Below are 72089 nucleotides of genomic sequence, written 5' to 3' on the forward strand. Positions count from 1 at the left end.
GCTGAATAAGACCCTCGCCGACATGCTAGCGATGTACGTCGACGTCGAACACAAGACCTGGGATGCCGTCCTGCCGTATGTAACATTCGCTTACAACATGGCGGTCCAAGAAACAGCACAGATCACGCCGTTCAAGCTGGTCTACGGCAGGAACACGATGACGGCGCTCGACGCCATGCTGCCGCACGCCACTGACGAGGAGAACCTTGACGTCGCTACCTACCTCCAGCGCGCCGAAGAAGCCCGACAGCTCGCCCGCCTGCGGATCAAGAACCAGCAGAGGACCGACAGCCGACACTACAACCTCCGACGACGCTTCGTCGGGTACCAGCCCGGCGACCGTGTTTGGGTGTGGTCCCCGATACGCCGACGAGGACTCAGTGAAAAACTACTGCGACGATATTTCGGACCCTACAAGGTCATCCGACCTATTGGCGCACTGGAGTATGAGGTCCTGCCAGGCGGCATTTCGCATTCACAGCGAAGCCGCGCACGATCTGAAGTGGTCCACGTGGTGCGTCTTAAACCCTTTTACGGACGCTGACGAACTTCCTTATTTTGTTGTTTTCTTTGCTAGGAGTGCTTTTCTTTTATTACTTTCGTTTGTTTGCAGCATCGGCTTGATGCTATTTAAGAGGGGCGTATTGACACGTGTACTTATATTTAACGGGCGACCACGTTTCGCCGCCTAACAAATGTTATCGTACAGCGCGGGACGCGTCTGCATGTATTCGAAGTTTCTGGAAAGTTATCGATGCTTCTATCCGCGGTCTGTTGTCGCCGAGCCTTCTGTTATCTGATTTCATCGCGTGACTCGAATGTTGTAGAACTTTGTGGAAGGCATGCGGGTCCGAACGATTAGTCTGGAGCATTCGATGACTGCTGTATAAAAGCCGACGCACTTGACCCGCAGATCAGATTTTCGACGATCGCCGACCGTGTTCGCCGCTATCCTTGTGCTATAAGTGTAGCCTCTTTTGTGGGCGCAGGTTCGCCCAATAAAAGTTAGTTTTGTGTTTCACATTATTGCTACTGTGTTCTTTGACGTCACGACCACGTGAGAATATTGAGCCTATCTATCGGTCTGTTTGCCTGTGACGCCAACACAATTTGTCTGCTAGCTTGGACTGTTAGGTATATCGTAATCAGCTTTTCTGGACATCAGGGTTTATTTAGATCGCGAGAGTGCCAGCACATGGCGTAGTCACCTAAAAGGCTTAAAACTTCCCGCGATGACGTAGTGGTGATTTCTGCGAAACAAAAATAAAAGAATTAAAAGCTAGCCCTGTGCAATGAGCTTCACCAGAAAGTTTGTCCAACCGGCGTTATTGGTGTATTTTACTAAAGAATGGCGACTGGTCGGCTGGAAATTTCTTGTCAGGCTAAGAATGTTTAGTTGCGACGAGGCAAACCCAGTGGTTATTGATTCCAGGCTTTTTAGAGACTCCCCGAGAGGCAGCCAGTGTTTTTCCCCCTTTTTTAATGCTGGCCAGTGAACGGGCTGGGACAATCATCGAAAGAATTTCGCGGCAGCTTTAGCTCGAGCCTGACTCTGAACCCGCCTATTGAAATACATGTTTAATGCAGAAACGCTTATCTGAGATAATGATAGGGCCGATTTCGTTGGAATTTGTTGCATTTGAAAGCGGATGCTAAATTCTAGTGAATGTTGCAAGTGTAATTTCGAATTAGTTCTGGATGTCTCAAAAGAAATTTGCAAAAATTGTTCAACTTGAAAACAAATATAAGCAGGATGCTTACAAATTCGCAGCTTTGCACCTAGAATATATATCGCAGTTCCCTAAATTGCATCGATGAGATCATCCAAAGCGGACAAAGTTGATATGTCGATTGATATCTTACATGAATTTGTTACATTGATTACAAAGGTTTCGCAAATGTTCCTGTTCCTGAAATTATTGGTATTTTTGATTCACGTACAACATATACGTACTGGAGAAGAACTAGCAACAGGCACTGCTCCGAGAACGACGACGACAACGAGTGGCTTGAAGCCGTGTGCCCGTGTTGCCGAAGCTCTGTGTCCTCTCGCTGCGATGCTCTGCTATTTGTGCGTTTTATCAATCGAACTATAACGCCTCTCGACATTTGGTGGACGTGCTAGGCACTTCCCAAACCTGGAACTCCGCAGCCGGACGCTCCCTACCTTTTCTGCTATGTCTCAGGACGCCGCGCAGCCCGATCCTCCCCTGGCATCGCCTGTCATCTGCTCTGGTGCTCTACGCCAACGAGATCATCCGGTCTTCAGCGGCAACGACGACCATGACGTGTAGGATTGGCTCGCGTCATACCGTCGCGTGAGTGCGCATAACAAATGGGATGACAGAGCTAAATTGACTACCGTCATCTTCTCTCTTTCTGGAGTCGCTAATCTCTTGTTCCGGAATCATGAATCCAACCTTTCCACCTGGACAGCATATACCCATTCTTTCAAATAAGTTTTCGGTCACCCTGCTGTGCGCAAGCTTCGCGCCGAACAACGCTTGCGTGGTCGCGCTCAGCAAAAGGGTGAAAATTTCACCAGCTACATTGAGGACGTAGTTGACCTTTGCCGGCGCATTAATCCCACCATGCCCAACTCTGAAAAGATCAAGAATGTTATGAAGGGCATAGAGGATGACGCCTTCCATATGCTGTGGGCGAAAAATCCTCAAACTATTGACGAGGTGAGCTACGAGGGCTCCGCAGACGACGCCTTACTACGCGCCAAGCTGCCGCGCCCGACGACACGATTTCTGCTTTAACCAGCAGTTCCAGTGCCACTCCCGCCCACTCGTCGTTCCTCGACCCACTCAAGCAATTTGTTCGCGAATAAGTCGCACGCCAACTGACATTGCTGCCTGCTACCCAGTCGTCTGAGTCCTCTTTGTCCCCGGAACTCCGACGCCTCATACACGAACAAGTCTGCGACGCACTACCTCTCGCTAATCAGCCACCTTCAACGCCGGTTACGCTCACGTACGCTGCCGTTTTCGCCAGGCGAAGTTCCCCGAAGCTTCAACACTTGTCGGTCTCCATCTCCCCGTCGACGTTCCCTCTTACCCATCGTCCGCGGCTCCCCAGCTGTGGAGGAAACCTAAAAGGCGCAGTTCCGGAGGCAAGAATTGCGATCTGTTAGAAATACTCAAGCCCCCGTTTATTCCCTACGAACGTCAATGAAATGTTTGCCGAAGGTGTCGCCGTTCACGCGCATGTCGACACAGGTGCCGCAGTGTCGGTGATTGCTGACCACCGTACGCTCCGAAAAGTCGCAACGCCGTTTTCTGTCATTTCGCTACGCGCAGCAAGCGCTGAGCCAATACAGCCCGTAGGAACATGTACCGTCCGTGTCGCCATAAAAGACAGTTTACACCACATTGAGTTTGTTGTTTCGCCGCTTCTATCATGCCACAATACTAGGATAGCACTTCCTCTCATCTCATCACGCTGTTATTGATTGTGTGCGTGCAGAACTTGCGCTGACTCTATTTGGCGGCAGTCCTTCTGAAGATTTGCCTTCCCCTTTTGCTCGAGTGTTCGTCGCCACCGACACTGATATCCCTCCTTTCTCTTCCGCCGTTGTGCCCGCTTCCTGTGCTGCTTTCTGCGATTCCAGAGTTCTTTTCACGCCATCTCAACTTGCTACACGCCGTCATCCCTTCTTACTTCCCTTTGACCTCCTTCCCTTTCGCCAGATCTCCAGCCCACATTACGTTTCGAATCCATTTTCATGTTCATCAAGCTTACATCATGGCGAGTGGCTCAGTTTTCCTGATGAATTCGACACGATCTCTGTGTACGATGTGCCACGTTGGACGGTCGGTTGCAGCGGCGTGGTTGGTTAGCGCTCGCGCCACTGCGTATGCCATATCATTGTGGTTATCGTGCTTCTCTGACGCATCATTGTCCGCGTGCGCCGAGAACCCCTTGATTTTAACCTACCTATTCTCTCGTTGCATTCAGCCAAGCACAGAACGCGCACAGCCTCACCACGCACTTTGCCCTTGGCATAATTCTCCACGGCACTTCGCGAATCACACAACACCGTTTGGCACCCGGGGTCGGCAATGGCCTGTGCAATGGCCATCTCCACCGCCTAACACGCCTTTCGGACCCGTAGGCTTGCAGCTGCCCTCGTCGCGCCCGACGACGCCTCAATGACGGTAGCTACATACCTCGCGCTGTCACCCTGGTATCCTGCCGCATCCACGAACCTTCCGTGCTCGTCCTTGGCGTGAAAGTCGATGAGGGTCTTGGCCCTCGCCGCTCTTCTCTCCTTGTTAAACTGCGGATTCATGTTTCTCGGGCAGAGGTCTACCCGAATCCAGCGCCGGGTCCCATCCGCGGCAAGAACGTCGCCGCTCGCCTTTTTCGCCCCGGGCGTGAAGCCCAAGCATTGAATTATGCGCCTGCCGGCTTCGGTCATAGAGAGTCGCTCCAGCTGGGCGGTCCGTTGCGCTTCCGCAATTTCTTCGAGGGTATTGTGTACCCCCAGGCTCAGGAGCTTGTTGGTGTTCGTACAATCAAATAGTCTGAGCGTCGCCTTGTAGGCCCGGCGTGTGAGGACGTTGATCTTATTCTTTTCGCACTGGATCCAGTTGTGGAAGGCTGCAACGTAGGTGACGTGGCTGGTTACGAAGGCGTGCACAAGCCGAATCAAGCTTTCCTCCTTCATCCCGGCCTTGCCTTTAGCGGACAAATTTCAAATTGGGTAGGCACTGAAATGCTTAAGCATTCTATAACAGAGGTCATACGAGACTGTATGTGCGTACCTAAAGCCACTATTTATCAAAACTATGACAAAAAATAATATAACAGTTGGCCGCTAAAAGGACTCTATCATTGCGGCGAGTTTCACTTAATTTTCATAACTTGGTTGGTCTCAGTGATGTTGTAAACGTTGTAAAATTCCCGTCTACTGTAAATGCATGGACTTCTATGGGAGGGAAACGCACTGCCCGATTTTTGTCTGCTAGAAAAAAAAACTCTACTGGTTCCACGTTTCATTAAGGTAATGAACTAAGTAGTATGCTCAATCGCAAATTACAAACAAGTGTGTTTTGTTTCGCGAGGGCCTACGTAGTTCGCCGTGTTTATTATCGCGAAGTCGTTTGGCTTCGCAGTCCGACCACGTTGCCATCATTGATACGGGTGAATTCGTAAACACAACGACGGCTTCCCTGGCATTCCACCTTCACAAAGTGCATTGGCCCCCAGCTTTTATAGTTGCTTTCAGCATCTAAACAAAATTTTAGCGTTAGGAGCATAACAACATAGCCAAATTCCTGTTTTTCCCAGGATAAGATGGAAGCAGATCCACGATTAAATGTTGCAAACATTGGACGACACGAACCCTTCGCACGCGGCCGTAAAACACTAGCTTGAAAATTTTAGAAATGACGATTTCGCAGTTTGAAGTGAGATACCAAGCGCAATACATTTCTTTGTCTCCGTTCCTAAAAATTGAATCCATCTATAGGAGGCCCAGCGAACATTAGCCAAATGCATTGCTACATGTTTGGGAATCTCATATGAGAGTGTTGGTTTTATTATGAATGATGACGAGGAAATAAAAATGCTTGCAGAAAAAATGCGCCTCAGAACTTTTGACGACTGAAGAAAAGAAGAAATGTGTGGAAGTATTGGTGGCTGTTTTAGAAAGACTTGCGAAAATTCAGTCAGGCTTTGCGCAAACACTGGTAACCTGTGATGAAACGTCGATCTACTGTTGGGCTCTCAAGAAAAGCGAAGAGTCAAAAAAATATAGACACCCTGGTTCTGCCAGATCGGCGACGTTGGGTGTGCATAGTTTGGTACAGAAGAAAATGGCAACACTTTTCATGACCAAGAAAGGAGTTCTGCTGGTGGAGTACCTACAACAGGGTTCCACCATTATGCGGAATAATATAATGTTTTATTGACGCAATTGAAGCAGTACAATAACAAAAATATCGGAGAAAGCTATTTGAAAATGTTATATTTTTGCGTGACAATACCTCCTCACGCACTTCAGATAAAGTAATCGCAAACTGCACTTTTTACCTTTCCACTGGTGCTCCATCTATCCTACTCGCAGAAACTTGCTTGTCTGACTTATTTTCCACAATATGAAAAAGACCTAAAGGAACAATAATTTTGTAGTATTCTGGAATCTACTAATGCTGCGAAGGGGAGGGGGGTTACAGCTGCAGATGGAAAAATGAATTATTTAGAAGGGCTGCAAAAGCTAAAAGGCGGACGTCACAAGTCGCAAGTCACAAGTCGTCCAGAGGGCAATATGGAGGATATTTTTGCTGTTTCCGTTCCCTAGCTTGATTATTTCAGGATAAATTAAAATGTTCATTCTTGCCACTGTATTGTGCACACCCACCAGGAATTTGTTCGAATGACTACGTTTTGCAGAAAATCAGTATATGGCCAGGGTTCCATGTATTTTTGTTCGTCGTGAACAAAAACTGCCATCATCAATGGATCGTATATACCCCCGTAAGCATTCATACTCGCGTGAACAAGTAAAAAATGCAATGACTCATAGCCCCGTAAGGCAGAGGCTACAAGCACTGAGCAAATTCAAGGGAACACTGCTTAAATTCTTTTTAATCACGCAAAACAACATACAGAACCGCATGTCCAAATCTATCATAATCAATGGCACATAACCCCGTAAGCAAGCAATGGCTCATACCCCTGTAAGCAAGCCAAAAATGCAATGACTCAGGGTCCTGCAAGGTTCACGGCTACTCACGTTGAGCGAGTTAGATGCGACTGCACTACCCCTGTTATCGTTGATTTCAGTGTGGATGTGTCAGTACCAAAAAGGGAGCGGTTTACGTGTTCTGTGTTGAAACAATATGTGTTGCGATCTCATACGTATCCGGCGAAACCGACCACCCATCGGCGTACGTACATTGATTTCACACTATCAAAGAATGTCATTGCAGTTGCTAATTAAATAATGACCAGCGATCAAGATAATAAATGAGTGAGCGTGCATTTCGTCACGATGAACACCCATCAAGAGAATGAATGAGTTCGTACTTTTGTTCGAAATTATGTGTCGCCTCGGTGTCGTGTTCCAAGTAGCTTCGCTGGTCAACCACATTCACATAGTGAAATGACTCATGATCTTTTGCTGTATTTGAAGCACTAACAAAAATATTTAACACGGTAATGACAAAGTGCGAATTAGTGTTCACTGTTTGTAGCAAAACAAGAGCCCCCAACTCAACTACATGTTTTGGTAGAATAGCGATAAAGAAAGTAATCATGATACGTCTCGACGAAGGCTATCCTTCGCGCCTAAACCCTACGTCTGACATTTCCTGCAAAGGTATCGTCAAAATTATGAAGGATCGTTCCTTCGATTGGAGAAAAACGGAAGTATATATAAAGTCCAAGGTTATTTATCATTCAACTGCTGTGATAGTTACCTTCCCGTTATTTTTACTGCGTATATGTGCAACTTTGTATACCGTGTGGTGGCGTGGTCTGGAGAGAGAGAGAGAGAGTACTGGAGCCTCGCATCAAGGGTCTTGAAGCCAATGGTCATCCAAGCTACCAGAATGGTCATCCGTGCAGTGACATCCTAATAAAGCAAAAAATGCCAATGCCGAGGGATAGTCGCACATCGCTGTTTGAGACACAACCGCCGAAGAAGTGCCTGATGGTCCAGTTCGTATTTCCAGTGCCTAGTGCGCGATAAAAGGCCTCTATAGCTGTCTCCACTAACTTGCGTGCCACATCCTTCCAAACTTTCTACCCTTATATACTACCCATTATTCTGTCGTTGTCGTCTGCGCATACCTTCCTTTGGCATCCATTCTGTTAAACTCAAAGGCAACCGGCTGTCATGTCTACTTAAAACATACGGTAAACTTCCTAGCTCTTATTACTTTGGTCCTCTGGTGAACTTTATTTGTTATCAACAGAACTTCAGGTTTCTGGCAATGTGCAAGCGTGCTGTTTGTGTAAACTCCTTCAACTGAAATATAAGTAATTCCGCGCCCTCTCTTGGCAGGCAACGCTGGTCTCACCGGGAGCGGCCCAGCCGACAGGGTACGTGGCCTCCCTGATAGGCGTGGACTGCATGGAGTTGTGCAACAGCTGGTATGCGATGCCAACTACTATCTGCGGGGCCGCGACATTTCCCTTGCTGTTCTGGATGTTGGCGCAGAGAGCTGGTGAGGGCCCCGCCCTCTGCTGCGCTGCCTGGGTAGCGCTAACCCTCGCTATGCCTTTGCTTTCGGCGCCGCTGCAAAAGCACTTCTGGGTGAGCGAAAAGTTATCGGAAACGTTCCCATTTCAGCGTGCCATGCTAGATTGACATAATAGATTTTAAGCATGTTTACACTTACGAACAAATCTTTAGAAGACAGGATGTCTTAGGCATGTTTGGAGCAAACCTTTCCTTATTGTATTTCACCCCAGCACTGGAATACATAGCAGCCCGGCGGATTTGTAATATTATTCTGGGATAGTGTGTGCTAAAATTCGAGATATAGTTTGCAGTGCTTGGTTATATTAACATAGTTATGAAAAATATAACTCTTTATGGCACCGCCTATGTCGCGTTTTACGTCGAACTATACGGCAAGTAATTCCTTCGCAATATGCTGTAGGCTTATGAGTGTAGCCGGGAATAGACAATTCGTAACATTATATTCTCTATGGAATGCCTATACCCTATAAAATAATGGTAAAATGTTATGAATTCGTATTTATTTCGTATAAAAAGCGGTAAAGCACTCGCCACCGTTACTGCTAGTAGTATTCATGACGCAGACGTCGAAAATATGAGAGGGGTTCTCAGCGAAAAGTAGGTTTGAAGTGATTAACCGCGGTACAATAAGGAATGTTACCTAAGCTAAGCGCTTCGACAAAGGTCAAATTCGACAAGTAAAATTGTTCAAAATAGGTGAGTGTTCAGTAGCTATAAAGAAATAACAGGCAGCAAAACTTGTGCTGGCTTAGAAGCAGGCGTGACAAAAACACAGATGGATACAAACATGCAAGTAGACGCTTTTGTTATGACAGGTTTAACATAAGTCCTAAGAACTCGAAATAAACCTGTGATTGGAAGATGAAAACTCAAAGAAGGAACTAAGTTTCATCACGACATATTTCGTTGATGTAAAAGGACGAATTCAAAGCTTTTTGAGATTTGAGAGAAAGAGAAAGGTTCTGCATTTATAAATAAATGCATGACTATGGTTATGCCGGGTAAGACAGTATATTAATTAGTAAACCGGGCTTCTCAGAAATAACACTGTAGTGGCCTAATCAAATGGTGCGGGGTTAAGAGCGGCTCGAGTGTAGCTTGGTTCAGCACTGCTTATCCTTTTCAGAATATAAAGTTTAATAACACTGCAAGTGATTATGTTCACGATCTACAATCTGTTTCTACCTGCACAAGTTGTAGCGTCATTTATTTGCTAGAGTGTTAGTTCTGCCACAAATAATACATCCGCGAAACAGCACAGGCAATCAGTGGTAAGTTAAACAGACACCGTAAAGACACGGATAAAAAGCTCAAAATCAGTCCCGTGGAACTTTAACCTGCCAGGTCACAGTTTCCACAAGCTTAAGCTTCATCGCCCACGATCGCACTTTCTTTCTTCTATCGGCAGGAAATATAAAGAATTATATCTCATGCGTAAATACAATACACTGCAACCTTTAAGCATAAATGCTTTAAAGGGTGCTCTTGAGTCTATTTGTTCTGAAATGACACGAACGTAAGCAGTAGCCTTTACTTTTTTTGGCGCTCGCACATCTGCTTACTCCTGATCTAGGAGCGTCTTCTGTAAGCGTCCCCTTAGTGGACATGTCTATTTCGTCTGCTGCTGAAGTGCTGACTGGCTGGGGCCGCCTGTCTCCTTCTCACGTATATCCCAGTGCCACCAATGAGAACTTCAGCAGCAGTCCAGCAAGTGGACAAGTCCAGCAGATGGACTTTTACAGGCGGACGCTTACAGGGAATTGGTGCCGCACCTTCCTTTTTTTTCTATCTTTTATTTCCTAGTCCTGCTCTTCTTTTCCGAACATTTACGGTGCCTCTGACCATAAGGACGTCCAACTTTTTTCTGCTATATTTCTGCAGGACAAAGAAATAAGAGCTCGAGACGAGAGGTTGAAGTATACTACCGATCTCCTGCAAACCATTCGCGTCGTGAAAATGTATGCCTGGGAAGACGCTCTTCAACAAAATGTGCTTCGTTCGAGAAAAGAGGAACTGAGGTGGCTTCTGATCGCCAACTCGCTGGACGGCATTCTGGACTCCCTGTACAGCTCCTGCAGCTCTGTGGTATGGGCGAATGCGGATCACACACTTGCAGTTGTAATAGTTGGTGGACGACATTGAAAGTTTAGAATTTAAGTGTAACCTTGCTCTTTGTCGTTGCGACTGTGGGCGTGTGCGCTAAGATGGTGTTCTCAAAGTCACGCGCGTTTTATTTGACTGAGAGGCACTCTACTTATTTTTGTTAGCACTTTGCGTGCTTTAATGAGATCTACGTGCCATGTGAAGCCGGCGTATATGCGGCAATTTCAGTTAAAACTAATCTTTATTGCTTTCTTGTTTCTGAACGATCGTCTGCTTGAGATGCTTTCTCGGCTTTAAGAACGACAAGGCAGCTCCACCCGTCACCGGAACTGGATCTGCTTTTAATTACCCTCCTTCACAGTAATGGATAGCATAAAAAGTCACCCTAAAATTATACACTAGAGAGCATGCTAAATAAAGCGACTGGAAACGCCAACGAGCGTCATGCAAGCCCCTCGCCGACCTGAGCCGTGGGTGTCCTGCGTTGCCTTAAGTGGCCTCGAGTACACATTACGGCTTCATGTCTAAATTATAGACAATAAAACAATTCACTGAGCATTCGCCTTCAGACTAAAAACACGTTAAACCCGGCCCTTTTCGTGAATTGCGCCAATCGCGATTGCAGCTGTTCGGACGTTTTTCTATCTCGAGATATTGAAAAACTTTGGACCTTTCTGCATCAGAGGGACCGAAGCAAGAGCGTTCTGGTTTTGCTTGTGCTCCGCTTTGGCTTCAATGTGCCCAAATTTCGTTTCTGTCAATCGGCAGCCTGAAAGTTGCGGGCGATGGCTGATGGGCCATTGATTGAAACTGATTAGGGGAGCGCAGCGCGAAGCAATGGACGACTCTGGCAACTCCAGAAGGTGTCGCTGGTTTCTCATGTGCAATATTTTTGGCTGCAGTCTAAAACAGATGAAGCGAATTCGCTGCCTGAATTGACTATATTCTGCGTCTGTATGCACTCCACGATAATCTCGCCTCTCTCTCTCCGTGTGAAAGGGACGGAGAGAAAAAGAGGTGGTAAAGGACGCGCCCTGTTGCCCCGCATATTGACTGCAACTTGATTTTCTCGTTCACACCTCCAGAACACAATGCTTCACGTCTCTCTTCATGGTAACTACAAAAAAAAAAAAAAGAAAATCGCAGTTTCACCGGGAAGGCAAAACAACCATCGCGAGAGCAACTTAGTAGATAGCTGTACGATGTAAGCATGGTAGTTTTATCGGCCGTAAAAACTTGTAAACATTCGCTTACTAACTGAATTAACAATACTAGGATGTTTAACCACGACTTAACGAGGAAGTAGAAAGGGACACACGGAGACAGCGTTGTCTTTGTGTGTCGTTGAGTTCAGTCGCGCTCACACATTCTATCATGGATTGATACCAACTAGCCCGTCAACGTGTTTTAAAGCGACACTAAAGCGAAACAATAAATCAGTTTAGACTAATGAAGCATTGTTTGAGAACCCTGCAGGCCGTCATTCCAAAAAAATTGTTTGACTATTAGATGAGAAAATGAAGGTACAAATATCAGTATTTGAATTTCGCGCCGGAACCCCAGCGCCGTTACGTCAGCGTGACGTCAGGGATTCCAAAGTATGTTTTCGCATTTGGGCTGCGTTGGCTGAATAAAGGTTCCCGAAAGTTGCCATGTTTAATATTTGGTTCCTTTAGAGCACATTGTAGTCAATCTGTACCGCTATATATAATTACTAGGCCCTAGAAGATGCCATCAAAATCCAAGACGTCACAGCCCCCACATGCGGGAACTTGAGCAGGCCTCGCCACCCGTATTTCATTCTTGCGCTTTTTCTGGCTTACGAAACGCCTTATCGTTGTAAGAGTGGCGTTTTTGGTGTTGTAGAACGGTAATTTACTGATGCAGAAGAAATCAATTTTCACTTTAGTGTCCCATTAACTAATTTAACGGGCACGGTGTCACGCGCCTACAGCTAAACATGAACACACGTCGCTCGTTGACAGCGGAAACTGCGAAAACGCTGGAGTAAGGAATCACGGCAGCAGCCGCGAGCCAATTGACCTCCATGCATGTCTTTTCAACGCGAACGAAACGTCGAAAGCATAGCGCATACGAAGCTACTGGCGATACGCGTACTTTGCAAACATCGCAGATCACTTTGAAGATCGGGCTCGCGCGGGCGTGCACTTTAGCCACGTCATAGGGCGCTATAACGTAAAGCTATTCCAAACTCTTCTGTTCCAATTCTGCAATCAGCCCACCGCGATTGGTCAAAAACTTTTTTGGGCCACCTCCACTTGACCTGCCTGTCACGCGACGTCCCGAAAACCGCGATAGCTCCCCATCTGATATGACGTGTACGCACTGATTATGCATAATTTGACCGAACAAAACAAAAATAGTTATTTCTATTTCGACGCCTTTTCGCCAGCCCTCGGCTATTGGTCAAAAGTTTTCAGGCTGCATCCACTTCACCTGCCTGTCACGCGACGTCACAAAACCGCAAAAACTCACCGCGTCGAAGTGACGTGTACGCCTCAAAGATGTATTAATATGCCGAACAAAACTAAATTTTCTTCGTATTAGCCGCAGGCTGTCCCGTTCCGAAAGGAATAAAAGATGGCTGCCGCCGATCGCTCAGGCGCTCGGTACTCGCACCTGCCGGAGAGCATACGTTTATTTGGGTATAATAAAGCTTCTTGCGTGGCCGTGTAACGTTTTCGAGCACTTTCGGCACGTTTACCACCTCATTCTGCCAAATCTTCTTTGCTGACGATCCGTTTTAGCGTCATTGTGAAGCTTCCGTTGCATGCCGCCGCGATTGTCGACAAGCCACCGCAAGCTAAGTAAGAGAAAGCGGACCAATCGCAGACGCCGGCACCACCTTTTTCATCCAGTTATCGATACTCTGTGCTGTGGCTCGGCTCCATCGAATCCCTCTCCACTCGAGGATTATCCTCGCCTCTTGTGAGCCAATTATATAAGACAAGCCACTCAGTGCTGGCAATGTTATTCGCTTTTCGAGCAAACAAAAGTGACCTCCTATAAACGAGGGGAGCATTTGATTGGTTTGTTCAGACAACCCTGCGGGTGACTGCCCGATGCTTGCGTCGGCGGTTATGCGAATTTGACGTCAAGAGATTGGAATAAAAACATATTGGTACAGTTTTATGTTATACGGCCTGTAGACTGCCTGCAAGACGCACGAGCACCGGCAACGCGTTCCTACGGTGTCCGCCAAAGGCGTCTACAACGGCGTCCGTGATTCGCGTGGCCAATGCCATAGAAGACGCCGCGGTTGTCTCCACTTTTTACGAAACGCCGGGCGAGGAGGACATCGAAGAACCGTAGGAGCCGCTGGAGAAGAACGCCCCTCCTCACTCGACTCACCCTCTGCCTCGCGCGCCACAGGAGAGGACACGCATCCTCGCTCGTGCACGCGTGATTGAACCGCGTTCGCCGGCTTACTCTCACAAGCTTTCAGTCGCACTGAACCTCACGGCAACGGCAGAAATGCACCTGGAGTGTTCATATAATTGCTATCGCTATAAAAATATTCTCGTATGTTTGCGCGTGAACGCCAAACCAACAATGTTGTTCGATCTTAAACACACACTATCGCCTTGCGGCACAATGCACAAGAAACATGAAGGTGCAAACCTTGACTGAGCGGCTCCCCGTGAATGTCACGAACATGAGTATGAACAGTATTATGTTTAAACTAATCTATAAGAATATAATGCCTTATTTATCATGACGCACGTGGTGATTCTTACCGCATCGTCATGAACCGTCCCGATACTATGGCCTGAATTTCCGTGGAGTGGTATTAACTCTCGGAAGCAGTATGAAGGGTTGAATAATTGTGGCGTGTGGTTAGCTGGCCGTGGTTGCTCAGCGAACGCTTCTTCTGTTCCGCGTACATCTTCGCGTCTCTGCTAAGGGTTTCCTTGGTAGAGCAGTCTTAATCGCCAGGAAATCTTATTTTGGATAACCGGCCACGTTTTTACAGCTAAGCAGTTTACGGCTAGCTTATGGCGGATCTCGTCTGCGCGGACATCGTCCAACCAAGTGTTCTCCTCTCCACCGCCAACGCCTCTTCCCCGAGTTGTGTATACTCTCGCCACGAGCACCATATCTCTCTCCGGACATTGCGCAATACCGCAATACAGCTATTCATGACACCCCGGAAATCCCCACTACGACTTAGCAGGCGCGTGTCGCCAAGCTGTTCACGCAGCCACACGGAACACAATGACACAGCAACTGCGAACGTGTCCTCCCTTCGTGGAATCAAACCACTGCCATCTGGCACAGCAGCTTGGTGTTTCAAGCTTTAGGCCGCAGTCGCACACGCACCTATCTCGTCTCGAAGCCAGCCAGCCCTTTAAAAGATTTGGCGCGTGTGTCCCGTGCTTCTGTCTCGTACTCTTTTCTCGGGAGAGCCCGCGCTTAGAGAATCTGTTTTAACTGCGCTATCTCCCGCTACAGCCCACATTCGTCATTGCTTTCCTCGTAGCTGTTAACGCACGAAGAATGGTGTGATGCGCCGGTTTCATTATTGGCCCAAGGTTAGGTTCCAGTAACATCGCTTTCGCCGGTGTGGGAATCCCATCGCCGTTTCAACATAGACGACTTGACATAAACTCTGTCACGTACGATTGCATAACATACAGTCGCATTTCAAATCTGAATCTGTGTTTGTTTCGCTAACGTTCGTTGAGGGTCTATGTAGAACCGAACAATTTGCATGTATAAATTCGCGCCAAACGGCTGTAGTAGAAATCATGCTGATGCCGCCATGATATAGATTCAACGTGTAGTCGTGTAGCTGTCGACACAGAGGCACACGTTCGCCTCTCACACACAACTGCTCAATTTAAATCCATGTTGGTATACCTGATAAAATTTTATGTAACTCTAAACAGTCCTCAATAGCCAAGTACTTGTAAAATTATCCGAACAACATTGATTTGCACAGTGCGTGGGATCTCCAATAATTTGAATATTTTCTTTCTGTTGCAGCTGATGATAATACTTTTTTCAACAATGTCCATCTTTGAGCCTGAACTTGTTCTCAACCCAGCACTCTCGTTCTCTTGTGTATCCCTGCTGTACATCACGGATTTGACAACGAACAATGTCGCTGAGTTCTTCAGGGGCGTCAGTAGGGTAAGTTTGTGGATTGAAGTTATTTTTTTACAGGAATAGGAGATAACTGTATGAAATAAACTGTGATAGCCACTGATGTTGACTGTGCATAGGGAGGGGACGCAGCGTCAGAAAAAGTATAAGAAATATCAATAGGAGTGTTGGACAAACCATCGCTGACTTCTGATGAAGCGTTTACTGCGGGACAGCGGCACTTTAAGTGAAGATAAAACTGCAAGTCAAACCAGTTCCAATCAAGCGTAAACCCATCAAGTGTGCTACACGTGTGAAAAGAAAACGTTATCTTCGCATGGACCGGAAAGACAGATTGTGAACAAGCCTTCCGTAGCGGAGCCGAACATTTTAAAGAATTATTCATTTTTGCCATTCCTTTTGGTCGCTCTCTGTCGTGCTATTGCTTCATATTTCATCCCGATCATACGGGCCTCCGTCGAACCGTCGACTTCATGTATGCATGTTTACCTCACATTTGGTTTCACGGAGTGCACAAATTTCTATGAGCTGAAGGCCCCCCAATCAAATTGAATTGATGTATGCTAAAATAATCTTTTCATTCTAGCTCCATGTTATCATGTGTAGCGCGATTCATTCGTTCTGAATAATATAAAGCATAGAATGATTCATCCACTTTATGAATATCACCCTGCTAAGGTTTACGTTACATGTGCATAGGCAACTGTTTTCTGGGCACAACGCAATTCATACAGGCACTGAGGCGTGGCTGCCCAGTGCGTTTATTTCATTTTGATGGCTTTGATCTCGCCTAAAGATCTCTATGGAACAAATTTATTCCTTAAATAACAAGCAGAAGTTTAAATTTGTCTATGGAACAAATTTATTAATTAAACAACAAGTAGAAGTTTAAATTCGTCTATGAAACAAATTTATTTCCTAAATAGCAGACAGAAGTTTAAATTTGCTCTTTTTTGTGTTGAAGTGCTGACAGGCATCAAATGGATTGATTATCTTGCTACTGCAACTCACGATAGGTATTCTTGATACATGGACATTATTTTCTTTATACACACAGGTTCATACCTAGTTAAGAAACACACACGTGCACAGATATGCGAGTATCATGATAGCTTACACAAAAAAATATTTAGGTCAAAGTTAGACACGAATAAAATGACATTGGTATATTCCTTAGGCATATTTATGACGGATCACTCACCCATTTGTGCTTACCCAATGTCGCCCTCAGTTTGGTCTCCGCAAGATGCGAACAACTGTGCTCGTAGATTTTTTTGCGCTCACATTCTTCATGTTCCGACTACTGTATAATGCCGCAGGTCATTTTCATAAAATCCGGCGATAGCACTAGTCTTAAAATTACCGTCCAATATCACTGACATGTATTTGGAGCAAATCTTTAGAGTACGTTGATTTCTCAAGCACTACAGCTCATTTAAATAAGAATAACTGTCTTCACGCAGCCAGCTTGGCTTGACGCACCAAATAAATTGTCAATATCGCCACACGAACTAATAGCTGACCTCCAAGATCATATACATGAACGAAAATATACAGGTGGGATGGAATGGAAAAACTTTATTTCTCTATATCTCAGAGAGATTGGCGGTGGGCCGGTGTCTTCATGTTTTGAGTCCTGGCCGCTTCACAAGGTCGGCGCCCTTATTCCAGGGCACCGCTGAGTCTTGCTGCCTCGCAGGCGTGCTGCACAATTGCCCGTTGGGCTGCGAGCTCGCTGTTGGTGAGCAGACCCTCCCATTGTTCCGCACTTGGGTTATTTACTTTAAGGAATGCGAAATTACGCTTGCATTCCCACGTGATGTGGTATAACGTGGGGGTTGTTCCGCACCACGGACATGTATCCCTGTATTGGGTAGGGAACATTTTGTGTAATGTATGCAGGTTGAAGAACGTACCTGCTTGCAGTCTTCGCCAGCTTACTGCCTCATGTTGTGTGAGCGATGTGTAGGGTGGGGGGTATTTAAGTCTCCTTCCTCTGTAGTAGTTAAGTATTTCTGCATACGTCGGCTCCACCGTTAAGGGGGCATCTAGGGTTTCCGACTGCCCTGCTCGGTGCGTGAGTTCGCGAACTAGGCGGTCCACCCTTGAGTTGCCCTCTATCCCGGTGTGTGCCGGTATCCAGAAGATCCTATGTTCTATCTTTTGGTTAGGAGGCTCTGTTTTGAGGAGGATTCTCAGTGCTTCCTTACTAACTCTGCCTTGTGTGTAGTTCCTGCATGTTGCTTTGGAGTCCGTTATAATTATCAGATTTGTTCCTGCGGTAACCTTCAGCCGCCGCTAGAGCTACGGCGACTTCCTCCCCCTCCGTTACCGTGCAGTTTCTCAGGGTCGCGCAGCTAATTGGTTCTCCCATGTGGTTTACCACTGCTGCCGCGACTCTAAACATTCTAGTGTTGCGGTCCCATGGGTATACGGCCGCGTCTGTGTATACTGTGTTTTCTAGCGCGGCTAGGTTTCGTTCCACGAAATCTGCTCGTGCCTGCCTTCTGGCGGCGTGGAGATTCGGGTCCATGTTTCTCGGTAGGGGGCTAACCTCCAGTGTGTGGCGAACGCTGTCTGGGATGCTAGCAGCCCGATCCTCTATTCCGTCTGTGTTATGCCCTATTCTTTTTAGGAGCTTGCGGCCGGTGGCAGTCTGCTGGAGCCTGGCGATCTATGCCAGGAGCTGCGCTTCCGCGAGTTCTTCGAAAGTGTTGCTTAGGCCCATCTGTAACAGTTTATCGTTGGGCGTGTTTCTAGGCAGATGTAGCGCCGTCTTATACGCTTTCCTTAGTAGCGTTTCCGTCTGTTCTTTTTCATGCTTGGTCATGTGGTACGGGAGCGAGTACGTGACTCTGCTGAGCACCAGGCTTCTGACCAGCTTGATTGTGTCTTCTTCTCTCATTCCGCTTCTTCTTTGAGATACCCTCGTTATCATTCGGCTTACTTGTTCTGTCGATTTTTTTAGTAAGCTGATTGTGTGGCTGCATTTCTTGCTTCCTTGAATCCAGATGCCAAGGACGCGTATCATGCTCCTTTCAGGTATGTTTTGTCCCTCTAGTTTTACTATTAGTTCTTCCTTGGTAGGGTTTCTTCCCACTCTCAGGATTTCTGATTTTTTGGTGGAGCACGCCAGGCCCCTTTCTCTGACGTATTCTTCCACGCACTCGGCCGCTTCCTGCAATTGTTCTTGCTTCTGTCCCAGGGAGCCTCGATTGACCCGGACCGTGATGTCATCAGCATATATTGCATGCTGGATGCCATCAATCTTGCTCAGTCTTCGAGCCAGTCCGATCATTGCGATGTTGAAGAGTATTGGTGAGATCATGGAGCCCTGCGGCGTGCCTTTGCGTGGGGTGGTAAAGACGTCACTTCGCAGATCCCCCAATCGCACCGTTGCCGTGCGTTTGGTCAGAAAGGCCCTCACGTAGTCGTGGATTCTCTTGCCGCAGTTGGCGTTGTTCGCTCCTTCCATGATGACTTCGTGGCTAACGTTGTCGAAGGCCCCTTTGATATCTAGGGCCATGATAACGTTTTCTCCTGCTCTGGGTGACGTGTTTATGACTTCTTTTATCTGTAGCAGGACGTCGTGTGTTGACAGGTTCGCCCGGAAGCCAAACATGCTGTGCGGGTATAGCTCCTTGTCCTCCAGGTGGTGTCAGATTCTTCTGGTGACTATCCTTTCGTAGAGTTTACCGAGGCACGAGGTGAGGGAAATGGGCCTCAGGTTTTCAATCTGAAACTTTTCGCCGGGTTTAGGTATCATCACCACGACAGCGTGCTTCCATTCCTTCGGTATCGTGCCCTCTGCCCACAGTGTGTTGAGGTATGCTGTGAGCTGATCTATCGCCTTGTCGCTGAGGTTGCGTATTCGGGAGTTTCTGATCTTGTCGGCGCCCGTGGCTGTGTTTTTGGTTGTCGCTCTAATTGCCGCGTAAACTTCCTCTCTTGTAATCGGTCTGTCCATGGGGGGGTACTCTGTCCCCAGATACTCCCCGTTGTAGCCCTTGGGATTGTCTTTGCCGTAACATTTTACACGCACTGGCTCCAATAGTTCCTCGTCGGAGCCTTCGTGCTGATGGACCAGTTTCTGGATTGCTTTGCCGCTTTCTGTTTTCGTTTCGGTTGGGTTCATGAGGGCTTTTAGTATGCGCCACGTCTTGGCTGTGCTGAGCGTGCCGTTCAGTGAGCTGCAGAACTGCTGCCACCCTTGCCTGGCGAGCTGTGTTGCGTACTCTTCTGCCTTCTTTGTGATCTCTGCTATCTTCTTCTTGAGTTTCCTGTTTAGCTTTTGTCTTTTCCAGCGTTTTGTGAGCCCGCGTCTCGCCTCCCATAGCCCGAGTTGCCGCCGGTCCACCTCCGGTGTTTGTTCTGTTCTATCTATTTCCCGTGTGTAGAGTTCCTGTATCTGTTTTAGTTGTTGGCTCCATTCCTCTATCGAGGTGATTTCCCTTTTTAGTTGTTCGCTGTGCTTACGGAAGGCGTGCCAATCTGTGATATGGGCTGTGCCGATTTTTCTTTTTACGTTCTTCGCTTCGACTGTAGTTTTCAGTACATAATGTTCGCTGCCTAGGTTCTCTAGCAGATTCTCCCACTCGGCCTGCTTTGCTCCTTTAACAAATGTTAGATCTGGGCAGGTGTCTGGGCTAACGCTATTACCCTGGCGCGTTGGCTGATTTACGTCCGTTAAGAGGTCGCAGCCTGTGTTTTCTGCCGCAATGCATATTTGCTGCCCCTTCTTTTCGATTTTATGGTATCCCCAGATCGGGCTTTTAGCATTGAAATCCCCCGCAATTATTAGGGTGTTTGACTTGGCTAGCATGTTTGCTTCTGCAAAGAGTTTGCCGAAGTCACCGTCTTTCTGCCTGGGGGGACTGTATAGATTGACTATAAAGGTGGAGTATTGACTGTATAAAAAAAAGACATTTTGATCACGTTGCACATCACTGATTAGTTAGGAAATGTGACAGCCTAAAATATTATACTAAGACAAAGCGTTTAACTGTTAAATTTTTAAATAATTGGTATCAGCCAGTTGTCAATAAAAGCATGAAGCTGGAAGCATGCATCTATTTTTAATACCGCAAGGGTCACTGCTTTGTTGCGCTTATAAAATTAACATAGCGCACAACACTGGTTGTTTTCTTTTTTTTTTGCAGATGACTGCGGTATTTACAGGCATATATTGTTGCGGCGCGATTCAAACATGGATTAACGCGAGGTTTGGCAGAGCGATGAAGACGACGATGAGGTCGCTTGCATTTGGGGTGGATGAGATGTCTCCTTTTGCCAATAGCCTTCTTTGTAAATATTTTGTAAATATTGGTCTACGTCTCGCCTGCATCGCACTTAGCTGGAGGTGCAGGGTTCGTCACGCCTCACAACGTATATCCGCAGCGGCCGTCGTGTTGGATATCTGTCTGTAATGGCGGAAAACGCGGCGCCTACATCAGCGCCCGCTACTTCAACGGTCATGCTATTGAAACCCCGTGATTCTGGCACGTTCTGCGGTTCCGGTTAAGCTGACATTGAAGACTGGCTGGCGCTGTGCGAACTCATGAGTGCTAACAGCCAATGGGACTCCACCCTGTGTTTGGCAAATATTATTTGCTGCCTGAAATGCATTGCAAAATATAGTTCAATAACCGCGAAGCTGAGATGGGGAGCTCGCATTCCTGCAAAGAAAAACTATGAGACTTGTTTCGGGAGATCGTTGGCCAGAAGATCACCGCGAAAAAGCTACTGGCGTAGTGTGCGCAGTCGTCTACATAATTTTACGTCTCGTACATTGAAGGCATGTTATGGCTATGTCGAAAGGCCGATGCCGATATGCCAGAGGACGACAAGAATGGGCATATCTATGAAGGGATCGCCGACGACACGTTCAACCTTTTAATATGCACAAATTTATTTGCAGTAGACAATATTAGAAAGGAGTACCGGCGCTTTGAGCTGGCTAAAAGCCGACGCGTTGGCCACGCCTTTGCCCGTCTTCGCAACACGGCGGCAAAGACCTCTTGCGAAGACTACACAGCAGCACAGCCCTCATTTCCACCAGATCAGGTGACACAGACTGTACGCCGCGAGCTTGAGTTCGTCACCACTGCCCCAGCTCACGCCGGTAACTCGAGCTGAATTACGACTCCATTCATCCAAGCCATTATCCGGCAGAATCTCGCGAACATGAGCACTAACTCTATGTGCACCGTGGCCAGCTCAGCACAAACTTTATAGCGTCCGCCCTCATACTATTGAGAGCAGCGTTTCGCTACGCGTGTGGAGAACCCCTGACGATCGACCGATATGCTTACTTGTCACCGTATTGGACACGTCGCCCCTTACTGTGCAACCCACTGGTCCTAGCCGCCTCGGACGCTGTCTACTCTTTAACGCCGTTCTTACAGCAACCACTACCCACTTTCAAAGCAGTTGTATTTGCCCAACGCCAATGCTCCCACAGGGATAAATGGTCGCTCCCATCGCCGCGACTTCCCCACTCACTCTCGCCTCCAAGCCGTTGCCCGTTGTCTCGCTCACCGCAGGCTCGCCACCTGTCGTCCCAATTGAGCCCTGCAGTGTCTATCTGGGAAAACTCAGCAGGGCAGCGTCCGGAGGTGACGCTCCATTGACGACTCCCACGACAAATCCTCATCGGAAGCTGCCAACTAGACGAAGCTTGATAGACGCTGATGTTGACGGCGTTACTATTTCTGTGCTTATCGACACTGGGGCGCACATCTTTGCGATGAGTGCAGATCTCCGTGTCCTCCGTGTCGCTCATGGAGGGACTCCTTCCGTTCTTGGCGTGTGCACCACCCACGTCTGCATTGCTGGTCAACTCACTTCAGGGATATTTGCCGTCATTGAAAAGTACCCCCATGACCTAATCGTCGGCTCAGTTTTTTTTCAGTCATTCTACCTAATTGACTGTGCGACCGGTGCTCTTCAGATTGAGCTGCCCCATCTTCCCGATATCCCAGCCGACACGACACCTCGCTAATTTTCTCGCAATCACGCTCGCTTACCACCTCAAGCTGCTGGATACGGTGCTTTGGCGTCTTCGCATTATACTCCCAATAGTGTCTGCGGCATGTCTCCGATTATCAACGTTCTGTTATCACGCAATGTCGCCCTTGCTCACACCATTGTTTCCATTACTGACAATAGGGTAGTTGTTCCCCTTCTCAACGTCAGCCTTTTTACTAAGGCTATCCCGCAAGGCACGTCACTGGCCTCCATTTCTGCGCTTGATCCCTGCAAGATTGCCGCTTTGGATGCAGATGATTCGCCGCCTTCTTGCTCCGCCAACTTCGCTGCTTTGTCTCTCAATGATGTCTCTCACAAGATGATCGCTTCCGATCTGACTCGGACCCAAGCTCAAGGTGCCTGCCGCGTTCTGGCGTCCTATCATGACACCTTTGATTCTGACGGTCGCCCTCTAGGCCAAATATTTGCCGTGACTCATCGAATCAGCACTAGTGACGCCAACCGTATACGCCGGCATCCATATCACGTATCCCAACATGAATACCAAGTCATTCAAAACGAGGTCGGCAAAGTAATTACAAATGGCGTGATTCAAGACTCGTTTAGCCCGTGGGATTCCCCTGTCGTTCTCGTGAAAAGAAGAATGGCAGCTCGCATTTCTGCGTTCATTATCAGAGTTTGAACAAAGTAACACATAAAGACGTCTAGACTTTGCCTCCCATCGATGACGCCCTCGACTGCCTTCATGGAGCCAAATATTTTTCGTCAATTGATCTTGGGCCTGGCTGTTGGCAGATTTTAGTCGACCATGTGGACCGCGGAAAAATAGCCTTTTTTACGGCAGACGGCCTGTAACGATTCAAGGCATTGCCGTTCAGACTGTGTTCAAGGCATTGCCGTTCGGACCCCAGCTACTTTCGCACGTATGATGGACTCTCTACTTTGGGGATAAAAGTGGTCTACTTGTCTAGGCTATTTAGACATGTCATTGTGTACTCGCCTACGCTTAACATCCACCTCACCAGTTTATCAGCCATTCTTGCCGTCTTCCGCCAAGCTAATCTTCAGCTGAACTCTGCCAATTGCTGTTAAGGGCGCCGCCAAGTAACTGTGCTCGGTCACCTTGTGAGTACTGCGGTTGTTGAACCAGACCCCGACAAGGTACGAGCAGTACAACGATTTCTCGTGCTGTGCTCAGCCAAAGACGTACGGAGTTTCGTAGGATTATGTTCCTACTTTCGTCGCTCTGTCGGGAACTTCATGACATCGCCCACCCTCTCGCTTAACTCTGGAAGAAGGACGTTACTTTCGCGTGGGGACCCGAACAAGCACCTTCCTTTTCTGTCCTCATCCGTTTACTGACTATACCAACAATACTCGCCCATTTGGACCCTTCATCGCCAACAGAACTTCGCAGCGATGCCAATAGCCATGGAATTGGGGCTGTCCTTGGCCAAAAACAGCACGGCAAGCAACGTGTCATTACCTACGGCATTCGCTTTTTTCATCGTCAGAGTGAAACTTTTTCATCACTGAACGCGAGTGCCTGGCTTTAGTGGGGGTTGTCAGCAAATTGAGACTTTACTTGTTTGGCCTAACTTTTTCACTGATTACCGCCCATCATGCCCTCTGCTGGCTCTCCGCTCAAGGATCCGTGTGGACGTCTCGGCCGCTGGGCACTGTGGTTCCAACAATAAGTGTTGATTGTGCACTAAAAATCTGGATGATTGCGCCAAGACACAGACTGCTTGTCACGCCAATCTTTCGATGCTTCCGACCTCATTGACTCTGACTCAGACACATGCGTACAGTGCATCCTTGCTTCCGATGATATTCCCACCAAACAGCGACGATACGCATCTTTGCGGCTCATCATCAACCTTCTAACAGCTTCATCACCAGACTATTCTGTTAGCCTGTTTGAGCTACACGACAGCGTTTCGTATCGTCGTAATCTCAGTTCCGATAGTCCAGAGCTTCTGCTTGTCCTATCTCGCCATCTACACTCCGGCGTTCGTCACCAGCTTCATGACGTACCAACAGACGGTCACCTAGGTGTATCGCTTACAAACTCCCGCATCCGCCGTCGGTTTTTCTGGCCTGGCATGTCCCGTTCTGTGCGCCACTACGTCGCAGCTTGTGAACGCTACCAACGCCGAAAGCACCCTTCAGCGCTGCCTGCAGCCCAGGAACAACCGATTGATAACCCCTGCAGAGCCATTCTCCCGCGTCGGCCGCTACTCTTTAGGCCCTTTCATGGCATCCTTCTCAGAAATAAATGGGTTGCGGTCGCGACAGGTTACTCCACACGCTTCGCAATCACCCGCGCATTGCCGACAAGCTGTTTCACAGACGTCACTGACTTTCTCCTTCACAACGTAATTCTACATCATGGCGCCCTTCAGCAGCTCATCACCGGTAGCGGGAAGTACTTCCTCTCATGAGTGGTAGCTGACCTCCTTCGTGCCTGCTCCACTGAACATAAGCTCACCACCGCTTATTAAGCACATACGAATGAACTGACCGAGCGCCTGAACCGAACGCTAATTGAGATTCTGGCCATGTATGTTTCACCTGTTTACCGTGACTGGGAGAGCACGTTACCATTTGTTAACTTCGGGTACAATTCATCACGGCATGACACCGCTGGATATTCCCCGTTTTATTTTCTGTTTGGTAGTCATCCTGCACTGTCATTCTAGACTCTCCTTCCATCGGCTCCTCACTGGCCTACTGACTACGCCGGTGACGTTGTTGGTCGAGACCGTGCAGCTCGTCAACTTGCCCGTCACCTACTATGTGCTTCGCAATGCTCCCAAAAGACCCGTTAAGACAGCCGACACAAAAATGTTCACATCACGGTTCGCTCTCTGATCCTCCTGTTGGTACCATGCCGCCGCATTGGCCTATCAGGGGAGCTCCTCCTGCTTTACACCGGTTCATAGAAGGTGCCGCCTCAACACGGTGATGTCAATTATGGGATTATACCGCTGGGCGCTCCTCATTCGGCCTTCTTGCTACCAACTTTGTTGTTGATGTTTCCCAGCTGAAGCCATATTGCCCATCTAGCTCCTCCCCTTCGTAGCAAGCGCCAGAACGGTGCTTCCGCCGCCGGTGGGTGAAGTTACGAAGCGATTGATATAGGGACAACATCATCGTTTTCATCGCTCTCCGAACACAAGGTTTGGCAGAGCGATAAAAACGACAATGACGTCGCTTGCACGTGGGCCAGATCAGACTTCTTTCTTGCCCTAGTTTTCTTTGTAAATATTTTGTAAATGCAACCTTCACCTACATCTTGCCTCGGTCACAATATTACCTTTCGAAAATGTAAATAGCTTACACGCGGACTTCATAGAACCCTGTCAGTGGTGTCAAATCTGGCAAATGGACGTCAATGTACCAAAAACAAAGCTTATGAAATTTTATACGCTGACTACTAGCCCTGCGCCCTTAACGAATAAATATTAATATAGAAAAAGTGCGAAGTTTCAATTACCTTGGCATTTATTTAACACTTTGAGTACTGCCAAAAAATCTAAAAAAAACACTTTAAAACAATGGCATTTTTCTAAATTGCTTATCTGGGTAGCATATGTTATGCAGATTCAAATAATCCAAAAAGTTAACGTAGTCAACTCACAACTTGTGCCAGAAAATACCAAATAACAAGAACCATGTAAGGTTCCTATAAAACTTAGAGTTCATAAGGGTTTAGTCCCATTTCAACCGCTCGATGCCACACGTACATTTACAGCAAGCACTTGTTGAGAAAGACTTGCAAATGCAAATTGTCAAAGTTCTCGAAGAAGAGTGGCTGTGAAATTTTGGAACGCTGCTTTCGTGTATTGAAACTCACAACATGTTACGACGAAAACTTGCGCGCCGTAGTCCTTATACCAGAAGGAAGTTACTTTGAGGACATTATTGCCGTTTTGCTTCGACTATTGCAAGAGACAACGCAACGCCTTGTTGGAAATTGTTTACCTCCTGTAGGCGGGATAAAGTCCAGAAAGTGCCTTGCCGTCAAACAAATAAGGCCTGCTTCTAAAGAAAGTGCGCGTCTGAGGGAGCAGCAGCATGCGACTGACAGTTGCCATTTCTAGAATCTCTGCTGTACGAACGGAGTCTGTAGGTGCTTGTACGGCCAAAAAGGAAACTCTCCAGAGCAAAAAAGTGGATTGGATGAGGCCGGCCAGCACGTGGACCAGAGAAATGCATCCTTAGTACTTCTTACCGAAATACTGTACCCAAGTAATACTCGCCCATAACACTGAAAGATAACCTGCCGATGTAACTTGGCATGGACAAACTACATAACAAAAAGACATTACGGAAATTGGGACTAGTCGAACGCCGCTTGTATTCTCCCAACACTGAAACAAAGCTTCACACTTACAAATTACTCATCAGGTTTTAGGTATAGTGTGCGCAGATAATGGGCGTCCAAGTACTGGTAATTTGGTAATACTGGTACTGCATCAACAGAGTCAGCTCAGAATAAGGCGGTAAGGCTCATACTTTCTTCATATTAATCCTATATGAGTGCATCACTGTTAAAACACAGTATCAACATTTACCACCTGAACACTTTGCGCCATACTTTTAAAATGCTTAACGGGTTAGCATTCTTGTGGTACTTAACGCACTTTGCGGGGGCTATCTATCTATCTATCTATCTATCTATCTATCTATCTATCTATCTATCTATCTATCTATCTATCTATCTATCTATCTATCTATCTATCTATCTATCTATCTATCTATCTATCTATCTATCTATCTATCTATCTATCTATCTATCTATGTTTGTTTCTAACCGTTTGCCCGCCTACCGGGGTTACTGGGAAATCCGTGGTCGAATGCTTCGCACATCGGGCTGTTGCGTCCAGGTGACAGGATTCGAAACGAACTAGCAAATCAACTTAGGTTACTGTGCGTGTGCCACTGTGCACATATGTGCCTCTAATTGACGAAGATCTTTCACATCGGCATGGGTCCCTGTAGATGCGGGAATGGGTAGGCAGCACCTATAGAATATTCTTTGACGTCGATTGGGAGCATTAGGCATGTGCCAGTCGGTCTCTGCTTGTATTCAATTAGCTTATTTGACGCCAACTTCGGTCACTGGTTAAGCAGGTGTGGGGTCATTGAGTGAGTGCCGCTCTTAAATGAACGTCTTTGACGCAAACCTAGGGTACCTAGGTATATGCCACTGGGAATGTGCTTACTCCACACTGACGAAAAAGATCCCGTAAATTATCCGATGCAGAACGCAATTGAACCTACGCTGCAAGGATTCCTCAATGACAGCAACCCGATGCATTATCAGTTTGCGCCGCTAGTGCAATGGGTATGTGCCGCTTTTCAACAAACGCCTTTCACGCCAACGCTTCATCGAGCTGGCTATGAATGCATTGACTACGTGCTGCTCTTCACTGAACGTCTCGCCAACTTGGGTCACTAGGTATGTGCCACTGAGTGTGCGGCAAGCGAGGGAACAATTATCAGCGCTAGCAGCCACCGGTGCGTCACGTTCCACGTCTCGGAATCCACGCGCGGCCTCCTCGGTTGCGCCACTAGACGGCGCAGCGTGTAGAGAAAAAAGCGCGAGAGGAGTCCCACTGCAGTACGGCCCCTCACGACTCGTTTCGATGGCGGCAATATGTTTCGTGGATATATTTCAGATTCAGATTCACATTCTTTATTTTTATTGTATTTGTTTCTCTAAGAAATGTACAGAAGCTAAAGGTTTGGCAATACGTGACAGTGGCCTCTGTACCGGTTACACATAAACATAATACATACATAGTAACAAAAGTTCGCAGTATGTGTCAATTTTCATTTACACAAAAAGAACAACAAAATTTTATGTTCACAATTCCCTCTTGAAAATGTGTACGCTTCTTAACAATACAAATACGAGAGCTTCGTATGCACAGTGTTATAATCAACTTAACAATATGTGTTGCAGACAGTATAAAGAAAGATACCTAAAATACAAGGACTTTTTTTGTTTAATTGGATAAAGTAAAAGTGGATACACTCATTAATAATACTTTCTTTCCCTGTTTCTTAAAGATGTTTCGACTAACTTCGAAGTCCAAATCTCTTTCCAGTTTATTAAGAAGCGATGTTGTTGTTTACACGTCTTTATTCACATTTTCGCCCTTAAAGGGTTGCGGTGAACTGGTTTGGGGAGTGGCGGGAGTGAGGAGGTAAGGGAAATAATTGGAGACTTAATTATCTATATCATAGGGTCTGATGCTTTCGCTGGTACGCTCGAGATGAAGAAGCCTGGTCCCAGTGGCTGGAGCCTCAGGACCATCCAGAAATTCGTACAGTGACCGCCAGAGCTCGTTGGCGGTCGCAACACTCCAGTGTCTCGCTAGCGCCCAGGTCTGTAGGGAGGTTGGTCGCCATTCCGTTGGGAGCGAAGCAAGGGCTTTTTGCCTGGGGCCAGAATACAGCGGGCAGTCCCAGATTAAGTGTTCGAGGTGCGCCCTCGTGTTGCAGGGGCTGCAGGTACCCGCACGCGAACATTCCAGGCCACGAGGGTCCTCCTTTCTGCGAAAACGCTGCACGAGGAAGGGAGTAAGGAGGGTGCCAGTCTGTACCTGCCGGAGCAGAACCTGCTGCCGACGAGTAACAGCCTGGGAGGGAAAGGGAGGAATGTTCATGGGACTGGACGTAGTGAAGAGATAGCTGCGTCGGTGGCGCTTGGCTTCGGCTATTGCTTCCATGGGATCGTACCACTGACTGTGCATTTCCGTGTCTTCAGGTACGTTGTACAGTAATTGTTCGGGCGGTTTCGACAACGCGGATAGTAGCGTGGCGCGCGCTAGTCGATGGGCCCGTTCATTTCCTGGTATACCCGTGTGCCCCGGGTACCAGTGTAACTGAAAAGCATGACCTTGGTCACGCAGACGACGCACGTGGAGGCGGAGTTGTTGGACCACAGCAGTGGTTGTGCGAGTGTTCGGGCAAGCTCTAAAGGCATTTTGAGAGTCCGTAAACACTTTGTAGTCGTGCTTAGCATCTCTTGGAAATTTGTTGGCAGTGTGTTCAGCACGCTTGGCAAAATCGAGGATGGCATATAGTTCTGCCGTAGAGCTCTGAACTACATGTCTTGTGAGGTGGAGTTTACTGCCCCGTTCAGTTGCTTCCATATTTGTCCACGCCGTAGTGAACATTGGCTCCTCCTCTGGTCCTCCGATAGAAGCATCCACATAGACTATATGGCACCTGCCAGAGTTGTCATTGCCCCACTCACATAGTTGTTGCGTATATTTCTAATGGCGTTTGGCGTGGGCCTGTCTTCTTGCATTAAATGAATGGTTTTCTTTATTTCATTTTATGTTTTGTTATTCCCACTCCTTTAGAATCATATACCATTTTCTCTCGTTGCCGCTGCTTTATATAGGAGTGATATCTTAAATTGGTCGTTATGGTTCCGTTACACTACTGTATTTACCTTTGACCAAATTTAAATCTGTATTTTCTTTTTCGTTGGTGTTATTTCGTTGAGGGTTTCCTTACAGGACGTGATAACTTTGTACTTCTCCCCCTCCTCCCTATGCAATGCTCTCTAGGAACTTGGCGGCACATAAATAACCAAATAACTGTAACTATTTCAGAATCCGGCGGCAATAGGATGTGAAGGGGTTCAAGCTCATAGTTCATGCTTTCAACAGTCATACAAAGAAAAAAATTGCACTTGACAAGCAATATTTGATGAAAACTCTTTCTGGACATAAGAACATTCCACGAGACGTTACTAGAGGCTATTTGTCATTCCCATTTTGCTTTTACTACATAATATTGTTTATGAAAGTATGACCATTCAAATAACAGGGTCCTGCGTAAATTTTCCTCACAGGTTGTGATCAAGTTGCTTGAAACCTCTCATCTTTCATAGAGATAAATTAAATACAGTTCATTTTAAAGAAATATAGCACTTGTGTTCACTACCGGGCCACTGATAATATTTTTTCGCCATTTGGCTTTCAGTCTTCTCTCGCTCTGAATCGGATTGCTACATTTTGCACAGCCGGTGAACCTGCGGAGCTAAGGGATCTCTTCAGCGACAGCTTACAAAAAAAAGGTATTGCTGTTGCAGCGAATTTCTCCACCAAGGAAATCCTTTATTGCCCCCCCCCCCCCTCCGTTAGGGAGTAATATTAAAGAAATTGCGTAGGGACGCTCCTCCACGCCAAGAGCATGTTGAAATATTCTGGTACGAGAACTTGTAGAGGGGGTGAATGGTGCGTGGCGCTGGAAGAGATGGACAGCATTTAACATAAACTTCATAGGTGGAAACGCGTACGAAATGTCTCTACTGAAAGCAATCGATTAGAAACTACCTATATTGCAGTTTCAAGTCTTTGAAACTTGAAGACTTAAAAAAAAAAGACTTGAAAAATTATAGACCGATCAGCTTACTGTCCGTTGCCTACAAAGTATTTACTAAGGTAATTGCAAATAGAATCCGGAACACCTTAGACTTCCGTCAACCAAACGACCAGGCAGGATTCCGTAAAGGCTACTCAACAATAGATCATATTCACACTATCAATCAGGTGATAGAGAAATGTGCGGAATATAACCAACCATTATATATAGCTTTCATTGATTACGAGAAAGCGTTTGATTCAGTCGAAACCTCAGCAGTCATGGAGGCATTGCGGAATCAGGGTGTAGACGAGCCGTATGTAAAAATACTGAAAGATATCTATAGCGGCTCCACAGCCACTGTACTCCTCCATAAAGAAAGCAACAAAATCCCAATAAAGAAAGGCGTCAGGCAGGGAGATACGATCTCTCCAATGCTATTCACAGCGTGTTTACAGGAGGTATTCAGAGACCTGGATTGGGAAGAATTGGGGATAAGAGTAAATGGAGAATACCTTAGTAACTTGCGCTTCGCTGATGATATTGCCTTGCTTAGTAACTCAGGGGACCAACTGCAATGCATGCTCACTGATCTGGAGAGGCAGAGCAGAAGGGTGGGACTAAAAATGAATCTGCAGAAAACTAAAGTAATGTTTAACAGTCTCGGAAGGGAACAGCAGTTTACGATAGGTAGCGAGGCACTGGAAGTGGTAAGAGAATACATCTACTTAGGACAGGTAGTGACTGCTGATCCAGATCATGAGAGTGAAATAATCAGAAGAATAAGAATGGGCTGGGGTGCGTTTGGCAGGCATTCGCAGATCATGAACAGCAGGTTGCCATTATCCCTCAAGAGAAAAGTGTATAACAGCTGTGTCTTACCAGTACTCACGTACGGGGCAGAAACCTGGAGGCTTACGAAAAGGGTTCTACTTAAATTGAGGACGACGCAACGAGCTATGGAAAGAAAAATGATAGGTGTAACGTTAAGGGATAAGAAAAGAGCAGATTGGGTGAGGGAACAAACGCGCGTTAATGACATCTTAGTTGAAATCAAGAAAAAGAAATGGGCATGGGCAGGACATGTAATGAGGAGGGAAGATAACCGATGGTCATTAAGGGTTACGGACTGGATTCCGAGAGAAGGGAAGCGTAGCAGGGGGCGACAGAAAGTTAGGTGGGCAGATGAGATTAGGAAGTTTGGAGGGTCAACATGGCCACAATTAGTACATGACCGGGGTAGATGGAGAAGTATGGGAGAGGCCTTTGCCCTGCAGTGGGCGTAATCAGGCTGATGATGATGATGATGATGATGATGATATTGCAGTTGCATTTCTGTTGGCGGATTAGTTAGAGAAGTGAATCTAGCCATGTCGACGAATTCAGATATCGGATTGTTTAACACCTAGTTCGCCATACCCGCCGCTGTTGCCTAGCGGTTCTGGCACGACGTTGTTGAGCTCCAGGTCGGGGATTCGATCCAGGCCGCGGTGACTGCAGTATGAGGGGGGGGGGGGGGGGCGTGAGATTAAGAAGCGCTCGCGTATTTATACTTACATGCATGTTAAAGTACTTTAGGCGGTCAAAGTCAACCCACAGTATCCGACTACGGCGCGCCTTGTATTTCGACCGTAACTTTAGCAAAGAAAGCTCTAGAACGTAATTTGTTTTCTTTATTAGCCATTTATCACGACTATTCAACTTCTTTTGTTGAATTTGGCAGTAATAAAATCACCTTCGTTTCGGACAAACCTTCAAGCTAGCACCTTTTTTTTTTTTTTTTAATTGCGATAAAGACTTGCCCTTAAGAGGAAGCTTTAGCTTCGGCCCAACTCCGACGCGGCCTATTCAAATACATGTGAAGACGCAAAAACGCTTTTCTGAGATAACCCCTGGGCCAATTTTAATGAAGTTTGTTGCATTTGAGAGAGAAAGTTTAATTCTAGTGACTGTTGGAAGCGGAATTTTGATTTAGGGCTTGAATTTTGTTAAAAAGATTCTAAAAATTCCGAAGTTTCAAATAAATAGAAGCACGAAGTTTACAAATTAATCGGTCTGCATCGAAAACAGATATTGCGGTTCTGTAAACGGCATCCATTAGAACATTCACAGCGGACGAACTTCATATGTCATTTTACATCTTACGTGAATTTGTTACGTTGTTTACGAGGGTTCTGCAAAAGTTGTAATTACATAATAATAAATTTTTTGAGATTCATGTGTAAGATGTCAAATTTGTCCGCTTTAGATGTGTTATTAGGTACAATGCACAGAATTGCGATATCATTTTTTCGTGCTGAGTTACGGAGTTGTAAACTTGATAGTTTCGTTTTCTGAAAATTTGCGATTTTTGCCAATTTTTAATAAAATATTGACAACATAAGTAGAAAATTCGAAACGGACAGTCACTAGATTTATGTTTTTCTTTTAAATGCAACAAACCTCGTCAAATTTGGTGCAGTGGTTGCCCAGAAAAACGAATTCTTTTTTTACTTGTATTTAGATAGGAGCACCCGAGCTAAAGCTTCTTCTTAAGGCATAATTCTTGGTGCGTATATGTGTATTGTATGTGTGGTCTGGAGGCCTGTGTTGTGTATGAATTGAAGCAGTGTTCTGTGGAATCTGTTGTCATGTATCCGTCATAGCTGGTTGTCACACTGTAGTGGAGGCCGGCTTGCAGTAGAAGACGCGAGCGTTCCGATTTTAAACCAGTACATGTCCATATTAGGTGGTATGCATCTGCTTCCATCACAGGATCGGAGCAGTATGGACACGCACCACCCAGTGGTAAATGCGACCAGATACACCTTGAGATAACAGCCGGTGTAAGGGCCACCCCGGCCCGAAGCTTGCTAAGCACAACTTCCTCCACCCTAGTAAGGTGAAGGGGGAGGGAGCAGACACACGGTGTGATAAGAGCGCGTGTGTCCTGCCGGAGAAAATTTTTACGGGCTCCGAGCGAGTTAAGGAGTTGAGGTGGGAGGGGAATAGGAGGAAGGTCAGGATTAGGAGGGCAGTGTGCCTGCTGGTCAGCAGCAATGTTGTGAGGGTTCGATGAATGGCCTTGAATCCAGTGTACCTTGACGCAAGTAGCTGTTTTACTATTCATAGTGGGTATTGTCTCGCAGATTTCCATCGCCTTATCAACCTTCTTGAGTTCCTGAATAGCCGCTAAAGAATCAGTGAAGATATCTAGTTAGTTGATGGTAGGCAGCTTAGATGTCGCATCTTGAACAGCGTCGTGGATGGCTTGAAGTTTCATTACTAGAGCACTGGCTTCCGTTGATAAATAGCGCTGGTCGCCGCTGATGAAATTATGCGTAGTACTCAGGAATGATGTCCTTCCGCTGTTTGGGAGAATGGCAGCATCCGTTTTGACTTTGCAGGTGTTAGCGCATGATGCGTCGACGATATTGTGTTCGTCAATAATACCTGTTGTATCGCTGCGTCGTAACTTCGTTGCCTTATTAGGTGTGATGCTGGTGAATTCCCAGGGAGGCATTGGATAGGGCTGATTGTCAATCCGAGAGCCGCGTTGAAAATGAGCATGCAACGCAGCGACAGCCGCCATAAGTTGCTTGTTTATTTCACGTGCTTTTTCACGTCCCCTTCAAGTCACCTTGATTCGCAGGAATACAAAATAAATAAACAAACAAACAAATAAATAAATAAATAAGAATATAAAACAAATAATTAACATCAACTTTTATCTTGGCCCATTGGTATCTAGCGCCGTTTCCAATATGCCTATGCTTCAGTGCTCATTTTGGCGTCTTAATTCCTCCGAGAATATCGGAGAATATATCCGAGAATAAACAAGATGTGATGCAAGTCTAATCAACTAAACCATTTTGTATTTTATAAAAACTTCCCCACACATGCACTTTTCAATGAATACGACGGTATATTTGCTGCTTAATATTTTTGCAGTCGATGTAAATCTTGCAGCATGGGTCGCGAATCGCTATGCCTATGCCTATAACCGGGCCGCGGTAGCTCAATTGGTAGAGCATCGCACGCGAAATGCGAAGGTTGTGCGTTTGGTTCCCACCTGTGGCAAGTTGTTTTTTCATCCACTTTTCTTGCCATTTTTTTAACGTTTCTTTACTTCATTTATTACGCACAAGTAATTTCCCCTATGTTGTCCTGGGTGTCAGTGTTTGTTAGCTTCTTATGATATGACTAATAAAGATCGGGCCCCTCGGTTAACCCCCTTTCTTCTCGTTTATAAATAGCGTGTTGTATTTCATGGCATAAATTGCGCAAATGGCGTGACATGCGATCTGATGTCATGACACAATATAATGATCGTCATCGAAGTGCAAGATAGGATCCCGGCTGCATAGATACCTTCTACATGACGCGTTTCGCCTTTAGCAAAACGATGTGTCGCTACATTGGTTTGCTCCACGAGAATTGTCAAAACGTTATTTTTAATACTTTTATTGGATAGCGTTGTAACGTAAGCGCAGAAAGAAAGAAGCAAAAAGCATCCCGTGATGAAGGCCTAAGGAAATTAGACGCCAAAATGAGCACTGAAGCATAGGCATATTGCAAACGGCGCTAGATACCAATGGGGCAAAATAAAAGTTGATGTCAACTATTCGTTTTATATTTTTGTTTATTCATTTATCTATCTATTTATTTATTTTGTGTTCCTGCGAATCAAGGTGACTTCCATGCTATAAGCCTTTTCACTAAGCAGCGCTTAGTGTGGCGGTGTTTGAGGCGACGGATTATAGTTGCGGATTATCTACTTTGGTAACTACTGACCACAACGTTGTGGGTCTTGACCGAGTGGATATGCTGCTGGGTGATGAATGGTTGGCCATTGTTGACCTTGACTGCGTAGAAGCATTTTAGGCGCTGCGTTACAATTGTGGACGCCATGATAGGGCAACCAAAGAAAAACACTTGAAAATATACTCGATATATTAATTTTAGGGTAATAATGTGGACCGTTACGTTTGTTGACGCTAGTTGCGGTGAGGAAAGACTCGAAGGCGATAGTCGGACAAGTTGCACAGGTGGACATACAATTAGCAACAGTGCGCTCTTACAAAGCTACACAGTTAGCACAAATTGAGACTGTCATCTAATACACCAAATCCTAAGACCCTGCACACTGCACAGTTGTCTTCCCTCGCCCACTAAAGCGCGATATCCTGGCATCACGGCATACAGTCCCACCTAGTTCGCTCACGTGTGGTTGCAATTTTCGTTGGCCTTCCGTACGCGGTGGAGACGGCTTGGGTTGGGTAGGCAGTGGCGGTGACACGGCGACAAGCCGCTGGGGTGGTGGCTCAGGATTCCTGGTAGTGCCGAAATCCCGAGAGCACGGAAACCCTGAGAGCAGGGAAACAGGCCACGCACAGTACACGGCAGGACCTTGGTTCAATGGCCCGTCACGAGGCTTCCCACCGGTACACCCCGGGAACCCTTCTCGGGACTCGTTTCACGAACTTCCTTGCCTCGTTCGAACCGCCTATGTACCCGCAGCTTCATGTTCACTCATGTTTTCCGCTTTTTTTCTCTTCCGCCATCCCTCGAGCGTGTCGTGTCATTTCCCTCGTCGTGCAGCATCTGCCGTCGTCGTCCTTCATGAGACTCATGCTTTTGATAGGTCTTACACATTGCAAGACACTTCAGATGGGATTTTCACTGCAAATTTTGAGTATTAACTGGAAAGCATCCCAGTGAAAGTTGCAGTATGCCGTCACGTAAGCAGGGGTGCAATAACGTAAAGCTATTCCACACTTTTCTATTCCAATTCTGAAATCAGCCCTCCGCGATGGGCCAAAACTTCTTTGGACCACCCCCACTTCGCCTGTCTGTCACGCGACGTCGCGAAAGCCGTGATAGCTCCCCATGTGATATGACGTGTAAACACTGATTAATCATGACTGGATCGAATGAAAGAAAAATAGTTATTGCTGATTCGATGCCTTTTCGCCATTAGACCTCGGCTATTGGTCAAAAGCTTTAGGGATTCACCCACTTCACCTGCCTGGCACGCGACGTCAAAAAACCGCGAAAACTCCCCGCGTCAATGTGACGTGTACGCGATAAAGATGTATTAATAATGCCGAACAAAACTGAATTTCTTTCTGAATAGCCGCAGTCTGCCCCTTATAAAAGATGGCTGCCGCCGATCGCTCAGGCACTGGCTACTCGCACCTGCCGGAGAGCATGAGTTTATTTGCGTACAATAAAACTCGAGTTCTCAAGCATTTTCGGCATGTTTACGACCACGCTCTATCAATTATTATTTTCTGGGGACTGGTTTTAGCACCATTTTTAACCTCATGCTGCATGCCATCGCAATTTTTTAGCAGACGGATCAAGCTAAGTAAGGGAAAGCGGACCAATCGCCGCCGTCGGCTCCAGCCTCTTCATCGGGTTATCGATTTGCAGTGCACTGGCTCGGCCCTATAGAATCCCTCTCCACTTGAGCGTGCACCTTGCCTCTTGTCAGCCAATTAGATAAGTCAAGCCGCTCAGTGTAGGCAATGTTATTCGCTTTTAAAGCAAACAAAGGTTACCGCCAAAAAAATTATGAGAGCGTTCGAATGGTCTCCTCAGACAACCCTGCAGGTCACCACCCGATCGTTGCATCAGCACTTACGCAAATTTGACGTCAGGTGACTGGAATAGTAACATATTGAAATAGCTTTATGTTGTAGGGCCCCAGGTGTTCGTTTCATGGTTCGTGAAAATTGACAGCAGGCATGCTTTTTAAGAATGGCTGGCCGAATGCGCTTCAAGTATGTTGAATGCGTAATAGGAACATCTTTCAAATGTAACGTTCCCATATATAGTTTGTGCACGCTGTGTCCATGTTGAGCACGCTGTCTTCTGCCGGAGATAGCCTTTAAAGCATTGTTCTGAAAGAAATTTCTTGCATCCCTTATGCAGTATAATCGTCAGAGTGAAATGCATCTATATTTGGCCTTCTTAGCAATTATAATTTAGTGCGCATTTTCTACGACCTAATAAATACAAGGCACGTGCGCATGAGTCAGTGCGTCAGTTGTCTCTCAAAAATTGCACTGGAAGCTTATTAAGAGATACGTTTACTTTAATGAAGTGTTCCATGCTGTTGTGCACGGCAGATACCAAGTCGCGACACTGCACAGCTCTGTTCGATTGCAGGAAGCCGTCTCTATTGAACAAGTCCTCAAGCTGACAACGCATTCGTACCTTCTTGTTGGACTCGTATTTGAATGGTTCTTCTGTTTGCAGAAACTTCAGCTTGCTCAGATCTCTGAGATTGCGCAACACCAACCTCATTTACGTATATCTCAGTATCTGATATCAGGAATGACGCCAAGAAGATACAAAAATGTGACTTTATCTTTGAAAGTGCAGTATTGATCGCTCCCAGACATATGTGCCAATACGATAACACTGTCTGAGTGCACATCTGAATGTTACACACTCGCTTCTCCTATCCAGAGAACAGATTTGGCCATTGTACAGGGATTACCGCATACGGCTCCGACCTGCACAAATACAGAAGTGGCATGATTTCAATCTTGAGTGGTGGTGGTGACAAAAACCTTTATTTTCCTATAGTGTTGCTCAACTTTGTTCTTCTTTTAGATAATCAGGGAATTTGCCGTGGTCTTCCCAAGATTTGTTTTTTTCGGACACTGCACAAAATAAACTGAGAAAAGCATTCATGCTTAAATAAAGCACGTACTTTCCAGAACTTCGGTAGCAAAATGGAGGCAGCCTTGATGGTCTGGTTCTCTAGCCCTAACAGCCGGACTTATTTTTATCTAGGCAGCACAGGTCATCATTGGCGTAGTTTGCATAGGTTTCCCTCTGCAAAAAAAAAAAAAAAGCAGTATAGTACAGCAGAGCAGGGGCATGTTCAGAGAATGTGTAAGACATAGTGGCAGTCGGCAAATGAACGGGTGTTTTGCTGTACTCTGCTCCTGTGTGAAGACTATAAAAGCCTCTGTTGATACTCTTCTGCCACACCGAACCTCCGTGGAAGTTGCTGACGTTCCATGAAGTGTATTACCTTGGAAACTCAACGAAGCATAATGCCTTGCGAAGCATTTCATCGAAGGGGACCGATGATATTTAGCATATAATCACGTCAAGCTCTGATTAAGCTGAGACCAAACGTACTTGAAGCCTTAATATTGATGAGCTGTCTCTCTTGGTGAATTCCTCACTAAAACACTCACATATGATTTGTTCTTAATTATGTAAATAGTAATGCTGAATGATCAAATGAGTGAAGAAAAATAGCGGCTGTGTGAATAAAATGCTTTGTTTTTCTCGTGTTCTCGCGTGACCTGCAGGGGCAGTAAAGCTCGAAAAATGCTCCTTTACGTGGGGTAACACTGAAAAAGCAACCGACGAGCTTCACCTGAGGGAGATCTCAATGGATGTGGAACCAGGCTCACTTATCGGCATAGTCGGCTTCGTTGGAAGTGGAAAGTCATCGCTACTGTCCGCCATTCTACGGAACATGAAAATGGTCGATGGCACCATGACTACCTCCGTACGTTTCCTTCATTAGAATATTAATGCGCATAACTCAGCGGAAATGCATTGCAGGTTTATCAACTCATCAAGACTCTTGGGAACATTTGGCATTCTCCAAGTTCTAAGAAACAGTCCCGGAACAAAAGGCTTTCGAATGTAACAAACCATGTGTGTATATTACCTAAAACATATTCTGGTAGTCCTCGTAACCAAATCTAGCACAACCGTGTCAAGCTGGTCCATGGCCGGAATTTTGTTCCTAGTTATTCTGCCTAAAGAGACTGACTGTTCAAGTCCTCGTATTTTGGACTTCCATCTATAGGGTACAGCAAAGTGCTAGTAATATACTTGCATGAGTGGACAGAAAGCATAGACGTGTATAATAGTAAAATTGCTCGGCAAAGATGGTGTCAAGAAAAGATGCAAATGATAAAGTCTACTTGGTTTTCCAGCCTTACTTTCACGTGTGGTGAACTCAGAACGGCAAACTTGATATAAAAGGTTTTAATGATACTCAGAGGTGCTCACATTCAAATGTTCGGAACTGTGGCAGAAGCTCGCTTCATAGAAGCAGGCATAATGCCTACAAACAATACAGAAGATAAAATTCTTCGCCACAGTTTGGTGACACAGCTGTGTTTTCAAAGAGCTACTATTGCGTAATCTGTTCTGCAGCTGAATTTCAGCTTTTTTTTTTTTTCAGGGTTGCATGGCCTACGTACCGCAATTGCCCAACGTGCACAACATGTCTATAAGGGACAACATCCTTTATGGCAAGGAAATGCGCCGAGATATCTATGGCCAGGTCTTGCGGAAATGTCAATTGCTAAGCGACTTGAGCATCTTGCCTGCGGGTGATATGACGGAAGTGGGAGAAAAGGTACGTTCCTTGAGCTAGCCTCCTGACATATGATTCAACATTTATTGTTTTCAAGTCCACTGTTTCAACTCACGAGCAGAATTTATGAGTTTCGTTGAAGTTGGCTCGTGCGTACCTAGACGCCATGCGGTCTCGTCCTCTAGGAAACCTGGTTGCATCTTCAAGGAATATATACTATTCCATCATCTAGCATATCCGTTCTCTGAAGCTGCCACTGATCTAAAAACAGCAGACCCACATCACTCCTGATTTTTAGTACATTTTTGAGTGTGGATATGCATATCATCTCTTTTACACGGGTGTTTGTCTACTGCTTCGTTCCTTGTTTGGAAAATAAAATTCCGTTGAAGACGTCTGTCGATATCAAGAGTAGAATTCAGGTTTTTCATACCTTTTTCCCTGTATTCTGTAGAGCTCCACTCACAGTGCGGTCGCCGCTATCAAACCTGTTATAAGGGTAGCATACGCTCCCACAATGCACGCATGCGCACGAAACACGGGCGGGGGCGAGCGGGTATCTTAAGTACGCGCAATCCGGCGTCCAAAGGCAGTGTTTGGCAGGAGCGGCCCCAGGACAACGGCCGCTGGGAGCCATGCGCGTGGAACCGGGTTCTTCTTTCTTTTGTGAAGACGCGTAAGTTCGCCGGTTCATCAGTTACTTCATGTACCACTTCTCTTTCACTTCTTTCATGATACTGTCGGCGCACTATTATTGGGGCCTTTAGCACAGTTTTTTTTAAAATAACGCGTGTATCCGGTACATATTTCGGTACGCCGTTATAAGGCCAATCTTGTTTATGCAACTTCTTTTCTGATCTGTCGGACCTTTTTTGAGCATCTTCCTTGAAGCAATGCCCTCAAGTCGCAACTTTTTGTTATTGGGTCGTGGCCGTTCTTTTTAACTCATCTACTTTGCCACTTGCCACGACACCAGCATTTTAGGACAGAGTAGTGCAGTCTTTTTTTTCCCCTTCACGTAAGCCCACTGTCCTGCGTGCAAGTATGGCGCAAAAATTATTGTAACTACATGTAAGCTACGTCACCATTAGAAGGAAAGTCTGCCCTAGGATATTAGGCAGGAAATTAAGTCCTCACGCTTATCAGCACTGTCAGTGTGGCATGAACTCGACAAAATATTGTTACGTGGAAGAAGCGTAGGGAGGCTATTTACATGGTATATTTACAAGGGTAGTAAGCACTGGCCAACGTGGAATTTACCCAAGATCCAGCAAGGTATGTGGTCGTTATCTGATCAGGCAGTGGCCGCTTCTGGGTACGTCCAAGTAAATACAAGGGTCGACATCATCTTCTTCGAGTAGCACGTAGCAATATTTCTCACTTGCTTTTCGGGGGCCTGACCATGCTGTCTGCGTGCTGGTCATGACCAAAAATTATGTCCGATAACCAGTGCCCATCGCCCCTGTGAGCAGCAAAGAGGCTTCGAAATGCTGCCGTGTTTCATGAACATATAGTATTATGCACAATGGCTGTCGTGGTGACGCAGTGGTTATAGTGTTCTGCTGCTGGACACGAGGTTGTGTGTTCGATCCCAAGACATAAAGCCTTATAATTCATTTTATTCAGCGCAAATCAGAGATGGGTAGTACAATAAATAATTTCTGCACGTCCAGCCAGACTGCATGTATGTACCTGTGTATCTTTTTTCTCTGTCAAGTTTTTTTTAGATGCATGAGAACTTCTAACAAAGGGTGTCTGTTAGTGTTGTACTATGCTGTACAGAAGAGAGTTTTTTTTTTTCCTGAACAAATGAATGCAATAATATAATTTTATAAGTGGATATCTGCAGCTTAAGGCTCGGCCTTCATTTCAAGAAGCAAGTCTCGGATCCAATCTACAAAATTATCTGCCGCGCTCGCACCTAACGATGTATAGCCACAACTAGCGGTGCTGATAATATAGGTAAAAACCTTCCTGAGGGAAGAAGTGTCTACGCACACGGTGGGCTGTGGGTGATTTTTATACTTGCAATTCCAGCTTTCTAGTAAAATAAACAATGTATGTGAAGGTACTGTTCATGTACTACTTAGGTTCTTTAGACATGAAAATAGACTGCTGGGCCAGTTGGCATTGCGCTACTGAGCTATATCGCAGCCATGGAAAGCAAGATGACAGAAAAGGCCGAAAAATTGCGACTACTTCTAAGCCTCGCCTTTAAGAGCGGAACGCCATAGAATTCAAAGATCCCTGACTGTTGGTCATGCTTCCCTGTAACTGGAGCTTATGTAACCGTAATGTTTACCGGGAAACGTTGGCGGCGAACGCTATGCACGAAGGCGAGCTTTCTGGCAGAAAAGCGGTCGCTTACGTTGGCTGCGATGCGGTGGGGGTTAGCGCCATCTGGAGGTGTTGCAAGGAACCCGGCAGCTCTGTGTCTTGTAGAAACGGTAGAAGAGGGGCTCGTATTTTGAGTTTCCGCGTAAGTGAATTATGTTTTCTCGTATATTCAAAGTACAATCCGACGCTATCATGTCTGTAGGTTGTGTGTAAGTCGTACCATGCGCTTTTTCTGCCGTATATTACCTTGAAAAATTAGTTGAGTAAAATGCCTGCGCTACATTGAGGGTCTTCGTGGTTGGGTATGCGTGGTTGGAAATGATTTTTGGCGAAACGGCGGTCGACGCTGGACGCGCGGCGGCGGCTCCGAATTTTCTGCGACAAGGGACCCTTAACGCTATCGCATTAAAAAGCAGTATTCCTTCGTTTCCATTGTCGCTTGCGCACCACAGTTGTTCTAAGCTTTACGTAATTCTTATAGCCGATTTCGAAATTAATAGCACATAGTGGTTGGACTGCGTCATAGGTGACTGTTCATTTCCAAGCTGTAATCCGCAATACTGGGGTCACAGCTGTGTAATTTTAAAGAGGGCGCTGCGGCGCGCTTCTGTTCGGCCAGCGAAACGACGCAGATCTGATCTGTATGCCAGACGAATTTGTTTTCTTCGTATAATCGAAAGTCATTTGCGCCGTGAAGTTGCGTGCGAAGGAAAAGAAATAGTGGCAATGCTCCATGCGTGGTGTGACTAGATTAACCGGGGGGCGTTATAACCTAAAGCTACTCCAAACTTTTCTATTTCAATTCTGCAATCAGCCCTTCACGGTCGGTACGAAAATGTTCGAATCACCACCCTCTGCGCCTGTCTGCCACCCGACGTCACAAAAATTGCGAATACGTCCAATCAGTTATAATATATGCATACTCATCATGCATCATTAGACCGAACGAAAGAAAAATGATAATTTCTGATTCGACACCTTTTTCACCACTAGCGAAAAAGGCATCGTTTCACCAATTGCTATTGGTGAAAGGCTTTCGGTCTACGCCCACTCTGCTTGCCTGTCACGCGACATCACAAAACCACAAGTCGCCGCGTCAAAGAGACGTGTACGCATCATAGACGCATTAATATGCCGAACAAAAGTGAAATTTCTTTTCTTGATAGCCGGACACTACTACGTTCCAAAAGGAATAGATGATGGCTACCTGCCAATCGCTGTAGCACTGGCTGCGCGGAGCTGCCGGGGACCATGCATGTATCTTCGTATAATATAAGACTTTGTGTGTCCGTATAACGTTATGGAGACATTGTGGCACGTATACAACATAGCTCTCTCCAATCTACCCTGCTGGGGATCCGTTTAACCAGCATTTTTAACCTTATGTTGCACACCGCCGCAATTTTCGACCAGCCACCGCAAGCTAATTAAGGTGAAGTGTTCCAATCGCAGACGCCGGCACCACCCTCCCATCCGGCTATCTACTTTCACTGCCCCCCCCCCCCCCCCGCTACCTGCGTGTAGGGTAAGAGGTGGGCACCCCAGCTAGGTGGAGTAATAAAGTTTTCAACCAATCTACTTCCACTGCGCTAGCTTCGCCCCCTCGAAACTCTCTCCCTTTGAGCGTGCTCATCGCCTCTTCTCAGGCAATTCCACACGAAAAAGTGCTCAATGGAGGCAGTGCTATTCGCTTTGAAATCAAAAGAAAGTGACATCCTATAAACGAGACGCCCGTGTTATTGGGTTTCTCAAACAACGCTGCGGGCTGTCATCCGATGTTTGCGTCGGTATTTACGTAAATTTGACGTCAGGAGATTGGAATAAAAACAAATGGGAATAGTATTACGTTATAGGCTGCCTGAGCACTGTAGCTGCTGATTCTACAGTATTGGATTGGCATCTTATGAACAGATGCGCAAAGGTAGATTAGGGCTGCCTTCTATTGAGCTGTATGCGGCCAACCTCAAGACTAACTCTAATGTCCGGTTCTGTCTGACGAAAGTTCTTCACAGTGTCTTCAGAATATGCCGCTCTAATATAAACCGAACAATAAACTAAACTGCTTCCTATGGGATTTCGCAAAACGGCGCTAGACACAAACATTGCCCGGTCTCCTCAACGCGGAATGTTTAGTTCAGATCTGCTCTGGTGCAGGAACAAGTTCGTGAACAATCATCTCATCAAGCCACAAGCCGGAACAACGCAAGGAAACCATAGAAAAGCACCACGGTCTCTCTGCCTACAAGAATAGCAGTGTCGAACGAGTCGTTGAAAAATCTGGGAATGCTTTTTAGTTTGCGAAATGTGCTTTGCACTTTGTGTATTTGGCGATGTCATCATGAGAGGAGTTTGATCCCACGAAATCAGAACTCGCTGTACGTTGATTGTTGCATATGTCTCGACATTCTTAACGCCCTGATACAAGCCGCGTGGCAAGACTGGTCTACCAGGAAGTGGTTTCCTCTTCACATTTAGGTGCCTGATGTATCGATAATTAACTCTTCCTATCGCAAAGTGTTTCAATGTACGTTATTCAGGAAATTAACTATCCGTTTCTATAAGGAATATTATATAATTGCATATTGTAAAAAATATGGCTAAATGTGACAGTCCGGATCCACTGTTTTTAATATCCCACGACAAGCACTGGACATAGGAAGAATGCACTAGCTAATAAGCAATTGTCGCGTTCATTATGCTAGGGCTCAAAATGCCTTAAAGAGAAGCAGCTATGACTCATGGCGGGTCGATAACTCGGGTTAAAATGTTGAATAATAGTGAAGCGCCTACTTCGTTAGTAGACATATCCGGAATGTGATGGCACGGCCGAGGCCACATTCAAAAGCCATCGCGTTGCGGTTATCGCTTAAGCTGCATCAGAAGTTCTCCCCAGCAAAATTCTCATTTACAATGATATTCGTTTCAGTGTATGGGAGAGACATTTATTATGAGTCAGAATGCTGGGAAGTCGGTCAGATTCAAAGTTCTGGCCTGCTACTCACCATTGAGGCTGGGAGATGGCAGTGGCAAGAGAGAGAGAGAGAGACAGATGCGTTGAGGATGAGTGGGAAGATCGTGTTGAGTGAACATGAGCAGCAAAGACTTTTCACTGCGTCATACCTTGGCCGCTCTCTTGTGGCAATTTGATGAGACCTTTGAGAACATCACGCCGACAAGAAGCGGCCACAAGTCCCAATAGAACCTTTCAGAAAAAAGCATTTTACAAAGTTGGTTTTCTGTACACATGGTTGTCATGTGCTTATCTTCCCTGCACAAAATTTGGGTATGCAATTTTAAGGAAGATGCCCTGGAAACCCGAGGAACTGCCATTCATCCATCTCCATGTTTTGTTTTTCTTGTCGGCTGTTTGGATGGTTTGAGAATTCATAACACCGGAATCATTAAGATCGTTTAACATATCTCTCAACCACAGTGCGTTCAATTTTTATAACCGTAGAAGTAGCGCACCTATTTTCCCAATAATTTCTTTCAGAACTGCCTCAGACTACTGTTCTTCATTGTACCTTTACAGGGAACAAATCTGAGTGGTGGGCAAAAGCAGCGTATCTCCATTGCGCGTGCCGTGTACAGCGAGAGCGATATTTATCTGCTGGATGACCCGCTAAGCGCTCTTGACTCTACTGTGGCCAAAAGCGTATTCCGTGAAGTGTTGGGTCCATATGGGATCCTGAAGAATAAGGTGAGAAATTTGGTGCTTGCAACAGCTGTGCTACGGCAAACTTAGCAGCAATTTATGTAACCCCTTACGTACAGGTAGCTAATAATTGTGCGAGATCTGGGCTGATAAATCTGCTTTCAATCTTTTGAAGGAAAAACTGCATGTGTACTATACACCTTGAAAAGTAGGCTGTGATTGAGCTCATCCTTGTTCATAAATGGGTAGTGTTAAACGTGATAGCGCTGAATACACATATTAGGGTATATTTTTTCACTTTAAACAAATCGCTACTTGAATATTTCCTAGAACCAGTCTTCAAAGGACTTGCGACTGCGTCTTCAGCGCTTAAACATTAAAGTATGGCACAGAAAATTCTCGTTGACCATACCTTTGCAAGAACGTATGAAGCAAAGGCATACCAGCAAATTTATTAAAAAAGCTTCGCAGTTCACGAAAAACGCGTCACCATCAGCGAAATATTCTCACTACCATTGCCGTTGCGTGGGTTCTCTCAAACACACAAGCGAACCAGGAGGCTTGCAGATTCTGCGGCGCAATTTACTAAGCTGTGCTGTCTACGTTAAAGAACCCCAGATGGTCCCAATTTGCGGCGTCTTCCACTAAGGCGTGCCTCAAGATTGGATCGTGTTTTCGGCACGTGAAACCCCACAATGTATCTTTTTTTATGTAATCTGCGCTCCTTTAAGCTACGCAATTGCTTAGGCAAAACTTTCTTGCTCTAGAATAACGGTGGAACCGAAATGGCAGTGCATTCAGCTTACGGCGTCGTATCAGAGCGAGGAGTACGCATAGTTCGAATTGAACAACAAAAAAATGAAAGAAGTGGGGTCAGCTAATAACGTGATCGCACATCATGCATAATTAGTTGAGGCTAACTTCTTACGGCAAATCAATGCACGTCCTCATACACAGCTTACTTTGCCGGGTTTTTGCTACAGCGTCTACAAGTGCAACTGCTCTCGCCCATTCACCGCATGCAACATCGTCAAAAGAATGCCAGTGGAAGTTTCCCGCATTTTTCGCACATTTCTGTGAGACACATGACTAATGGACACACGGTGGCACACTTGGCGCCGACAGACTCTCAGGCCGAGCAATTGCCTCCCAGGTCTGCCATGCTAACACTGCCTGTAGCGACGTCACCACCTGCACGATATAAAAAGCTACTAAACGTCTTTATTTCAATAGTAATTACGGGAAAATAAAGAAAGCTGCATAACGTATAGTTCACGTGGCTTCGAAGGAAGGCGACCAGCACCCGAATGTCATCGGTGTGGTATGTGATAGCACTGTAAATGGTTGCAGGTGTGGTTCTAATGCCGCACACAAGCTTAATATCATCTCCATCGGCAATCGGTACCGTTAAGGGGCTGCTTAACAATGTTGTCAAATGTCAACCGACGACGAAAAGCGCGCATCCATCACACAGGATTTCTGTCGAGGACAAGAAGAGCTATGACAGCTGCCCTAAAAGGGAAATGCAGAAAGAAGTCATGGCAACCGACACTCCCCAATTATTAAATTAAATTACGGAATTTTACGTGCGAAAACCACTTTCTGATTATGAGGCACGCCGTTGTGGAGGACTTCAGAAATTTCGACCACTTGGGGTTCTTTAACGTGTACCTAAATTTATGTACACGGGTGTTTTCGCATTTCGGCCCCATCGAAATGCGGCCACCGTGGCCGGGATTCTATCCCTCGACCTCGTGCTCAGTAGCCCAACATCATAGCCACTGAGCAACCGCGGCGGGTACTCCGCATTTATGAACTAAATCTTCGCTGCGTTATATCCCCGCACGCAAGTTTCGCTGCCTATCTAACTTTGACGTCGTATCAGCGTTAATCGCTTCTTCTTGACTTCTACTCAGCTGGTAAAACACGATGATGCCTAGCGTCAGGTCAAGAATTTGTTTTGCAGGCTCAGACGGCCACTTTCTGACAGGCAAAATTCGCAAAGGCGCGTACTCTTCGATTTTGGAGACTGGTAATAAATTGTAGCAGGTCCCTATCGCACGCTGTATGTCATAGCCCAAGTGGCACCTCATAGAAGTCAAGGTTAATCAGTGAACATCACCACAATGTCCAGCGCCAACATTCACATAAATTTACCAGCGCATAAAAACAGACTTTCAAGTGCACATCCAAATACTGCACAGCACCCTACACGGCGTAGATAACGGTTTAACATTCTTGCTGGTTTCGGACCAAATCAGTTCAAATCTTCCGTCTTGCGGCACTGACCCATTTTGTTTGCTTGGAGCAGTCACTGCACATATAGTACAAGGACAAAGTTGGGGGAGGGGCGGATTCAATCGGCGGCACACACTGCTCCATAAACATGCGAATGCAGCCTCGTAGCACGAAGTGAACTGTAGCTCGAGAGTAACAGTGCGGGGAAATTCAGGGCAAATTTCGATCTTGTAAAAATAATAAGCCTATTTTTGTGTCCACTACAGGACGAAAGCCTCTCGTAGCGATCTCTATTGCCTCTCACCTGAGCTAGCTGATTCCAAGTTATGCCTGCAAATTCCCTTATTTCATTCCTCCACCTAAATTTCCGCCGTCAAAGACAGCGCGTCCTTTGTCCTAGGAACCCACTCTGTATTTCTCATGGACCACCGATCATATTCCGTACGAATTACGTGGCCTGCCTAGCTCCAGTTTGTCCTCTCAATTTTCATTACGACTACCCCCGTTTGCTTTTTGATTCACACCGCTTTCTTCTTGTCTCTTAAGGTTATGCCTAACCTTTCTCGTTCCATCACTTGTATGAGCTGTCCTTGTTCTCAAGCTTCATAGCTAGCCTCCAATCTTCTGCCCCATATTCTAGTACTCGAAGAACGTAATGATTACACACTTTCGCTTGGAACGACAGCGATGACCTGCCGTTCATGATTTGGTAATGCTGGCCGCATGCGTTCCGACCCATTTTCATTATTCTGTAAGTTTCCTGTTCATGACCTGCGTTCTCTATGAGTAATTGACCCAGGTAAGCTTACTCCTGCACATAATTACTGCAGGAGTGTCAGGCTTACTGCCACAGTTTAGAGTCAGGGTGGTGGGGCATGGCCCCTTTCAATTTTTATGTAGATGCTGACCTCCCCCCCCCCCCTTGTGTGGGGCAATTCTAACTTTACAATTTTTAATACTGGTATGATCATGATTAATCGGTTGATGTGGCATAAACAAAAACAGGAACGCAGCTAATGTTGTACAGCTGCATGCATTTCCCTGAGGTGCTGCAAACAACAGTCACTATCATTGTTCGAGTAATATTCTTCACACAAGATGAACGAAAACAAAGGAAACCGAGGGCTCGACGGTAATTAGTCATATCACATGAAGCTAACAAACAAAGGACACCATAGTGGAAATTACTTCTACTTATTAATTCAATAAAAGAAATGATGGATGAATAGTTGATGAACGATCAACCGGCCGCTGATAGGAAACAAACCCACGTCTTCGCATTACCTGTGCGATGCTCTTACAAAGTGACTTATCACGGCGCTGTTTTCCCCTCAACTTTCTGAGGTAATACACATTATCTGCTAGAACTAAACCTGGATGTGTTAGACAGTGCATTCGCTCACGGCCTTGATGGCGGATGCCTTCAGGTAGCATGTGTTGGTTTATTAACCAGTTGTCTTCGCCCAAACACATCACGTGCATGTGATAACTGCGGCAGAAAAGATGTTGCGCATCCGCCGTCAAGGCCGTGAGTGGTGGCGCTGCTAACACTGCCACATTTAGTTCCAGCAAATCAACATAAATACCTTAGAAAGTGGATGGCAAAACGGCGCCGCGGTGACTGAAATGGTAAGAGCATCGCACGCATAATGTGATGACGTGAGTTCGTACCCCACCTGCGGCCAGTTGTCTTTTTCATTTATTTTAACTTCCAATAATTCATCCTATCTTTTTTTAAGTAATAAGTACAAGTACTTTCTCCTATGCGGACCTTATTGTCATTGTTTATCTGCTTTTTATGATTTTACACAACGTACTACTGTTTCATACCTCAACGTGAAGACAACTGCTCATGAATTAGTGTATATTCACCTTGGTTTCCTAAGGTTACCAGTTATTACAGAACACCCAATATAAAGTTATTTCATTCTAGAGAAAGTTGCTTCACTACAATGCTTTTTCTGCATTAGTAAAGTAATGTTAAAGCGAACGTCCCAAGCACAACTTATTTGGCGAGTGAAACGTCCCCGGCCTAAGCTTCAGTAAAGTCCTGGTATTTTTACAACGCGCTTCTTGTATTTGACCTGTTTCACTTTAAGATCCTGTGATTCTATATGCTATATATGAGCGTTTGTGAGTGTGCGCGATATACTGGTCACCGTCGTATGAGCGCGACAGATAATAAAAATAGGCCCCCCTCCACTGAAGGGCGACGTTCAGTCCTGCTTATTGCCGTTCATAAGTGCTTGTTCACTTGACAGGTTATTGAACTTCATTTTTATAGTCTGTATAATAATCGCCAACCTCAAACTCTTAAACTTTCGCTGTTAAGCTCCTCAATCTATTAGTTGTTGCGATATGCCCCGGCGTTGCTGAACAGGACAATATCATCGGTAAGCTAAACCTTATTGAGATATTCGCTGTTTATCGTCGTTTCTAATCCTTCCAATATATCAGCTTGAATATTTTTGCCAAGGATGTAGTGAATATTATTGGAGAAGTTGTCTCTCCTTGCCTCAACTTTCACTGAGGCAGAGTCCAAGTCTGGGGAGTTACGGATACGTTCACTGTGGCTGAACCTAAATATGGGGTCTACACATAAATGAAAGAATTGTTTAGGTGTTAGCCGAATGCTGCAAGTACCACAGCCTTGATGTGGATTTCGTTCAGCCATTCAGTGCAATACATAGGTTATGCACTTATAACACCAATTACAAACACAGTCGTAGACCGTGGTTGCTTAGTGGCTATGGTCTTTGGCTGCTAAGCATGAGGTCACAAGATCGAATCCCAGCGATGGTGGCCGTATTTCGATGGGGAAGAAACGCGAAAACACCCATGTACTTAAATTTAGGTGCATGTTACAGAATGCCTCGTGGTGCAGCTTATTCCGGAGTCCCCCACAACAGCGCGTCTCATTATGAAATCGTGGTTCTGCCACATAAAACCTTATAAATAACTTTTTAAAACACAAAGTTGTGGCTTCGTTCAAACGCTCTCAATGAAGTGGTCGAATGGTGCACCACCGGGAGCACACAAAAATGGCACAATTCGAGCAACGCAAATGGTTATCTTACTGATAACACGCATTTTACTGACCCCGCTCAGTTTCCTGCACGCTTCAAATTGTTCACTCCGAGATTCCAGGCCACTGTGACCGGCTTTCTCACGCCATCATGTTGACTTGACTACTGCTCAGCAGGCATGGAGCAATTTAAGATTGTTGCTGGCCAGAAGAAAATTCTTGTGGAGTCACTAATGCCTATGAAGGCTGTTTTTTGAGTAAAGGGAAACAAGAGAAGAAAATATCAGTCGAAGCGACTGAAAGACATGAGTGACATCATGTTGTTGAGCATTGATGTTAGCCTGGGATTTGGAATAAGCATCTCCGCGCAATCATTAGACGACGATACCTGTTGGCTGCTGTCGCTTTTCGTTTTGTCGTCTCGTCTTCCCATGACGCTTTGCTATGAACTTTCAAAAACCTAGCTGCATCCTTATTAGCGTTATGCAACGCACGTTTTCACTAAAATCGACGTGTCTCTATTAATACTCATCGGTGTGGTTATGTATATATATATATATATATTGTTACGGTGAAGTGAAGGAAGAAGTTGAATTGGACTAGAGGAAGACGAAGCCTGGCAGTTGCCTGAACGCCATATACACCGTTTGTAAATATACGTTATTTTACACTCGTGAGCCTGCTTTCTTCCCGCAACATTTTGGTGGAAGGTGCGCGGTACAACCACGGAAATTCGGAGCGGACGTCATCTACCTGCCGCCACAATGGAAAATCAACCGACACAAGCGACAACGCCTCGGCAGCCCGTGACAACGGTCATCCTCACTCATCCGCGGGACCCAGGGACATTTTGTGGCACGGACAACGCCGACGTCGAGGACCGGCTTACGATGTACGAGCGAGTGTGCGACAACAACAGGTGGGATCCAACAATGATGCTGGCAAACATGTTATTTTATCTGAGGGGAGCTGCGAAGCAATCGTACAACACACATGAAGCTGATCTAACGAGCTGGTATGTCTGCAAAGAAAAAATGCGAGACCTGTTTGGCAGACCTGTCGGTCGTCAGCTGGAAAAAAAGAACTTGCGTGCCGCGCTCAGACGTCCAAAGAATCCTATGTCGTGTACATACAGGATGTGCTGGTCCTCTGTCGCAAGGCTGATGACAACAGGACCAAGGCAGACAAGATTGGTCATTTATTGAAAGGTATTGCAGACGATGCCTTCAATATCCTGATGTGTAAGGAGTGCCGGTGCTTCGAACAAGCGAAGGACCGCCGCGTCGGTTAAGCTTTCGACCGATTGTCCAATACCGCCGCGACATCTTGCGAAGACCCGCCGCGGTTCATTCAGCCCACAGGACCGGAAGAAATAACGCGCATCGTTCGCCGTGAGCTTGAGGCCATGGCCCCGGCTCCAGTTCGTTCAGATTGTCGGGAAAGCGTACCCGCTGTCTCCCTTATACAAGCGGTCTTTCGGGAGGAAATAGCAAGTTTGGCCATTCCATCGCTGTGGTCGGTCCGCCATACAAACACCTACCAAATTTGTCCGACCACTCGCTCCCACACGCGAAGCTTTCCGCCACTCCGTCGCAACCCAGCTGACTGGCGCACAGCGAATGATAAACCCATCTGTTTTAATTGTTCCGGTATTGGACACATCGCCCGTCATTGCCGGAACCAGTGGCCGTCGCCTCCCCGGTGGCCGTCTCCGAGTCACTACCGCCAAGTACCAGACAATCGTACTTTCTCGCCCTATACGCCGACTAGGAACATCAACGCCGACAGTGCTCCACCAAGATCCAGCCACTCCCCATCTCCGCAAGGCCGTAGGTCCCGTTCGCGTCTTGTTCACCGCTCTTCGTCCCCTTCTGCAACCGGTCGCTTCGCTTTGGGAAACTAGGCGGTGAGAGCTCCGACCCGGCCCACAAATCCTCTGTTGACCCTACCTACATGTGGAAACCTACTGGACATTGAAGTTGATGGCGTTCCTGTTAGATATCTCGTTGGTACAGGAGCGCAGCTTTCACTTACGAGCGCTGCTCTCCGCCGAAGGCTCAAAAAGGTTCTGACACCCGCCGTACTGTGCACTGTGCGAGTCGTCAATGGGAGTACGTCACCTGCCCTCGGAATGTGCACAGCACGTGTGACTATTGGGGGCCATTATACCGTTGTTCTATTTATCGTACTTGAACACTGTCCACACGACCTAACTCTCGGCCTCGACTTCCTTTCGAAACACTCTGCCCAAATTGACTGCTCCGCACGTGTTGTACAGTTGGATCTGCCGCTTCCTGCCGACGCAACCACTTGTGCTTCACACCGCTTATGTTCTGCTGAATTTGCAAGGCTGTCTCCACAGGCGGCTAGAAATGTCCTCCTGACGCCCTGTCCTCCCGTGCCTGATGGCGAGTACGTCGTGTCGCCGCTTACTTACATGCTTTTGTCGCGTAATATTGCCCTACCAAGCACCTTAATCCGGATCCGCGAAAACTGCGCTCGCTTGCCCATCCTCAATTTAGCATTTTCGTCACATGTGCTGCCACACGGTATCGCTATGGCGCATATCACTCCTTTGGAAGAATTTCAGGGTTCTTTTTTGACCTCTGAATCCTTCCTTCGTGCCGACGCAACCACTTGTGCTTCACACCGCTTATGTTCTGCTGAATTTGCAAGGCTGTCTCCACAGGCGGCTACAAATGTCCTCCTGACGCCCTGTCCTCCCATGCCTGATGGCGAGTACGTCGTGTCGCCGCTTACTGGCGTGGTTTTGTCGCGTAATATTGCCCTACCGAGAACCTTAATCCGGATCTGCGAAAACTGCGCTCGCTTGCCCATCCTCAATTTAGCATTTTCGTCACATGTGCTGCCACACGGCATCGCTATGCCGCATATCACTCCTTTGGAAGAATTTCAGGTTTCATTTTTGACCTCTGAATCCTTCCTCAGTACGAACGGACCTTTGTCACCCACTCCTTCGTACTCGACGCCTGCGGACGATGTTCCTAAGATGATCACCCCTGACCTTCCTTCCGAGCAAACAGCAGCTCTCCGTCACCTCCTGTCATCTTATCGGGACATCTTTGATTTGGACGACCGTCCACTTGGCCAGACATCTGTTGTCACCCATCGCATCAACACCGGTGACGCCAACCCCATTCATAGGCGGCCATATACTGTCTCCGCAACAGAAAGGGCCATCATGCATACAGAAAGAGGGAGACAGGATGACGGACAAAGACATCACTGAACCATCCAGCAGCCCGTGGGCATCATCGGTTGTCTTAGTAAAGAAAAAAGACAACTCAAGGCGCTTATGCGTTGACTACCGTCACCTCAATCGGATAACAAAGAAGGATGTTTATCTCCTGCCTCGCATTGATGATCCTCTTGACTGCCTTCACGGATCCCAATACGTTTTATCAATTGACCTCCGCTCCCGCTATTGGCAGATTAGCGTCGATGAGATGGACCGCGAGAAAACCGCCTTCGTCACAGAGGACGGTCTGTACCAATTTAGAGTCATGCCCTTTGGATTAGGCAATGCGCCAGCTACATTCGAACGCATGATGGACTCTCTCTTGCGCGGCTTGAAGTGGTCTACATGCCTGTGTTACCTCGACGATGTGATTTTCTTTTCGCCTAACTTTGAGAGCCACCTGCGGCGCCTCACAACCATACTCTCCGTGTTTCGCAGGGCTGGCCTTCAGCTAAACTCCTCAAATTGCCATTTCGGTCGCCATGAATTTAACATGCTCGGCCATCTTGTAAACGCCGCCGGAATCCAACCTGATCCACAGAAAGTTCAGGCTGTGCGAAATTTTCCTGTACCTTGTTCAACAAACGATGTCCGTACTTTTCTGGGCTCATGCTCTTATTTCCGGCGATTTGTGAAAACTTTTGCCGATATCGCTCACCCTCTCACTGACCTTCTTAAGAAAGACGCCTCTTTCTCTTGGGAACCACTACAGGAGAAAGCCTTCTCTACCCTGATTGAGCGGCTTACAACTTCCCCGATTCTCTCACACTTTGACCCTTCTGCGCCCACTGAAGTACGAACTGACGCGAGTGGTCATGGCATCGGCGCTATCCTCGCTCAGCGTCAACAGGGCCAAGACCGTGTCATCGCTTACGCTAGCCGCCTTCTTTCCACACCCGAGCGAAATTACTCCATTACTGAGAGAGAATGTCTCGCGCTCGTATGGGCGGTTGCGAAATTTCGACCGTACCTTTTCGGTCGGAGCTTTGCGTCGTAACCGATCATTCACGCCCTCTGCTGGCTCTCCTCTTTGAAGGACCCAGCTGGACGACTTGCACGTTGGGCATTGCGTCTACAAGAATATACATTTTCTATTATGTATAAGTCAGGGCGCCTGCATAAAGACGCTGACTGCCTGTCCCGCAATCCCGTGGATCAACCGGACGATGCCGATGCAGACTCGGATATCAGTGTTCTGTCCCTCTCTGGCTTCCTCCATATTGGCGACGAGCAGCCTAAGGATCCTGTTCTTCGAACACTTACGGAAAGCCTAAGCTCCTCGCCCAATGACCCATCCCTTCGGATGTTCACCTTGCGCGATGGAACTTTATACCGTCGCAGCGTTCGTCCGGACGGCGCGGAGCTCCTCCTAGTCGTCCCCAAGCACCTTTGACTCGCCGTGCTGCAGCAACTTCACGACGCTCCTACTGCTGGACGCCTGGGCATCACTCGTGCTTACGACCACCTGCGGCACCGCTTATTCTGGCCCGGCATTTATCGCTCTGTGCGCCGTTATGTCGCTTCTTGCGACCTGTGTCAGCGCCGGAAAACGCCTGCTATGCCTCCCGCTGGTTTTCTTCAACCAATTGATATACCTACAGAGCCCTTCTTCCATGTGGGCCTCGACCTCCTTGGCCCCTTTCCAATTTCCATCAAAGAAAACAAATGGATTGCTGTAGCAACCGATTATGCCACGAGATATGCCATCGCACGAGCGCTGCCAACCAGCCGCACTACAGATGTCGCAGACTTCTTACTATACGACGTCATCCTGCAGCATGGCGCCCCTCGCCAGTTGCTGACGGATCGCGGCCGCTACTTTCTATCGAAGGTCGTCGATGATCTGCTCCGCTCCTGTTCTACGGAACACCAGATTGCTACCGCGTACCACCCTCAAACGAAGGGTCTCACCGAGCGACTCAACTGCACGCTAACTGAAATGCTGGCCATGTACGTTTCCGACGATCACCGTGACTGGGACGTCGCTTTACCATACATCACTTTCGCATACAACTCGTCCCGTCACGACACTGCCGGATTTTCACCATTTTTCCTTTTGTATGGCCGCGACCCCACCTTGCCCTTTGACACGTTGCTACCTTCCGCAGTACAATCACCTAGCACTGGTTACGCTCGCGATGCTATTGACTTAGCCGCCCAGGCCCGAGATATCGCCCGTCTTCGCCTCAAAGTCTCGCATGCTTCTCAAAAGCGACGCTACGACCTTCGGCACCGAGACCACCATTTTTCACCTGGTTCTCTTGTCCTTCTCTGGACGCCTTCACGTCGCGTCGGCTTGTCGGAAAAACTACTTTCCCGTTATTCTGGTCCGTGGCAGATCTTGCGCCAACTGTCCGACGTGACATACGAGATCGCCCCAGTCGGTCAGCCTTCGGTGCCTCCCAACGTAACCAGTGATGTTGTTCACGTGACCAGGCTCAAGCCCTATGTCCCCCCATTAAGTAAGGCTGCATAACTTGCACCGGGATGGAGCTACCCCACCGGGAGGATGATGTTACGGTGAAGTGAAGGAAGAAGTCGAATTGGACTAGAGGAAGACGAAGTCTTGCAGTTGGCTGAACGCCGTATACAACATTTGTAAATATACGTTATTTCACACTCGTGGGCCTGCTTTTTCTTCCTGCAACACTCTATATATATATATGTGTGTGTGTGTGTGTGTGTGTGTGTGTGTGTGTGTGTGTGTGTGTGTGTGTGTGTGTGCGTGTGTGTGTGTGTGTGTGTGTGTGTGTGTGTGTGTGTGCGCGTGCGTGCGTGCGTGCGTGCGTGCGTGCGTGCGGACTCATACGACAATTGGCACTATTTGTGAGCTGTATTTTACAGCACCACTGTCATTCAAGTACTCCAGATAATTTTCGTGTGAATGGTGGCGCGTATTTTCATTCGCGCTTTCAGTTTTCGTATAGGCCATCATACCGACGTCCGGCTTCATATCATTGACAGGATTTCCATTCTTTATACGCAAATGTTCGCTCACACCGAAGGCCACCGGATGGCTCAAGCTGTGAGCACGGATACTACGTCAAGTCAGGTTTAATTAAAAGTATGAGCATTTGAATAGAAGGCTGATGCTAACAGCATGGTAGACGACAGCAAATTCTACAGCACCAACAAGTTTTAATAATCAGAAACGTTTGGCCGTTTTTTCGGTTTTTCATCTCGCATGGAGAATTGTAGCCTCGAAAACGTTGGGAAAAATTATCTTCTGCAGCCATATGAGCGAGAGAAAGCTCTAACAAGAAAAAAAAAGAAAACGATAAAACTGCTCAAAACACATCATTGACGAACTTGACTGCTATCAGGCATGGCAACAGCACCTATTTTTGCTACTACCCATTAGAATGCGATGACAAGAATGAAAAGTAGGGCTATTATGCGAATAAAGAAACACAGCCTGTCACACATTAAACAGAAGCTAGCAGCACACCTTTTTTGTTATTGCCTCCCACAGCAATAAACGCCCAATACAATTATGCACAAAAACTGCTCGATGCACTTTGGATTAACAAGTAAGAACGCACCTCAAAGGTATAAGCAGGCGCACCCTCAGCTATCAGTTGTGGCCTATGACCAATCATCCGCCATAGCACGTTCCAACGCTCATCTGCTTCAGCCCGAGTGGCGCTAATGAATATAATCATGTTTGTAAGATTGCTATCCACCTATTCTTACTTCGGCAGCTATGACGGCTGTTCCCGTTTTGTGGGTAGACTTACGCTTGCTATAGGGGCAAGTAATGAAGTTTTGCACCTGTGCTGCAATTGCATAAACGCCTTGTTTCGACTAGAGCGTTCGTCTTTGCCGTAACAGGCTTCGCAAGCTTGCTGATCTTGCAAACACTTTTAGCTATGTGAATACGCTTTTTCCTGTAAGATTCTTCTTACACGAAAATTTGTTCATAAGTTCACTTAGCGAATTCCGCTCCTGCTTTGTAAAGAATGCTTGTAATCTGCTTGAGTATTTGTAACGTTGTAATTCTGGCGAAGCGAAGAGTTGTGTAGGCATTATAAGGAATAATGTTTACACTTATAATGAGTATAACAACGCTTGCAATGGCAAGTAAAGAAAATGATGTACACAAAACTGTTTTTGCACCAGCGCACATATTCAGTAGCCTTAGGCACACATAAGCATTAGCACATACCCAGTGATCACAATTGACTACCCAATGGCACATACCCAGTGGCCGCAGCCTGTGACACAAGTGGACATAACCACTGCACATGCCTCGTCTCCCCTGTGACACACAGCCCGTCGCCAGATCCGCTGTGGCAGCTTAGTAGCTATGGTGTAGTGCTGCTAAGCACGAGGTAGCAGGTTTCACTTCCGCCACAACGGGCGCTGTTTGATAGGCGCGAAATGCAAGAATACGCTTGGACCGTACTTTGGATGTAGGGTAAAGAACCTCAGCTGGAAGAAATTGATCTGGAGTCTTCCACTGCTGCATGGCTCATAATTATACCGGGGTTTCAGCAAGCAAAACCGTAGCATTTAGATAACTTCAGTGCCCTAGTCACCTGTTACGCTGAACTATCAGCGGGATCGGTCCGTGATAACGGTGAGAGATGCTTGTCAGCCTATGAGCAGCTGGACTGTGAAAGTAACGCTTCGCATAACATGGGTACATAAATGTGCCCGCAGAAGTCCTTTAGAGCAATGTTAAACCAAAGTAAGATGATTTGATTAAGTTTTACGCAAATGGCTGGAAAACTGAAATTTTCGTGGGACGTGGCCTAAAATGAAATGACCATGCTTCCTCTACATGCGAAGATGGTCGATTGATCACATAAGGCAATCAACTACATGCTATACCAGAAATTACAAATATAATTAGCCGTCGACCAATACATGATCCTCATTGACTCTCTCGGTTTCCTCAAAGCTGCGCTGCACCGAGATGGCACGTGGCCGTGGCTTGGAAAGTTACTTGGTAAACTGCAAGTGCTTGCGCTGCTCGATATCCCAGTAGCTGACACGACCGGCTCACAATCGGCCATTGCCAGTGTAGTAATGTGTAAGCGGGGATGAAGATACAAAACTGATGCCGTAGTGTTCGCTACCCCAGAGGTGCTCACCACTCACTTTTTTGCTAACAAAACGCTCCTGTGAAGTAGAATGATCTATTTAAAAAATAAAACTTTAGCCATAGGCAACTAATTGCTTGAAAATTATTATCGTGATTCAAGGTTCTTCTTCAGCAATTTTGAAATGCGTGCAAGTGTGTTTTCACTATTCAAGTCTTCGCTGTGCACTTTTCTTTCAGACGCGCATTATGGTGTGTAATCAAGCGACATACCTGAGGTACATGGATAAGATTGTACTAGTGAAGCAAGGCTCTGCAAAAGTGTACGATTCCATCGAAGAGCTATTAGAGGATCCCGCCTCACTCGGAAACTTTCAACTGGCTTTGACGAAGTCCTTTTATGCCGATGTCTCCAAGAGGTAAGGCTGACATTAAGAGAGCCCGCCTATCTTGCTTTAGACATTTTTGTTGTGCTTGTGTTTTTCATACGCAGAAGTAGCTCCGCGCAGGTACGAATACATTGTCCCTAATTAAAAAAAGATATGATTGCAGATAATATTGATAAATTGGGGGGAATTTTATCCGAACGCAGGTCACGAACTATCAGGGATGGCCTAGCGGGCATCCAGAAGAATTTGCGATCAGACAGGAATGATCATTGTGTGACGAAACATTGTACATAAGCTTTTTGTATTCCGCTGGCACTCACATGTTAATGTTGTGAGGTTCAGCCGACACTCGTTGATATTCGTTTGCCTTATAGACAAGTATAATCGTATTTAAGGTTCTAGAGGTGATAGTCTTTAAGATACAGGCTCCATATGTCTCCCTCTTCTGTAGAAAAATTTCAGTCCTTGCCAAAATCAAAATACACGTGCTAACTCCAGGCCCATCTTGTAATATTGTGTGCGGAATAGTTATGCATACCACCCAGGTTGTGAAGAGCGATTCCATGCTTCAATACACTCTCCAAATATTTTGTTAATCTGCAGTGGCTTAATTTACCCACGCTTTCACTGACATAAACAAAACTCGACTAATTTAAATTTGTGCCTTTCGTCATTTCTTGCTTTGTAAAGTCGTGTGGAACGAGATTTCTTTGTTTTTGTTGTTGTAATGACCTATGGCGCAATCCATTATTTTGTACTTTAGTTTGATTTGTATACCACCAGCTGTGCCCACAGAAAGATAATCCAGTACTTCACAGTCAGTCAGTGCAGAGTCCGAGCATTCAGAACGCAGAAACGAAGCTTGAAAAATGACCAGCAGATGGGCCGTGTCGGCAGCCCAAAATAATCGTGCGATAAACAACAGCCACGGCACATCGTCGCTTCGCACAAATATTGGCAGAACGAGTTGAAACTACCCAAAGAAAAAGAAAGAAAATACGTGCAAGCCGTAGCAACAACCTCTCCTTCGATTCCCTCTTGAAGTGAGTCTGGTTACCGTGTTCACCAGAACCGCGGAACAACATAGGCGTCATTGCGCTGGTATAACTATAGAGCTGATATCCATTGAGGGTGTGTCAACTGGCAAAACTGGTCAGTTAAAGAACTAAACGAGGAGCTCTGATGTTTCTCTTTATTTCCTGAACTGAGACGCTTCGGAGATATCTAACTGTGCCAAATACCGACAGGCTGCTCCTTAGGGCACCGTGATGTAGCGCAGGTAAAGCGGGGAGTGGCACAGGCAGCCGAGCGACAAGGTCAGGCCCAATGATATGCGAGGTGAAACGACGGGTTCCCTGATGGCACTCACTGGATCAAGTGGGAAGGGCCGGTGAATTGCAGCACTACACAGGCCTGTGCTGGACTGTAATAACAGGCCAGTACTAGTAAAGCAATTTTCCGCAGGCCCGGGCCGCACCCGAACCGTTCACTAATGCGCCTATAAGTCGGACCTTCGAACACACGCGGGCGCTAAGCATAGAGTAGAGGTAGTCTGAGCTAAGCTAAAGTGTGAGGCTGGAAAAAGAGGCCTGCTAATTTCATTAGCAAACACCCACGTAAAAGTTTTAATTCTTTCTCATTTGATTTGCTTGTGCAAAAAGTGTTGTAATTATTTTTCTTGCTTTGTTGCTAAAAGCAAGCTTCGTTCTCGTGAAAGCGAACAATTATAACACAAAACGCTTTCATAAGTTCTGACTGTTACCGCTTTTTGAGACCACAGTACTTCATTGCCCTAGAAACAATTTATTTATTCGGTTGTGTTATTGTGCAGCGTTTCTATTTATTCAGCCACAATGACGATTGCCTAAAAGTTCCGGCAATACGCATCGATAGCTTGTGGTTTAGCGGTATTGGCAGTGCTCTTCAGGCGCGGTCAATTTATGAACTATTGTTTCGACTTGGACTCAAATGGCTTGGTCACCATCATCATCAGCCTATTGTTATGTCCATTGCAGGAAAAAGACCTCTCCCTGCGATCTCCAATTACCCCTCTCTCGCACTAGCTGATTCGTACTTGCACCTACAAATTTCCCAATTTCATCACCCCAGTTAATTTCGTGCCGTCGTCGGGTGCGCTTACCTTTCCTTGGCACCCATTGTGTAACTCTAATGACCCTCCGGCTATCTGCCCTACGCATTAAATGGCCTGCCAGCTCCATTTTTTTCTCGTAATATCAATGAGAATATCACCTATTTCCATCTGCTTTCTGATCGAGACCGCTCTCTTCCCGTCAGTGTCAGAGTCAGAAGTGGCTTTAGTTAGGCATAAATTGAATTCCAAGAGTTTGTGTATACAGAAGCAGGTCCCATAGTTAGAGTCTAGAGTTTCCTTGTTAACTCCAAGTTTGTGTTACATGTCTTTGCACAGGTAGAATACAATTATTCAACACTTTGCTTTTCAACGACAGGGGCAAGCTCCCAGTCAAGATTTGGTAATATATGTCGAATGCACTCCAAGCCATTTTGATTCTTCTATACCTTTCTTTGTCTTGATCAGGGTCCACTGTGAGTAATTGACCTAGGTAAACACAGTCATGTGCAGACTCTAGAGGTTGGCCTGCTTTTCTGCATTCTTGTTCCTTTGCGAGGCTTCAATATTACATTTGTCTTCTGCATATTATCCTTGAAGCGCACTCTTGGCAGTGGATTTCCCACACTAATATTTATCGTGTAAAAGATTCAACATGCACGTTTGAACATTTAGCTATCCCTGCATCTAATAAATTGGAAGATTTTTCTCTCTAAAAGAATTCTTTAGAAGAGCCATTTTATTGCGGTTGCAATCGGGGCCCATATGCGAAATTCTGCAAGTGCGATTCTCCGCACATACTGTCATATCTAACGAAGAGGGCGGACCTCTCGTTAAGCTAGGTGTTAAGTATCTTTCCATGGGCCGTATTCACAGAATTGTTAGGACTGGCATTAAAAGACCACTCATAATGTTTCTTGAGGATTAGAATGAGAAAGTAGCAACATTTAAAAATGTTTCTAAACTGAAGGGAACCAACATTTTCGTTCAAAACGACTATTAGCAGGTCACTTCGAAAAAGCGTAAGCTATTATGGGAAAGTGCCAAGCATCATAAATCGCTCGGAAAGAAGGTTTCACTTCAGCATGATAAGCTAAGCATTAACAATGATATGTTCATCTGGAATGACAAAATAAAACAACTTAAAATAGCCTCTAATTCGCGCACTCCTCAACATTCTGATTGACGAGTCAATGAGAGGCATATCAGGTTACTAAACATTAACGCACGTTGCATCGTGAATAAGGCAATTCAACTGGAATCAATTATATTGTCGCACTCGCCACAAGTTGCAGTTATAACGGAAAGCTACATTCAAAGCGATATTAGCGACAAGGACTTAATCCCTCCTGCCTACAAAATAATTCGTAGAGTAAGAACTTCTATGGGCGGTGGGGTATCTGTTATTGGGAAGTCGTCCGTGGAGGCCATCATATTATCAGAGTGAAGTAACACCAAAAGTATGTTCGTAAATCTGATTATGTATGGTCATGTTTTTGTTTTATGTGCGGTGTATAGACTACCTGACTCTGCACCCGATTATTCATTTAGGATAAGTGAACAGATGGCACAGTTCAATAGAAATAAGATGTTAGTGGTTGGTGATTTAAACTTGCCGGTCATTGACTGGGATCGTATTATGTCAAGTGCCGGTTCTGTTGCCGAAGCAAATGTGTTTTTGAGATGATGCTCGACCACAACCTTGTAAAAATTGTTCGGGAACCTGCCACATTTGGTAATGGTCTTGTTTCGCTCCTTGACCTTGTCTTTCTTGAACGCTCCTTTTCCGATTATTCCGTATCTAGCGCACCGGGGCTATCTGGTCATGAACTTAATGTTATATCGTTCCCGTTGAATGTTACCCGCGCGCACGGCACACATGCGCCTACGATTGTTAAAAATTATGATGTGCAAAGAACAGATTATCTTGATTCTTGTATTTCTGAGCTTTGTCAGAATGACGTTCTACAGCTTCGGCAAAAGTTTAAAGCAATATGTTCATTCTGCGTTGATCAATTTATACTTAACAAATCTAAAAAGCCAGCTAAACATACACCATGGATAAATAGACGCAATACTCATTTCAAACGTAAAGCCGAACGCCTAAGAAAGAAAGGCTCAGCTACTGACAATTTAACCAATGTTCGTGTCGCCCTTTCAGAGGCCACTGCAGAAGCAAGAAGTTTTTATTTCAGTAACACTTTACAAAAGTTTAGTAAGAAAGATCCCCAGAAGGTCTGGAACTTTATTTAGGAGCGGAATAAATCCATAACGAACATTATCCACGATAGCATTCCAATGACTGATCCCAATGCCTTTGCTAACCTTTTAAATGACCCTTTCCACAATGTCTTCGCCCCATCTACTGAACCCGCTTTCCAAACTTCACCGTCCTGCTCTTCTGATGTTAACATTTCTCATCAAGGTGTACTTAATATGCTCCTCTGGTTGCAAGTAAAACCATCTGTTGATCCAGACTGCATTCCCAACACCTTTCTTAGGCGTTATGCGGAACATTTAAGTAAATTCTTTGTAGTAATCTTTGAGGCCTCGTTACATTCCGCAGTACTTCGGCACGATTGGAAAGTAGCACGCGTTGTCCGTATATTAAAAAGGAGGTGATCCAAGCTAAGTCTTGAATTACCGACCGATTTCCATGTTATCCTCATAAAGTACTTGAACACATTGTTGCTGCCTACAATAATGATTTCTTAAGCAAGCGTAACATTTTATCTCCTTTCAACATGGTTTCAGGATGATGATGATGAAAAACGTTTATTTGCTCTATTTTGCAGTGATTTTTGCGGCTTCAGATGGAGTCTTCCATCTTGTCTCCAGTGTCGGTTCCCCTAGTCCAGGGCTTCGCTGAGGGTAGCTGCCCTGCGTGCACGCCTTACTAGTCCTTGTTGGACTTTCAAGATGTCGCAGGATAGCATCCTCTCCCACTGTTCCGCACTCGGGTTTTTTATTCTGGCTAGCCCATCTGTTTTCTCGCAAGCCCATGTGGTATGGTATAGGGTTGGTTTGTCTCCACACCATGGACACTTGCTCCCGTACTGCGTCGGGTAGATCTTGCTTAGCATGTTTAGGCACGGGAATGTTCCCGTTTGTAGCGGTCGCCATGCTACGGCGTCTTCTCTATTTAGTTGTTTGTGAGGGGGCGGGTATTTTCGTCTGATGCCTCTGTAGTAGTTTAGTATCTCTGAATAGCTTTAGGCTACCGGCTCGGGTTCCTCAGCGGGGTCGGGATTGTTGGATGCTCGGTTTGTTTCGTGCCCTCGAGCTATCCTATCCGCATCCTGATTTCCCGTAATGTCGGTATGTCCTGGCACCGAAACTATCGTGAGTTTGGCCTGGTTGTTGACGGTTTTGCCACTTGAGCGGAGGATGCGGAGCGCGCTGTGGCTGATTCTGCCGCTTAGGTAGTTGCGGCATGCTGCTTGTGAGTCTGTGAGTATGGTTAGGGACCTGTTGGATCGGTAGCCCTCCGCTGCCGCTAGAGCCCCGGCTGCCTATTCGGCCTCAACTACTGTACAGTTCCGAATTGATGCGCTGGTTTTAGTCCAAGTTGATCACCGTTGCGACTTTGCGTTTCTTGTGGTTTCTGTCCTGAGTGTAGGTAGCGGCGTCTACGTACACTGTGTCGTGTCTAGTTGCCAGTGTTCTTTGTACATACTCTGCTCTTGCTTGTCTTCGTGCCATGTGTAGGTTCAGGTCCATATTGCTGGGTATTGGTGCTACTTTGATGGTGTTTCTGTATTCGTCCGGTACCGTCTCCGTGCTTTGTGTCTCCTTTATGGTAGCTTCACCGCGGTATCTGCTCAGGAGTCTTCTGCCCGTTGCCGATAGCTTTAGTCTTTGCATTTGTGCGATTATCTGCGCTTCTTGGAGCTCCTCAAGACTGTTGTGTAGCCCCAGGACCAGGAGTTTGTCGGCCAATGTTGACTGCGGTAGGTGGAGCGCCGTCTTGAGGGCTTTCCTCAGGATTGCGTCCGCTTGTTGCATTTCGTGCTTCGTACAGTGGTAGTACGGGAGGCTGTACGTCACTCTACTGACCACCAGGCTTCTGACCAGTTTGAGTGTGCCTGCTTCCTTCATGCCGTGTCTTTTCCGCGAGACCCGCGTTATCATGCGGGACACTTGGTTGGCTGCAGTTTTGGGTACTGTTAGGGTGCGGGTACATCGTTGGTTCAATTGCATCTACATTCCTAATATACTGATGAGCGTCTTCTCCGGGACTGGCTGTCCCTCGAGGTGGATGTTCAACTTCATGTTTACTTCCTCTGGGACGGTGCGATTCGTCTTGGCTCGCCATACTCTTAGCAGCTGGGTCTTCTCCGTTGAGCAGGCTAGACCTCTTGCCTTGACATATTCCTCTACGCATGTCGCAGCTTCTTGTAATCTTTCTTCCTTTTCCCTGAGTGAGCCTTTGGTGACCCATACAGTGATATCGTCGGCGTACATGGCGCGGCGTACGCCGTCGATTTGGTCTAGTTGTTGGGCCAGTCCAATCATGGCAACATTGAACAGGATGGGTGAGATGACCGATCCCTGCGGTTTGCCTTTGTTTGGGGTGTTGAACTTTTCGGATCTCAGCTCGCCCTGGCCGATTGTTGCTGTTCTGTTGGACAAAAATGCCTTGACGTAGCTGTGTATTTTCATGCCGCAATTTAGGTTGTCTAGTCCTGTCAGGATGGCCTCGTGGCTTACGTTGTCAAAGGCGCCTTTGACATCCAGTGCCGTGATGATGTGCTCTCCGTTGAGCGGGATATTGCTCAGTACCTCTTCTCTGATTTGCAGGAGTACATCTTGGGTCGAGAGCCTGGCTCTGAAGCCAAACATGCTGTGGGGGTACAGCTCGTTTTCTTCCATATGATTTTGTAGCCTCCTCGTAACCACTCTCTCATAGATCTTGCCTAGGCATGATGTAAGGGAGATTCGTCTGAGGTTTTCCACTCGAAGTTGCTTGCCTGGTTTCGGGATCATGATGACTTCCGCGTGTTTCCATTCTTCTGGTACTGTTCCCGCTTGCCAGTGTCCATTGAGGTATTCGGTTAGCTTTTCGACTAGCTCGTCTCCGAGGTTGCGGATGAGCGCGTTTTTGATCTTGTCCGCACCTGCGGCTGTGTTCTTTGTTGCGCTTCTTATCGCCGCGTGCACCTCTCCGCGGGTGATGGGTCTATCCAGCCTTCCATTTTCTTCTCCTTTGTAGCGCTCTGTGTAGGCTGCTGGGTCGCCGTCGCCGTAGCACTTTTTGCGTACTTTGTTCCATAGTTCCGAGTCTGTTCCCTCGTACTGGTGCACCAGTCGGTATATGATTTTGTTGTTTTCGGTATTTGATTTTGCCGGATCTAGGAGTGCCTTGAGTATGCGCCATGTTTTTGCAGTGCTGAAGGTTCCGTTTAGAGAGTCACTAAATTCTTGCCAATTTTGCTTCGCTAGCTGGGCCGCGTTCTCTTCTGCCTTTTTAGTGATTTCCGCGATCTTTAGCTTGAGCTTTCTGTTGTATTTCTGTCTTTTCCACCTTTTTGTGAGCCCCCTTCTGGCTTCCCATAGTCTGAGAAGTCTAGAGTCCACGTCCGGCGTCTGCGGCGTGCGCTCAACTTCTTTGGTGAATTTGCGTTTTGTTTCTTTGAGCATGTTCCCCCAGTCTGTTTTAGATTCGATGCTTTTTATTGTATCGCCACATGCTTCTCTGAACGCTTTCCAGTCCGTTATGTTTGCTTTCCCTATCTGTCGTCTAATTTTGTCTGCTATTGTGATTTGCGTCTTTAGGATATAGTGGTCGCTACCTAGGTTTTCCATTAGGTTGTCCCACTCCGCTTGCCTTGTTCTTTTGACGAACGTCAGATCGGGGCTGGTGTCCTTGTTCACGCTGTTCCCGATTCTCGTAGGGGTATCGGCTTCCGTGATGAGTTCACACTCGATATTGTCAGCTGCCCCGGTTACCGCTCTTCCCTTTTGATCCGTTCTCGTGTATCCCCAGCTCTCCTCTCTGGCGTTGAAATCTCCCAGTATGACTAGTGCATTTTCTTTAGCCAGTTTGCCTGCTCCTTTAAACAGCGCGTTGAATTTCGCCCTGCTTTGTCTCGGGGGGCTGTATATATTTACGATGAATATGCTTCCTCCCTTCCTTTTCTTTTTTGGTATGATCTCGACTATTACGTGCTCTACGTCTGTGTCGGCTATCCTGTCATGGCTTATGGCGATGAGGGTTTTGTTGACTAGGATTGCCGTTCTTCTCCCTTCCTCCGGATTCTCGTAGCACGGGTAGCCCTATAGTGTTGGGGTAATCCCTGTTTCTTGTAGAGCTATTACGTCGGGTGGAGTTAGTTGTGTGTTGATGTACTGTTGTAGAAGTGCTTGTTTTCTTCTATATCTTCTGCAGTTCCACTGCCATATTTTTAGTTTTTCTTCTTTTTTAGTCCTTTTGGTTGTACTGTCCATGCTTAAATTTCGGGGTCGTCGTCTCTAGTACTGTAGTTTTCTAACGCCGGGCGTCTATGCTTGAACTTGTCTTTGACGCCTTCGGTAATTTTCTGTTTTCGTAGGATTCGGATTTCTGTTCCCTGCATGGTTATCTCTGTTGCATTTTTTGCATAGCTTGCTGTATTTCTGCTATAAACTTGGTGGGGTTGGCGTGAGTCATTTCGGTAGCTTGACTTAGCGGGGGTTTTGATGGCGGACTGGGAGCGCTACCTGACCTGAGGTCCTGTACTTCCTGCATTAGTCTATTGATTTGTGCGTCCTACTCTTCGCGCGCTCTACGGCTAATTTCTAGCTCTCGCCTGAGTGCCCTGTTTTCTTCCTCTAGCTGTTTCTCTCTATTGTTCTGGTTATTACCCGAGTGCGGAAACAAAGTTATTTTTTTTGGGGGGGAGGGGGGGGGGGGGCTGCTTCCCAGCTCACCTTCGTGCCACCCTTGGGCTTCTTTTTCTGCTGCTGCTGCTGGCTCTCGATGGCCGGGGGCGGCAGGGGTGGGAAGCATAGAGTTTCCTACAAAAATTACTAGAGGGAACTCTGGCGCTAGTGTCTACGGGAGCTGCAATGGGAGCGGTTGTCTCAGCATGGGAATTATGGGAAGTACATGGATTTGCCTACACTTCGTCCTTTTTGACTTCAAACGGCTTTGTGACTTTGTAAACTCGTCAGTTTCAACAGTGCATTGCGTAATAAATAATTAAATATACATCATTAAAATTGCCCGACGGCAGGATTGGAACACAGGGACTTTAGCACAGAAGCCTGATATTGAAACCATTAGGCCACGGACGCATGTATCGGCAAGCGAATGAAGCACCCTTATGAATTTATCGCGGGCATGCCAGCGCCTTGAGCCGCTTGGCGCGTTTCGATTTTGGCCGCCTGGCCAAGCTCAATCATTGCAATTAAAAGCAATTGTACGCGTTCCCATCGTCTTCTGCACTTCGAAGAATACAGATTGCGCTGAAATGTACGACAATAAGATTTATACAGCGTAATATACAAAGCCACAAGAACGTCTGAATCCACAAGCACGAAGATCAGGCAAATCCATGTACTTCCCATCATTCCCATGGTAGGACAACGACTGCAGCGCCAGAGTTCCCTCTAGTAATTTTGTAGGAAATTCTATGGTGGGAAGGACCTGGACCGGCTCCGTGACTGGCTCCGTGACCCGTTCCGTGACCTGTTCCGTGACCGGCTCCGGGATCGGCTCCGGGATCGGCTCTGCTCGCCCTCCGAGCTGAACCATCTCGGATGGCGCTGCCTCCGTTCTTTCTCACTGCTGCTGCGCTGCTCCTGCTGCGACTGGTGCTGTCGACCTCGCAGTTCTCTGCCTTTCTTTAGGCGATCCTTGCAGTCCCTGGTCCGGTGGCGTGGTCGCCTCCACATATCAGGCACTTGGTTTGGCATTGGTGATTTTCCGGCGGATTCTGCATTCCGCATTGCCTGCACGCCTTGGCGTTTGGCGTCGGGCAGACGTCGGAGCGGTGGCCCTGTTGGCAGCAAATATAGCACACCTGCCTCGTCGGCCGGCATGGGTAGCATCTAAACTCTGCGCCCGAAAAAGATCACGTATTTGGGTATGATGGAGGCGTCAAAGGTGATGACCGCTGTTTCCAATTTTCCTAGCATTCTTGCGGTGAGCACCACAACCCCTTGGGTGTGGACTCGTATCCTTGCCTTGAGGCATTTCCGTCGGCGTTCCCGCGGGGACTCCTTGTATTACGGCTCGCTTGACGTCCTCCGGCATTGCCACGTATCTGTTGACCACGTAGGCTTGGCCTTGACTCGTAGGTTGGTTATTCCGAGCATCATCTTCGCTACTTCCTCGTTCGAAGTACTTGCTATGATGATGTTCGATCCTGTCCTTAGTCTGACTATGAAGTCTTCATCCTTGAATTTGTTCTTGCAGGCCTCGGTGATGGCTTGCACGATTTCTATCGCCTTCAGTGCTTTGATTGGTAGGCCATTCTTTGGTCTGATAATAATTTTGGCGTCGCCCTTTGGGAGCGGTGGCAGCCTTTGTCGCGGCTGTCGTTGTTCGTTGTGTGCAGCTGGCGCGCCAGCTGTCGTTCCGCTCACACCACCTGCTGCCGAGGCGGCCGGCGCCATCTTGCTATTGTTCTCCCCGGTCCGGGTCTCGTTCGAGTTCAAAATGGCAGCGTTCCGCGATCCGCTCCTCTGCTGTTTTTTCTGGCGTTTTGAAGTATAAATCTGCCATTGCTCGGCGGTATCGTATGTGCTTGACGTACCTGGATGGTCATGCTGCATGGCTGCACCCTCAAGTTCTCCGTCTCCGGTGGCTTCGGTGTCGGAGTAGCCGCGGTAGCGATCGTCGTCCATGTCTTGCGTTTCGGGCGGATCGTTGGTGGGTCCGCTCATGAGGGGCTTGAAGTTCGGTGGGTTCGAGCAGCGGAGGTCCATCTCAGGCCGCGTCGAAGTCGTCGACGCTGCCCGTCGCCCTCGAGCGCCGTGCTCGTGCTAGGCCTCCTGTGCTTACAGGGGAAGGTAGTTCGCAGCGATGAGCGGGCATCGGCTTGACACCTTCTTCCTATTCGTCGTCTTCCCCGAGCCTCGAACCACCCGTAGCACTCACGAGTCACTTTTCATGGTTTGAGTAAGGGGCTCTCCACAGACAACCAATTAAGCAGGCATTCACTTGTTTGCTTCTGTCGTTGACAAGGCTGGCCAAGTAGATGTGATATCCTTGGATGTTCAAAAAGCATTTGATATAGTTCCTCATGACAAATTAATTTGTAAATTAGAATTTCTTGGTCTGCCAGGCTTTATCCAGTCCTGGGTTTCTGCTTACTTAACGCGTCGAAAACAGTACGTAGTTCTTGATGGGTAGCAGTCGGATTCTCTTTCGGTAATCTCTGGCGTGCCTCAGGGCAGCTGCTTGGCCCACAAAGAGAGAGAGAGAGAGAAGAAACTTTAATAATGAATGGCCGGCAGTTTCGTTGTGGTGGCCACCTGAGGCCACCACAACGATAATATTCGGCAAATATTCGTCTCTTCGCAGACGACTGCATCAATTTTAACGATATTAATACAGTGCATGGTCAACTATTTCTTCATTTAGCCTTAAACAAACAATATTCTTGAGTGGAGCAACAAGTGTGGAATGAAACTTAAGTCCGATAAATCTGTGCTTCTCCGAATAACAAACAAAAAACTACCCCTGAAGTTTTTTTATTATGTTGTCCGAGACCACTTGGCCCAAGTGAGTGAGTAAAAATATCTTGGAATTACAATTACTAACAACCTAAATTGGTATACCCACATTGCTGCTACCGCCACTTCTGCTTTCAGAAAGCTATGTCTACTTCGCCATTAGCTTAAACATGCATCCCATGAAGTAAAAGCATTACCCTATACCACTTTTACTTCACCCAAATTGG

The 72089-nt window shown here is 46.6% G+C and overlaps 1 protein-coding gene across 1 annotated transcript; it reads left to right on the forward strand.

The window, feature by feature from the left end:
* The first annotated feature begins 21277 nt into the window (after positions 1 to 21277).
* LOC140216604 (multidrug resistance-associated protein 1-like) lies at positions 21278 to 46248 on the forward strand. The gene is made up of 3 exons (XM_072286979.1): positions 21278 to 21569; positions 39142 to 39350; positions 46036 to 46248. The coding sequence occupies exons 1-3, from the start codon at positions 21278 to 21280 to the stop codon at positions 46246 to 46248; spliced, it is 714 nt and encodes a 237-aa protein (XP_072143080.1).
* The last annotated feature ends 25841 nt before the right edge of the window (positions 46249 to 72089 follow it).

Source organism: Dermacentor andersoni, chromosome 3 (assembly GCF_023375885.2).
Source record: "Dermacentor andersoni chromosome 3, qqDerAnde1_hic_scaffold, whole genome shotgun sequence".
In the NCBI taxonomy this organism is placed as follows: Eukaryota; Metazoa; Arthropoda; class Arachnida; order Ixodida; family Ixodidae; genus Dermacentor; species Dermacentor andersoni.

What these genes read in the sequence shown, in the direction of transcription:
- LOC140216604 (XM_072286979.1), top strand. Translation starts at nt 21,278, where the DNA reads ATGCCAGAGGACGACAAGAATGGGCATATCTATGAAGGGATCGCCGAC. An exon ending in CACTGCCCCAGCTCACGCCG is followed by an intron (nt 21,570 to 39,141) that starts GTAACTCGAGCT and finishes CGTGACCTGCAG; the next exon opens with GGGCAGTAAAGCTCGAAAAA. An exon ending in CCATGACTACCTCCGTACGT is followed by an intron (nt 39,351 to 46,035) that starts TTCCTTCATTAG and finishes GTACCTTTACAG; the next exon opens with GGAACAAATCTGAGTGGTGG.